Source organism: Corapipo altera, unplaced genomic scaffold, assembly GCF_003945725.1.
Source record: "Corapipo altera isolate COAL_440 unplaced genomic scaffold, ASM394572v1 49, whole genome shotgun sequence".
Lineage (NCBI taxonomy): Eukaryota > Metazoa > Chordata > Aves > Passeriformes > Pipridae > Corapipo > Corapipo altera.
The window spans coordinates 5,292,474-5,364,562 of NW_020884879.1; the positions used below are offsets into that span (position 1 = coordinate 5,292,474).

Below are 72,089 nucleotides of genomic sequence, written 5' to 3' on the forward strand. Positions count from 1 at the left end.
AGCATTTTAGCAACTGGGCAAACAGGTGGATTTGCACTAAAATGCCCAACTGAGCAGACGTATCTCTCAGGCACATGATATAACTCTTGGGAACGATCCTGTACAGGGCTAGGAGTTGGTATTGAGAATCCTTGTGGGTCCCTTCCAACTGAGCATGTTCTGTGATTCTATGATCTGAGAGAAAAGCCCATGATACCTTCTGCTGGGCTGGAGAGTTGGGAGAGAAGGCAGAAGGAAGGGCAGCACAGGAGGGTGCAGGTGGCTGTGAGTGGCAACATCCTAAATGGGCACAGCATTACTAACTGTTTGGGCCAGTGATTTATGGATCCAGGTGCCTCTCTTCCACTTCTGGAAGTGACTGCACTTAAATCTACAGATAGAACTGGCAAAACAGAATGTGTTCCTCTTTATTACCCATTTCAGTGCAAAGTCAGCACTGATATGTTGTGGAATTTTGCATTCACACAGCAGGGTTGCAGATACAAGTTTTCTCCTGACACCTCTGTAGCAGGGAGGGGAGATGTAGCAGAGGGGCACAAGTGAACATTTATCATAGAGGTGTAAGGACTTTTCCCCTTGTCCATCTAAGTGCACACTCACCCAGGCTCACTGAATGTGCTCACTGAAGGTTGCAGTCTGGTACAACAGCTTTTTCTAGCTCCTCCAAAGCCAGAGGGGCTATGAGTCAGTCAGTCAGTCAGTCAATCAGTCACTGTGGGTCCTTTCTTTTGTCCTTCCATGCAGCCCCAGGCTGTCATTTTACACTTCAGATCCCTATCTTGACATGATGAGGAGCCATAATCTGATGCAAAGTAAGGCCCTCTCCTGTCCCATTAGAACTAGAATTTCTCAATGGTGCTCAATGAAGGGCTGCAATGTTTTACATCTCTACAGGAAAATTCACCAAAGCTTATCTGTCGTATCTGACAAATTTGACAAAAGCTAACAAAAAGCTTTCAAAAGCAGCTGCAGTGACCACTAATCCAATCTGCTTCTATTACTAAGAGCAGAGAAGTGGCTAAGACACTCCAAGAGGAAGGTATGCCTCCACCCAAGCCAGACCCCTGAGATGGCTAGATCAGAGGCAACAGCCTAACACCTCCCCTGCAACTGCTGCCTAAAATCTCCAAGTGTAATTCTCCCACTCCTGACTTCATCACGTGTTGGAGAAATTCACTCATCTTAACAACTTGGATGGTTCATAGAATCACAGAATACCCAGAGTTGGAAGGGACCCACAAGGATCATGTAGTCCAACTGCTGACTCCGCACAGCACAAGCACAAAATGGTTGACCCTCACAGGAACAGCATGGAGTGTTCTTCTATTTATGGGCTCAGGAAGACTTTCAATAAACTGCAGATGTGCATATTCGGACATTGTACAGCAGCAACATTACAAAAATGGAGCAATAATCTTTGCTGTGATGACAGATTTTGAAATCATGGACTGCAGGCTTTGCCTGATCCATGGGGGATGGGTTCCTCCTTTCTGCTCTGAGTCCTCACAATCACCTGCATTTTGGTGCTACTAGGAGGCTCAGCTTGTCTGTTTTCAGTGTTCTGCTTGACGCAAGCAGGGCTGCAGGAACAACATGCACAATTTAAACAGTTTCTCCTAAGAACAAATATCCTGCAGTACTGCACCAGGGATGTAATGTGGTGCAAAATTTTGATTATTTTTTATATACCCTGCCTTATTTGAAGCCTGTTTTGAAGCATTTGGTTTGGCATTTTTTTCTACATACAGATTCTGCAAGTTTAAAGAATAATGTGTGGACATGCCCTTACTGCTGCACTTATCTTCCTTTTGAAGGAATTCCACAAACCGATACTGCCAAGAAGATTGAGAGCACATACCGAAATGGCACAGACTGCAAAACACAAGTCTGCAGCCTTGAACACTAACTACTAAATAATTCCAGAGATGTAGCCATGCATGAGAGCTAACACTATTAAGATCCCTTTTTTAAAGACATGTATAAACAAAAATTCCACCAGCATGATGACAGAAGAATAACTTTTTGTAATTTATCAAGTTCACATCTAAATGAGTTCTAAAACACTCTGACAGTGCCATTGCAAATATTAAGCTCAAACTTAAACTTATGAGATCTGAATTTTCTTGACTCTCTACACTGGTTTTAGCTACAGAAAGGATATAGAAAATTCCTCAAGATTGTGCCTCATCACATTTGTTATACAGAAGTTCTGCATTAAAGGAAATCAAACAGCCAGTAGCAGAAGCAATATCATACCCAAATCTTATCTTTAATGAATCTATAAAAAGGTTTTGCTGAAGGCTTCACTGAGGTCAGAATCAGATCCTCATGTTGGAATATTTTTTGGTTTTAACAAAGTTGGTCTAGATTTTCACCATTAAAAACAGCAAGATGTGAACTGGGAAGGTTTTCCTCCCCAAACTAGAAATGTTTCTCTTTTGTCTTTCAAATTTAATTCCAAATTATTAAAAGCCAGTGTAAGGGACAAATAAAATCACCACAAACTAATAATTACTTCACTCAAGTTGACTTTACTCTCATAAGCGGAGTGTTATTATTATGTAATGTATTAGTGCAATACTGATCCAGTAATAAAATAAGGAACTGAGCCAGCAGGCAAAGGAGATTCTTCCCTAGGTATAGCCACAATATTGTAATCAGGTTTTTAACTAGCAAATATTCAGAATGATGTATTAGTATGATTGTGTCATGGTGTTAAACATAACAAGCCACAGCTTCTCATTGGTTAGGTTTGTCTGAGTGAAATGAGAGCTCCTTTAAGAACTTGTGAAAAATACATAGAAAAATATGGACCTATATGGATGCTCTAACAAGATAGACCTGTAACGGTGTTGATGATATTGTAAAAGCACTTTTGAGTTCTTTATCCCAACACAGTAAAGTCAATATAGTAGAAGAATTTTTTGCTGGTTTTGTTTTAGTTTGGTTTAATTGGACATGTTTCTGTTTCTTATAATTCAACATTAATCCTGTACTAATATTTTTAAATTATAATACTCAAATAGCAATTAAAATGGACACTAATTATTTTTTTTTATAACTACAAAATAATACATTTTACTTAAATTTAACATTTTGATAGAATTTAGTTCTGTGTGACATGTTTTGTAGAAACAACCATATTTTGACATATTTTTGCAAGTCAGCAGGTTTTACTAGTTTTTATTGAGGGAGAATTACATATGCTTTCAAATAGAACTCATTGAAAATGTTAGTTATTTCCAGAATGAATGAGTCTAATGGCAATCTAAATGTAATTGTCTCTCTCCTAATAATTTGTCGTTCACAAATAGTTTTAAATTAAGAAGATTATTTATATACTTATAGCATATAGAAAGAATATAAATATTTACAAAATATGTGTGGGTTTTTCATCAAAAGTTCAAATTCTTTGTTCCTTTCATTCTCTTTCAGGGCAGGACTTGTTAGAGCAATCATTTAGGTGTGTAGCCATGCTAGAATGACTGAGGTCTTGGAGTTCAGTGTTTTGTTTTTTTCTATTAATGACTAGGAATACATTTGATATCATTATTAAAATGCTTTTTAATTTAAAGCCCCTATAGTCTTTACTATTTGAATTCCTAAATGACACATTATTCAGGATGCTTGCTCAGTAGACCTATTTCCTTATCAGTTACTATTCTGGTGCTCAGAAAAACCTGAACATTTATCCACACACATTTGAAAACTGCACAGACCTGAAAATGTCTTGCCCATGCAACAAGACTATACTCTCTACTGAAAAGTAAGTAGGAATCCTCTGCGAAGAGATGTCAATACTTAATGAGGGCTCCTGAGAATTGGCAGTTTGGTCATGTGTGCTCCAAGCATATCACAGCAATTAAATGATGCTTTTAGAAAATGCCTGTAGTGGTAGTGTTCAGTATTTTAACTTGTTCTTCTCTAAGGTCATGGTTATGTTAAGAGTGTTTTCCTGCATCAATATCCCAACATGTTGACACAGTTCTGTGCAGTGCTCACTGTATCCATTAAAAAGGCTGACCTTTTGCCAGCAAAGCAAACATCAGGTGCGTGTCATACCCCCATGCTGCATTTTGGCATGGCAAAAGAAGCTCCTTATGATATCTGGCCAAAGAAATCTAAATCCTTCTTATATGGCTTGTAGTACCGAAATCAGATCAGTTACATCTGCATCCACTAACACTACTTCTGATTCTCAAATCCACCTGTCCTTATTGCCAGTGTGAAGCTGATGAGGGTGAACTAACGAACCATTATCTCGTGTACCACAGATCAGAAGGAAGAGTGTTGGTAATGTACATAAGTATATTATTTTAGTGAATTTGCATGTTAAACTGATTAATTCTAGCAACCATTGCTGATAGGAAATAATAGACTAAGAGAAAATACATTAAATGTTTAATTGGTTTTGACAGCAGAGGAGAAACGTACCTATATTAATTACCTCTCCCCATGTCTCACAGATAAGCATGTATGCACATAATATTTAAAATACTAGCACTTGTATCACTGTGAGTGCCTATCAGACCACTGAAAATGTGTAGGAAGTCTTATGATGGATACAACAAACAGTTACTTATAATGAAGGCAGTGAGTGTTATTAGGCTCAGTGACTTGCCTAATTTTGAATCCCACATGTGCTATTTCTACTACCCTAACTCAGATTTATGTGTAGCATTCACTGTGTATTCTTGTCTGGGTTTTGAGGTTATAATTTGAGAACTGCTTATGTCGTCTTATATAAGAGTCTGTCATAGTGTGGGGGGGTAATTTTTTTTAAGTTGTGATAACTTCACATAAATGGCTTCATTTCAAAGGTCCATGGAGGCTGCAAGGTCTTACTGTGACTCTTTTTGTAGGTCTGAGGTCCATAATGTGCAGTCTTGGATCTCGACAAATGTAATTTACTTCTCTGATCATTATTTGCCACGGCATTTTAGACTTTGACTCCACATATCACAGAAGAGATGTTTTAGAGAGGTTACAGACTGAAGGATTCATAGACAAATTAACCAATGCTCCCGTTTCCCATAGCAGGTGGGATGGGGGGAACCTGCTCCATTCCCTTGAAGGTTAGTTTTCACCACTTTAACTGTGACCATATCAGTAAGTTATCATGGAGACACAGTGCCAAGTAAATTAAAGGAAGCATTCACTCAGAGTGTATACCGTTTTCCCCTTTATCTGAGTTAAAGCTTTAATGCACAGCATTTTGCCAAATGTTGTATTTTTCAGATTAGACTCTGTATTTACTTTGGTCAACTGAAATAATTGTCAGTAACTTTAATCTCACCTATCAGTCTGTAAGCTCTTTTTCCGCTCAGGGCAAATTCATAAATAGCTGTATTGTGAAGCTGGAGGGCAGAATTATGCTGTCACACTGACCTTTACCTTTAGTTCTGAAATACCTTTGGAGTACTTGTTTCAGGATTTGCAAAAAGGGATTTGGCACAGCTGCTTCCACCTTTTTATTTCAAACCTAGAATATACACATTGTACTAAGAAAGGCATGCAATATTTTTGTGGGTGGTATCATAGTGTTCATTACTATAACATGTCAGAAATCTGTTTTTAATCTACAGGTATTATACTCAGTTATTGTGTATTCTCTGATAATCATCTTTTTAGCAAGCACACAGCGATGTCATGATATTGCTTGAAGAAATAAAACTTTTATATTACAGAGAATCCACAGGAAGTAATTCAGTTTTTTTTCTGAAGAAGTGTTTTAGGCACATCTGTTGTAAGCATACAGATGAATTAATCTGTTATTGATGACCAGAGAATTTCTGTAAATTTCTTGTAGCACTATATCATCTGAACAGTGTCTTGGATGACAAAAATTAGATTATTTGTCATTAGTTTATTATTTGAATGATAAATAAATGGATACATTAATTGTTTGGATAACAAACAAATTTTGTATTAGATAAAAGAAAAGCTTTTGCACGACTGTTCTCTTGTAGCTAGTAGGACAGCATACATTAATCACCACATCTATATTGGTTGACAGTCCTTGGGATGTCTGCAGACATGAATTACACAGCAAGGATTAGAGTAATTGACAGTTGATCTGAAAGTGCACTGTCACTACCAGAATTCGTCTTGCTCAAAGAATGCCATTTGACTGTAACATATCCCTGTATTTCACATTTCTATTTTTTAAAACGCTGATAATATTTCTTCTGTAAGACCTCCAAAATGAATATTGTATATTTCCTTCCATCTGTTTACAGTGTTATCCAATTCATTGTTTAACACCTGGAAGGGATCAAAGCTATCTCAGCAGAAATTTTACAAGTCATCTTCAAATCAGACATACACTCCATTATGAAGACTACATAGTCAGTACTGGTATTTGCAAAATACTAGACATGATTTCTTTATGTGTATCTTCTTCCACACTTTTTACAATCAAAAAGTCCTGAAAAGGAGTCAATAACTGCTCCATGAAGTCACAAAACATGGCCAAGCTGTGCAGAAACAGCATCATCTGGTACTCAGATGCCAGCTTAGGGATTCTGTCCTCAGTGCTGTTGCACTGGGGTGGGAGAAGGGAAAAGTACTCTGTTACCCCATTTCTTAACAGGTGTTATGGATCTGACTCACGTCTGTAAATGACTTGAAGATCCTCAAATGAGAACCTACATACTTTAAATGAAAGTTGTTTGAACAAATCATTTTTATTCTATAAAAACCTAAGATGACACAGTTGTACTGCTAAAAGGTGCTGCAGCTGTTTGCTGAGTGAGCTGTAAAACAGAAAATGCAGCACGAACATTAACATGCTGCTAGAATTTCTCAAGAATGTTAGTCAGTGCTTTGCTATATTTACCTTTTATACTCATCCAGAGTAAATGCCAAAGAAAGATAAAAACCATTATTTTTTTTTCAAATGGTGCAAAAGCACTGAAGAAATATGTCCTTATAGAGAGCAGTGAAGAACCATCTTAATAATTTTATCCTACAATTTCTGCACATGGCAGAAACAGACTTACGTATGACAGCACTGCAATGATAGCTCACACATATATAGCTTCACACTTTTAGCTAAAACTTCAGTATTTATTTCTATACACGAAAATATAACATGTGTCACCAAATTGGATTCTTTAATAAAGAGCATTAGCATTGTTAGATTTTGTGCAACAGATTGAATTAATCTGTTTCTCCATGTGACATTCTCATTTATTTCAAGTTTCACAATGATTTCTCTTGCTTTATGTTGCAGTGTTTACCACTAAAGAGTGGAAAGTTAGGCAGCAAACTCTAAACACAGATGTAAACCCACTGAAACCAGTATTTTGTTAACTGGTTATTCAAGCAGTCAAAATTAAACATACTAATATATTAATTACTTTCTAGTTATTTAGTAATTTTTTTTAAACTTTCAGGACATATATACTGTTGAAGAAATTCCTGTTGAAAGAGTTTTAGATGGGTCATTCTTACAATTTGTTCATGTGATTCATCCAAATAGGACTACTGCAGAAGAGTGTTCTCTAGATAAATATGGTCATTAAAATTTAGCCTTTTGCAATTAATGGAGTGTTAGTAACCTGCAGGGACCTCCTTTTTTTCCTTCCTGAAGTGTCATTTTGGTTTAAAATTATTTTTTAAATTAAATTTGCATTTAAAAGTGTGGGGCATTTTCTATAAGGATAAAAGAAAATATTGTCAGTTTCCCTAGCTAAAACACAGTGGTCCTGAAATCACTCCTGGTCCAACACACAGATACACTTGCTTTGACAGCATCCTCTCCTGTTTATTTGCAGCTCCATTCCAGGAGCAGGGTAATCATGTATATTGATGATGATAACACAGTGGTGGAGGTAGATGACAAACAACAGCATTTCAGATGCTACGGGATCAAGCAAATTGGAACAAATGGCCCCTCAAAATAGTATCAGGAATACTACCTACTGCCAAGGGCTGCACGGAAGTTTACATTTACAGTGCAAGATGAGACTCAAAGTAAGCAAAGTTGGTTAAGCGAAAGCCATCTACAAAGGATAGCAAGAAGTGAATATTCTGTTTATGATAAGAAAAAATAGAACCCTGTTCAACAGAACAGTATCTTTTACCTAACCTATATTCTTGCTATGTAACTTAAAGAAATGTATGTTTTTTCCAAATGTGCAGCATAACATAGTATCTTTCAAAGATGCACTTGATCTGTAAGAAAATTCATGTTCATGCATTGAAGCATACATGGCAGCTATTAAAGCAGCTTTACTCACATGGTAACAAAGAAACTGCCCAATAGACTTTAGGTCTTGGAATCAGAAAGTGGCTCTTTTTTGGAAGCAAAAGATTCAGTGTGTCACGTGCCTGGGAAAGTTGTTTTCCTTTCTCTTTTAAAACTGCCTTTAGGAAAGAAAACTTGCACAGTCAGAAAGATGGACAATGATGCTCCAAAGGGTGTGATATGTGGGAACATTTGAGTAACTGAAAAAACAAATCTAGTCTTCCAGAGTAAACTAGTCAAAACTATAGGGGAAAAGTTATTGGACTTATGACTTCCTGCACATCTAAAAGATGTATTAAGAACTTTTTACATGTATGATATAAGCTACCACTGCAGGAGTGTTGTCCTAAGTTTTGTCTATGGCTTTGTTCATAGAGATACACCCGACAAGAGCAAAAAAGATATCCTTCCTCTTGCTCATGGCACCTTCAGATCTGCCTGCAGTTACATAGCTTTCTCTCTCCCCTTCTCCTCACATCCATCTTTTGACTGCTCCCACAGAACAAATCCCTGCCCTTTTCATAATGGCAAGGAGATGTGCTGTTCTTGCAGCAGTAACATTGTCAAGAAAGCAAACAAAATAACAGTTGTACAAAATTGTACGATAGCTGTGCAAAGGTGATGAAGAACGTACCTCTTGAGGGAGAGCTGCTCTCTGCAAACAGCAGAAGTTTATGAGCAGTTTCACTCAAAAGTTTTCACTGTTGAGATTTCATTTCAGAAACACATTTTATCATGAGGAATAAAAAGCTGGCAGGACCACTGGTTTCATTTAATCTAAAAAGTCTGATTTAAAATGCTTTCCTTCCAAGAAATGAATTTAATAAACTTCAGCTGCCTGATTTCTCTTTACATGTTGTTTATGTGAATGGCATAAACTACACAAGATTTACAAGGCTGGTGCCATGCTCTGTATTGCTCCATGGCGCACTAGATGTCAACTCCAAGGTCACAGCTTTATTAAAGGATTAAGATTTACAATAATGTTAACAAGAGCATGAATGCCTTCACAGACACCTTCCTATAGTTTACTTCCCTGAGGTCATCTGCACAATTTCTCCCCCTGCCAAAGCTACTAATCAATAAATACTGAGGTCTCCCAAAGAAAGTTCAAATGGATCTATCCTATTGCCTTAGTAATAAATCTTTGCTTTTTTTTTAACACCTGCCTTCACAAGACATAATCCTCTTTACCTGCAGTAATTAATTTAACTTTATAACAGCCTTATTTGGTGTTTAAAACCTGCTCCTTTTTTACAGACTGAGAAACTGCGACATAAGGACATACTTTGCTGAAGTCATACAAGAAGACTGAAAAGACTCAGAAGTTTATCTCTGCCAGCCTCTTGTGTGCTGAAGCTGAAGGCCATGCTGCCTCTCTCCCAAAGAGTAACACAAGGTGCTGTGTAGCATCTGAACTGAGGGTTCAGTAATTGTCGCTTTTAATGTATTGGCACGGCATGGCTGGGGTGCACCTGAAGCTGATACACAGTTGTGGTGTGGTCCTAGCTGACACAAACACACACAAGAAACATCCTGCAGGCTGTTTACTGCTTAAGGTGTAGTTCTGTGTTTCTTCTGGCTGTATGTGTTGACGAGGCTACTGCCACCAACTGCCACTCATTACTCATCAAGCCTACTCATATCTACCAGTCTGGCTTCCTGCTTCATTTCAGGGAAGAAGATATTCAATCACTTTAAATAGCAGGGGTATTTTGCTAGCCTATGAACAGCTCAGCAAACCCTCAGCAGCAGTGACGAGTGCAAGTGAGCAGTAACCTCCTGAGCTAGCACAGCCACAGTTACCAGAGGACATCTTTGCACAACACCTCAAATCCTAGGCCTGTCCTCTCTTGACCAGGAAGTTCTGTCTTTCCCACAGAATCTTCTCCTGACTTGAAGCATGGGCAGCAAATATCCCAGCCCAGGTGACCTAACTCACTTCGGGCGCAAGGGTTTGAATGTGCTTCCCTTCAGTGTTTCACATCTCCAGGTACCTAGAAGCATGCAAATTTTGTCTCCATGTGGTCTAAAAAGAAGGTATTTTAGGCAGTCACTGCCTTTTGTTCTGCTCTCTCTGCTTTTCCTTAGGAAGATACTAGCATTAATAGCTAGTAGTAATTGTGACTGATAGTGAACAAAAACAGAGGCAGAATCCTTTGCAGAATCAGAGGATGGTTAACCTCTCATACTTATCTGAAGAGACCTTAGCTTCAGCTTCACTCCCTGCAGTTCCTTCTCTCCCCTCCAAACCATGATCCCAGATGTGTTGTGGGCATTGCCTCAATCATGGATGTCTGAAGCATTTAGACTCTCAGTTTTGAAATATTGGAGGCTGAACGCACATGCGATCCACAGGTATTAGTGTTTTGCACTCTCTCTTCCACAAAATTCTAACTTCAGGCTAGAGAGAGTGGAAGATCTTCCCAGCTAGAGTTCTCTGATCATCTAGCTATGGTACAGAGAGCTGCAGTCTCAAGGAAACAGGGGAAGCCAAAGTGAACATCCATTTCTTTTCAGCCCTAACATTGGAACAGAAGTTGTGGATGCCTCATCCCTGGAAGTGTTCAAGGCCTAGTGAAAGGTGTCTCTGCCCATGGCAAGGGGAGTTGGAACTACATGGTCCCCTCTAACTCAAACCATTCTATGATTCTATGATCTTTGATACAGTGCAAGAGATCAGGCCTAGCCTGAAGCTTAGATTTATTATAATTACAACCTTCACTAATCAATATAATTGATATACTCTCTACAAATCCATTTCTTCTTAAAGCATTTCCAACATTTTGTTTGTTGTTCATATGCCAAGAGTTACGTCCAAATGTGGTCAGTGCTAGATGTGCTTAACAGGTCCAAAGTCTCTTCTACCTGGAGAAATCTAAGTAGAAACTATACTGCTAGATCGAGATTCTTAAAATTCCTTATTCTGGAAGAAAAGCGCACAGTCAGACCGCTGGATATTTTCTTTTCTTTTTTTTTTTTTTTTTGGTCAGGATCATTCAGGAGGTGGAAATCTTGCCCCAAATATCAGTAATACTACTAAAACTACTGCATAAAATCACCGCTAGTATCAGTCACAGAATCAATTAGGTTAGAAAAGACCTCTGAGATCATCGAGTCCAACCCATGACCGAACACCACCTTGTCAGCTAAACCATCACACTAAGTGCCCCATCCAGTCAGTCTTTCCTTAAACACCTCCAGGGATGGTGACTCCACCACTCCCCGGGACAGACCATTACAATGTCTAATCACCCTTTCTGGGAAGAAATTCTTCCTATTGTCCAACCTGAACCTCCCCTGGCGGAGCTTGAGGCCATTTCCTCTCATCCTGTCGCTTGTTGCCTAGGAGAAGAGATGGAACCCCACTCGGCTACAACCTCCGTTCAGGTAGTTGTAGGGCGATAAGATCTCCCCCGAGCCTCCTTTTCTCCAGGCTAAACAACCCCAGCTCCCTCAGCCGCTCCTCAGAGGACTCGTGCTCCAGCCCCTCCACCAGCTTCACTGCTGTTATCCGGACAAGTCGATCTAGAAACAAACGAAAAACAGGGCAGGCACGTTTCTTCCGTGCAGAAGACGACCGCGAACGCCGCCGTTTCCTCACTCCCCAGCCGCCTTCGGCAGGCCCCGGGCGGGCGGCGGGGCGGGCCCAGCGCGCTGGGCGGAGCGGGGAATCCTGCCGGACAGGGCGGAGCAGGGCCGCCCCGCCGTGTCGTGTCGTAGCGGCGCCTCCGGGCCGGGAGGCGATCGCCATGGAAACCCCGGCCCCGCCCCTGCCCCCCCGGGTGCCGCCGGGAGAGCGGCCGGAGCTCCCGCGTCCCTCCTACCCGAGCAGCGCCAGGTAGAGCGCGGGGCGGGGGCTCCCCCGGGCCGGGCGGGAGGAGGGGCGGCTGGCGGAGGGCAGGCCGGGCTCGCTCCGCTCCGCCGCTGCCGCAGCCCGGCCGGGATCCCACCCGGGATCCCACCCGGGATCCCACCCGGTGCCGGGTGCCCCCAGCGATCCGCCCCTGGGCCCCCGGCGGCGGCCCCCGGGAGCGGAGCCGGGCCCGCCTCAGTCCGCCGGGGCGGGGCTTGTCCCTCGTCCCCGCTCCTGCCGGAGAGGCCCTGACGTGTTGCCATGGCCGAGGGGGCCGCGGCGGCCCCGGCGTGCTTCAGCGAGGATGATTTTTACTGCCCGGTGTGCCAGGAGGTGTTCAAAACGCCCGTGAGGACCGCCAACTGCCAGCACGTGTGGGTATCCCGGCCCCTCGCCCCTTCCCAAGCCTTTTCCTCGCCTCCTCCGGCTCTCCGCCCTGTGCTCCTCTGCCTCCCCCCCGCTCGGACCCTCGGCCTGGAGCCTCTGGCTGTGAGGATGACGAGCCCAGTGCTGCCCCAGCCTCCCTTCGCCTCTTTCCTTTGTAGCCGACGAGGACCGGTCACTGAGGAAAAGCCCCCGCGGCGATCTGGTCGGTGGCGGGGGAGTTTCACTGCACCCTCTAACCTAACTCGCGGTTTTTTTCACTTCATGGTTTTCCTCGTTCCTTTTCGAACAAGGACTGTAGTATGAGTTGTTCTTTCTTTTCAGCTCGTCTATTCAGCATTTTTTTTTCCAGAGGGACGCTTGATTACAACGTGCTACTTCGTAGAAAAGCAAAATAGTTTTGGCAAACTGGTGCGTGAGGAAAGAGAGAGCTGCAAAAGCTGGTGGACTGAGGTCTCTGGAAACCCGTGCTGAATGAAGCTTTGCAGTGTTTCTGGTTCTGCTTAAGGACAATAAACAGGAATTCCTCTGATAAGATTGTCCAATATCACGTGCTTGCTGCACCATTTAATTTGTAATTAATGATCAGTCTGGTGTGCAGCCATACTAGTCAATAAATAATAAGGGCTTTACCTAAAGTGCATTGCCAAGTTCCCCTAATTTCCATATTCTTCGTCATAAGCACCATTGTTTCATTTTTCTTATAAAGATTTGTATTCAGTAGATCATTACTCTGATATATCTTTTTTTTCCTAACAATCACCTAGCTCTCTTCAAGGACAAAATATCTGTTCATTTTACTAACCTTTGTTTGTGGTAACTTTTTAATTTAGGTTTTGCAGGAAGTGCTTCTTGACAGCTATAAGAGAAAGTGGAACACATTGTCCTCTCTGCCGGGGGAGCGTGACTAAAAAAGAAAGAACGTATCCCAAAAGGGCTCTAGATGTTGAAAACAGTATGAAGAAAGCTTCTGGGGGCTGTAGATGCTGTGAGAAGCAGGTAGAGTAAAACTTTAAAAAAAAGTTGAATAAATTTTTCATATGTTTGTCCAGACACACTTTTAGTGTGTGCCATTCTTGTCTTGGGGCTAAAGAGCCTATAGCATTTTGAACTTAGCTTTGTATGGCTTGTGCATATGCTAGGCATGCAGTGCCTAGCTATACCCAACAGATGTAAACTGAAAGAGGATCTTGAATTGTCAGTAAAGGCATTTTTAGTGGAGTGCCAGTTTTTCCAAAAAAGAGATGGGAAAACTGGATGTAGCTATAAAACTGGCAAAAGAAAAGTTAGGGAGATGAACATGAAAGTTGCAGATACATGGAAAACCTCAGAAACTTTCAATATGGAGATGAAAGTGCTTAGAGCCTCTATAAAATTTAATTTAAAACAAATGGAAAAAGCGGCTTGATTACTTTCAGTGCACATACAATCCTACGTAACTTCCTCCTTCCCCATCAGCCTTTTTACATTCCCTTTGTTTCTCTTGTCAAGGGGTCATTATTTTCAGAACATTAGGTGAAATCTTGACCCCCCCCCCCCCTCAACCCAAGGCTAATCTTTCTTCTGGTATAAATGAATGCAGAATTTCAGCCACACATTTTGTTTGTAACAGATTGCATCGAACCCAGGTAGTTTTCATGTTTGTTTCGTTTCACTTGGGACTTACTTCTGCCAAAGTGAAGATTAGTACTGGTGGAAACCTCATCTGCTTGCTTTGTTCCATGAGAAGCGGGGAGAAAGAAACCGATAGGAAGTTAGTAAACTGGAAGCAAGAACCAAGCAAGAATTTTAATGGAATTCAGGCACAGGCATGTGAGATATGATCTTGTTCAGCCTCTAAGCCTGTGAGCACCTTTTGACAGTGCTGTTGGACCTGAAATTCTGATTTAGGGCATGTCCAACCGAGCTGTCTTCTGACAAATCTAAGCAACTTGTTGTCTTACCTTGAATTAAAGGTGGATAAGCAGCGTTAAGTTGGTGTTCGTTCACCTATTTTTTTGCCTCCCCTCTAAAAGAGAAAAGTAACACACCTAATGCAAAAAAAAAAAAAAAAAAAAAAAAAGTTCCTCTGCATGAGGTAACAGCAGGCCAGAGAAAGATGAAGGACCAGTGGTTCTTATCCCATCCTCATGGCCCCTCTCGTTGTAGCTCATCAGTTATTGATCCTGGACCTGGGAGGTGTAGTTTCAGTGAATTTGTTTCAGTTAAATGACATTTACTCACATCTTTCACCCCTGAGAGAGCCCTCAAATGCCTGGAGGAGTGGAGAGTGGCAGTGTTCTCCAGTCTCACAGAGTGACAGAGGCTCTAAGCAAAGAGGAATCAAAGATGTCCTGTTGGTGAAGAAAGTGTTCATGCTCAGAGGGGAGACACGAGTTCTGGTTTCTGCTGCATATGATGTCTACAAAATTCCTGCATGTCTTGCTTTCTGTTGGCAGAATTACCTCTTCCTTCTATCCTTGGATTGTTCAGTATGATTTCAGTAATTTGGCATTTCGTTTTCAGGTTAGATTTTCGTGGATGAGACAGCATTATAAAACCTGTAAGAAGTATCAGGATGAATATGGTGTTTCTTCAATTATTCCAAACTTACAGATTTCCCAAGATTCAACAGGGAACAGGTAATCAGGGTGTTCTGTATATAACAGTTCATCTTCTTTTTTCCCCACCCCCTCTGCCCATGGAAAGTATTTTTTTCCAGGGAATTCCTTCTTTTTGCAGTAATTATTGTCCATATTTTTGTGTTTCAAGTATGAGTTTTTCCAGGTCTTTTTCTTTATTCTTAGCAGGCAGAAGAAAACCTTTCTGCATGATGGCTTTGGAATGTCTTGTAGAGACTCTCCTAAAAAGTATTTGGTATTTGTAGCTTGCTTTCCTTGCCTTGACAGCATTTGAGCAGCTTACTTTGTAACATCTTTCATAATATTTACCTCCGGGGAAGTTCCTGTCTATATTTATTCCCCCTCCCCTTCCTAAGTTTGTTTTAGTGGCTATCCTGTTTCAAAACATTACTGTGCAAGCTTTTGATTTCTGATTGAATTTATTTTGAATAGATCTCTTATGAAATGTGTAAGGAACTCCAGTATGTTACACACCATAAAATCAAATGACACCACTTGTTTTCAGGCAGTAAAGCTAAAGAACTTTTTTTTTTCATACATTCTCACTGATGGTTGAGGTTGGGGATTTTGGGTTATTTTTTTAAGAACTTTTTTTACATGCTAGTTTTACAGAGCTTTTTTATATATATCCTGTCCTTTATTTAGTTTATTTTGCCATCAATTTTCTATTTTTAGCAGTCTGAACTTCTCTGTTTGGTTTTTAACCCATCAGTATATTGAAAGTCGAAGCTCTTACCAGAATTAGCTGCAGCAATGTTTCGCCAAAGTGTGTGGATATTATTATATCACTGTTTATTGAGTATGCAACAGTAGAATACCCATGCTTAGAATATCACAGATGTATAAAAGAATTTGTATAAATGTATATATAGATGTATAAATTACCTTATCTGTAACTGTAAATATTCGTATTCTTAGTAGGATCAGCATGTTTGGACAGTTTCTTCTGGCTTAGCTAGAGGTGCATATACAGTCAAATTTACTTTCTAAAATGTTCCTCTCTGTTACTTTTACTTTAGAAAATAAGTTTGTTTTGTGCTCAGCATAAGAAAACTTTCCTTGTTGTAGTTGAAAGTTGTAAATTATTTCTGTAAACACATGGCAGTTAAATCCTAAGTCAAAAAACTTAGGAAGTGCTACCTGTCTTACATTCATGTGGTTCATAATGGTTTTTGAGTTACTTGGCTGTCATCTCCATTACCATTCTTGTTGACTAAATGTTTGTTGTATTAGATACCATTTTCCTGTAAAGTTGTGTGATAGTCCACTGAGGATCACCGTGGTAACTAAATTATCCATGCAAATGTGATGCCAGTCTACAAGAAGGATCAGAAGAACGATGCAGGGAGCTACAGGCCTGTCAGACTGACCTCGGTGCTGGGGAAGGTCATGAAACAGATCATCCTGAGTGCCATCATGTGGCATGTGCAGGACAACCAGGGGATCAGACCCAGCCAACACAGGTTTACGAAAGTCAGGTCCAGCTTGAGCAACCTGATCTCCTTCTGTGACAAAGTGACCCTTAGTGGATGAGAGAAAGGCTGTGGATGTTTTCTATCTAGGCTTCAGTAAAGCATTTGACACTGTCTCCCACAGTACTCTCCTGGAGAAGCTGGCAGCCTATGGCTTGGACAGGTGCACTGTCCTCTGGGTAAAAAAAAGACTGCCTGGATGGCTGGGCCCAGAGTGTAGTGGTGAGTGGACTTACATCCAGTTGGCAGCTGGTCACTAGTGGTGTTCCTCAGGGATCAGTTTGGGGCCAGTCCTGTTTAATATCTTTATTGATGATTTGGATGAGGGCATCGAGTGCACCCTCAGTCAGTTTGCAGATGACACTGAGCTGGGTGAGAGTGTTGATCTGCTGGAGGGTAGAAAGACCTTGCAGAGAGACCTTGACAGATTGGATTGATGGGTTGAGGACAAACTGCATAAGGTTCAACAGGATGAAGTGCCAGGTCCTGCAGTTGAGTCACAACAGCCCTGGCCTCTACTACAGGCATGGAGAAGAGTGGATGTAAAGATGCCTGGAGGAAAGGGACTCAGATGCTGGTCAACAGCCAGCTGAACATGAGCCAGGAGTGTGCCAAGGTGGCCAAGAAGGCTAGTGGCATCCTGACGTGCATCAGCAATAGTGTGGCCAGCAGGACTAGGGAAGTGATTTTCCCACTGTGCTCAGCACTTGTGAGGCTGCACCTGGAATCCTGTGTTCAGTTTTGGTCCCCTCACTACAAGAGGGACATTGAGATGCTGGAGCGTGTCCAGAGAAGAGCAGTGAAGCTGGCAAAGGGTCTGAAGCACAAGTCCTATGAGGAGGGGCTGAGGGAGCTGGGGTTGTTTATCCTGTAGAAAAGCAGGCTCAAGTGGGACCTCATTGCTCTCCAGAATTACCCAAGAGGAGGTTGCAGTGAGATGGGGGTTGGCCTCTTCTGGCACGTCGCAAGTGAAAGGACAAGAGGAAATGCCCTTAAGTTATATCAGGGAAAGTTCAGATCAGATCCTAGAAAAGTTTTTTTTCCACTGAAGAGTGGCTAGGCATGGGAATAATTTGCCCAGGGAGGTGGTGGAGTTGCCGTTTCCGGAAGTGTTCAAGAGGTGTCTGAATATGCGTCATGTGGGGATATGGTTTAGGGTTGATTATGGTGGTGCTGAGTTGACAGTTGGACTAGGTAATCTTGAAGGTCTCTTCCCACCTTGATGATTCTGTGATTCTGTAAATATCTTCTGGACGTAATTTGATCTAAAGGAAAAGTTGTGAAAGTTAAAATATGTGCACTGTATGTTGATTTGATGTTTATGGGACTTGATGGATTTTTTTCCTCTCCCTCCCCCGTTACAGTTAAACTTTTAAAAATTTTGATAGTGGAGTAAAATACTCTCAATTTTCATCGCTGTTTTTTTTTTCTTTATTTAAAGTAGCAGAAGTGATGCAATATCTGATAATGGCGAGATGGCTAATAGTCAAATACTTCAAGGAGAAACAAGGTAGGCTGCTTTTTTCTCTATAGCTGTTACTAAAGTAGATCCAGATAGTCACAGTTCAAGCTTCTACTGACTTAAAAACAAAAAAACCCTCCACAAACACCTTCAGGAAGTTGTTTTAAAAAAATGCTATAGTTTCTTCTACATTTGCATGTATACATTAGAAATTGGGGTTTTTTTAGTACTTTCTGGAAGGATTTGCACTAAAAGATGTTATCAGAAAGTAAGAACAGGATGTAGCTGCAATTGGAACAAAAGAATTTTGGAACAAAAGAAACCCAGTTCTAAGAAGAATGCAGTTAGACCTACAAATACCTTAAAATTGCAAATTGGAAGTAGCACTGGAGCTGCATGAGATCTGCTGCTGTGTCAGTGAGGATGTGGGGTTTTTTTGTTGTTTTTATCAAAACAAGGGAAGACAATTAGGAGATAACAGATGAATTGAACTCTCTGTAACACTGCTTCTAAAACTCTTTTCTTTTTAATACTGTGTATTTCTATTTACAGTGGACACCCAACCTTCAAATGCCCTCTGTGTCAGGAAGCCAATTTTACCAGACAGCGCTTGCTGGATCACTGTAATAATAGACATCTTTATCAGATGGTTCCTGTGGTAAGTAGAGTTGCTTATGTATGTTTCTTAAGCTATTTTCATTATAATTATGTGGACAATTTTAAATGTGCAGTAGCTACTCTATATCTGTAACAGTCACTGTGGTCTGAGAAAGACAATATACTTCATGCAGTGCATTTGTCTTGAGGAGTAACTTTCACATGAAAACATTTCATGTCCAGCCTGGTGGTCCTAATGCATTTCTGATTCAGCTGTCTCATTTAACTTGATGTGAAACAAGCTCAGTTTTTGAACCTGATGCTTAACTCTTCTTAATTTAGTATTTCATATCTGTTTCTATAGAATCCCATATTTAATGTAACTGTTGTTTCATGGGAAACCTGCAGTTACTTGGAAAGTAATCTAGGATGTAATCAAAGGGTCTGAAGGAGAAAAATCTGTTTGGTTTTCTGCTTGATCAGCTCAATTGCATGAAAATTCTCCCAAAGAATAAGTAGGATGCAGTAATCACTTTCTTTTCTAAACTGACTGAATGTTGGGTGGACATGATAGTCTGCCATCCCTAAGAAAAACACTTCAGAAATCCAGCAAGTTGAAATATACGTTTTGAATGTTACACAGTTGAGGAAAAGTACTCTTGAGAACTATGATTTGATGTTAACATCTCTACTCTATTTTTGGTAGTGGATGAGTAATAAACTAGTTATTCTTGTAGAGCATGTCTTCAATGCATTCTGTATTACCAATAACCCTTTTTATTTTATTCTCTCTTTCTCCTCCCCCTCCCAATACAGATCTGTCCTATTTGTGTATCTCTTCCTTGGGCAGATACTAACCAGGTTACTAGAAATCTTGTTGGCCATCTAAATCTAAGACACCGGTTTGATTATGGAGAATTTGTGGTAAGCTTTTTCTTCTTTGATGTGTAGGGGAATAAATGGTAACTTTTTTTTTCTATAAATAAAAATGCTGAATAAAAAATCTGTACCAAACTTGTGCTCTGGACATGCTATGTTCCTGCTTTGTATGGAACTCAGAAGTAGACTTGTCTGTTCTTAAACTTTCTGCTCTCAACATGAAGCGCTACTGGGAATAGTTAAATTGCCCCAAACTGACTTAAACCTTTATCTTAGTATTCTCAGTGTGGACAATTTATTACTTTTACTGTGTTTATTAGAACAGTTTATTACTGCTGCTTCTAGGGAAAGTAAAATAGATGCTACTCTGTTTTACTGACATTATTGACCCTTTATGGCAGAAATTGCTAAATCATAATCTCAGGACTCAAAGTGCAGCTTGACTAGCTGGTATTGCTGCTACAACCTCTCTTCTGGTGTGTTGTGAGAGAGACTGAAAAGAGGTGTGTCATTAAGTTGGTGTTCAGGTTGCCTCCTTTCAGGCTGGCTGTCTTTGAGAAAATGACCTTGGAGTAGATGCAGAACTACATACACAGATATAGTCAGTGGTTGGTTCCTAAGTCAAGTCAGCCTGTTGGCTTGTGGGTTCAGAAAGCTGGAGAATTTGAGTTGTAGTTTCTGTAGAGTTTGACAGGCCTTGGGGTATGCTCATTAAGCTTTGTGTGGGACAGGCATAGTATTTGAGGCATAAGCAGCCTCAATGGTTCAAGATGGCAAAGGTGATATATATTGTTCTCTGAGTTGAGTGATCTGTGATAAAGGCATAAAGAGCTAGGAGTTTGATACAGGCAATTAGGCTCTTCACTGTGAGTCCATCTTGCATGTGTGATGACGTAAAACTGGTGATAGGAATTCTGATTTGGGGAAACTGCCAGAATTGCACTAAAAAGATGTATTACTCTGGCATGTTAGCAACCTGGAAGATAGCTTTGGAAAAGTAGCAGGATTAAACACATGTCTTTTGTGATGTGTGTTTGCTTTCTCATTTTAAGCAGTATATTCTCAACAATCTATGATTAGTGTTTGGGGATCACATTTTCTTTTCATTAATGGAGAATGTTATGGCTGGTTAGAAGCCCTGTTATAAGAATTGCATGACACAGTCAGCTTTCTGAGCTGACTGTTCCATAATGGAGTTGAGCCAGGGAGAGAAGATGGACCCTTCTGCTTAATGAGCCTTGTCCCACTCATCTGATTCTTCTCCTGTCTCAAGTGTCTCTTGGTATTTGGTTCAATAAAAGATACTGTGCAGCAGAAACAATCATCTAGTACACATAAAGATGAGGAGTCTTCATCTAGGTGCCAATTCCTATGTAAAAATGTGGAAGAGGAATAATTAAACTAATGATTGTGGTACATCTTGAGTATTTGTCCATTTTGATGATGTTTTCATTTTGTTTAGAATCTTCAGCTTGATGAAGAAGCCCAATACCAAAATGCAGTTCAGGAATCCTGTCATGTGAACTTTTAAAGCAGAGCCCCTTCCATCTTACTGATCATCTGCGAGAAAAATTACTTCTGTTGGTGATCTGAAGTGTATATTAATAAAAATGATATTCAGTAACTACTTTTCAGGCTAAACTTTTTTTCACACTCACAAGGACTTTTGATAAATGATTTTGCTGAAACTCGAGCTTGACATCTTTACCGAGATCTGTCCCTGTGGAATTAGGGACCTTTTTGGAACTTCTCGCTCTTGTCTTGATTTTCTCTAACCTTTACTACTCTGTTAATTACATGGTTTCTATGATTAATGTAGGATATTTTAATTCACCAGAAGCAACTTTGAAAGTATCTTTAGAAAGATATCAAGAATGCTCTGTTGCACTGTTGAGTTTGTTTTAAGTTCAGCTGTCTTCTAAGGTATCTATGAGATAATAATTTATTTTTTTTCTTTTCCTACCAAGGACAAATTTTATTTGATGTTGTGATTAATTTTTTACTGTTGCTATGTGACTGAAAATAACAACAGCTTAAAAAATTAATATATTTCTTTTCTACAGATTAACAATGCAGAGCAGGGCTTCTTTCACCTTTCATTGAGAAAGAATGATGCCATTGCCTATGAATAATTACATCTATTTTTTCCGCTTTTGGAGCATAACTGAAATAGAATGCTTGCTTACTAATGTGATGAGTGTGGAGTATTCCTAATACTCCCAACTGCTAAGGAAGATGACATATTTTCTGAGCGATTCTGATGATATAATTTCTGAGCAAAGATGACATGCAAAAGTTATACTCTTTTGGCCTCTGACTGTGATCAGATAGTTTTTCATTTTGTTGGAGCTTTTTAAGAACTCCTGTTGTTGCATTTGGAATTGAATTTTTGGTCTGTCCTGTCTTTCATGGAAGGTTGTGTAGCTAAATAACTAATTGGCTTCACACCTACCAACACTCAGAAACAAACTTGTTTATTTTGACACAACTGTTTAAAACTTGTACATCTCCTGCATCTGAAGGCTTGAAAAAACAGTTCAGAAGAAAAGACTTGCTCTAAAATAGTTACCAACACAGTTTAAGAGCTCCTATTTTAGATTTCCACATTCCCAGCAAGACCATTGTTAAAATCAGAGAAAATAGAGCAAAAATGCAATTTTGACTTTAAATGAAAAATCCATTTGTAAAAGAGTTTTAAGATCTTTTATTTAATGCTAAAGGGGAGGAGGGGAAATAAGGTTGCACAACATACATTATGGAGGTTTAAACAGAGACTGTTCTTGAACATATACCATTTAGGTATAGGACTCTTTATCCTGTGTTGCCATCACCCATTGTCAAGCTATTGTTCTTATTGAGTGTTGCATATGTAGTGGAAAACATCCCCAGTAATTTTCTTAGTCTAGTTGGTGATTTATGTGTAGTAATCAGTTGTGCAGCCAAAGTACAATCTGTTTCTTATGCCCTGCCTCCCGTTTGGGCTCCAAACAGAGGGTTTGATTATTCTTTGAATGCTGGGATATTTCATATTCCAAAACTGGTAATGTTGAAATGCCTCATTCTGCAATGTACTGGGTTTCAGAACTGAATCTTAGTTCTGCTTTATTGAGTGTTGGAACTAAACCAGAATACGTTGTAACTTGACTTTTCTAGCTTACATTTTTAAGAGTGTAAAACATTCCTGAAAGGCATTGCTGGCTGAAGTACAGAGAAAGTTGTCCATTTCAGAAATGGCTGAATGTTATATCCTTTTTATAACAACCTAAAAGTTCTTGCATTTTGTTACCATCTTACTGCAGTATTTTGACAGCACACCACACTTTGATGTTGTATTCCAACTTCCTATTTGCCCCCATACTCTTGTCTGTGTATTCTCACTTGTCTGTCAGCTCTAGTGCTTGTGTGACCACTTGAAGTGGTTCACTGATCCAACAGGAAAGATTATTTAGATTTTTACTTTTGCTCTCTAAAGCCAGCTATGAGACAGTGCCTGTGAGACAGAAATGAAGTTCAAGGTAGCCTGATGCTAAAGTTTTACCTTTTTGAAGTGAAAATACATACTGTGGTGATTTATTACTGCATACATTTCCTAAGGAGTTTTAACAGTTACATATAAGTTTAGTTAATGTTTTTAGTTTCAATAAAATATTTATATGATCTGGCAATAAATGCCTACAGCCAATACAGATTCTGAATGCCTCATGGACACTGGAACTAGTTATTTTTATTACTTGAATATATCTTGAGAATTGCAAATTAAATGACATCTGTTTTAAAACTCTGGGAAGCAATTTTTTATAGCAATAATTAGTTGTCACTTGATGAGTAGTTGCTGAGCATTTTAGTCATGTTTAAATGTTGAGAGACTTAAATACACATTTTAAAGCAACAAATGTGTATTAAAGCAATATAAAGAAAAACCCTTGCAAAATGTTTATCCTCTTTATTTAAAATCTGTATTGGCAGGCGCAGCCTTGCTTAGGATTTTGTACTTTTAATATGAAGAGATTGCATCCAATACATTCACTAGGTAAGCGTTTAATGAAAATTAAACTATTTAAATATGTTGCTACTGGTCATGATCTTTCTCACTGAAACTCAGACATGCACAAAAAGCTGTGTATATATGATGGGTGATGCTCAGAACGTGCGATCTTTACTAGAAGATTGCTGTTAAACAATGTTTTCATGTTCACGTTGCATTATGTATGGTTTCAATATGTTATTATGTTTGAGTTGTACCTTCTGTTTTTTCTCCTATTAAAGTATTTTATTTTCTGTTTGTCTTTTTGTTGCATAATAAAGATGATCAGTTCCCTTGGTGCTACTTCTTCCTTTTCAGCTGCTTTCTCAAACTTAAGTATGTGGTCAGTTGTATGCCTTCACAATGTGAATTATTAGAATGGCGTGTGTCTCCTGGAACTGATGAGTTGTGACTCATCATCCGTCTGTGGGCTGACAAGTTACCTTATATCATATCTTAGGTATTTCCAGAAAGCAGAAAAAAAGATAAGTTGGCCAAAATTTACTTTTTACTTCTTTTCTCCCTTCCATGTTTGTATGTTGCTGTCCCATGTCATGTTAATAGAGAAATAATGAGAAATAACAAAAGGAGAGGGAAAGAGGTATATAGCACTTGGGGCCATTAGCAAACCTTGTTATTTAAAGGTAGATCTACTGAGAAGAGTTAATGCTTTTCTGAGGAAAGAATTGTCAGTAAGTTTGGACTGGTTGCAAGATGGCAGCTAGATGATTTATCCTTCTGCCCTGTGTTTTTGAACTGAAAAACCCTTTGGTTACTTCTTGTGCTTTTACATTCTAAGGACATACAGATGATACTACAGTTAGGAAATTGATTTAATGTGTTATTTTGAATGACAGAAGTCTAACAAAGTTACATAAACTTCCTTTTCGTTAGTTTATTCTTTCCCCATAGAATCTAATTTTGTGATCTCTAAGTAAACCACTCTATCTCCTAAATCTGTTTATAAGCCCTTTATTAGAGATTTCATTTTATTTTACCACAGCAATTCATATTTCATTACTTAGAGAGAATGCACTCCATGTGTTCAGTTCTCATTGGCAGTATCTGAGTTATAGGATACTTGAGCTCTGTAAAACTGCCCTTTGTCCTGCTCCAGTTTGAAGCCAGGGCTTTATTCCCAGGGAAGGAGGGGGACTTTTGTGCACCCAGGTCATCTTCTGACAGGTAGTCAGGGCTAGAAGGTTTTATTTGGGAAGCATTCCTGGGTCCTTCTTTTTAGATTTGACTTTTCAGTCTAGTGAGATTTGCATACGAGTGTCCGTGAGGACTGTGCTGTGAGAGAGTCTGGGTAGTGTATTTTTTATATCCTTTATTTTTTGCAGAAACAGACACTGATTCGTGGACACTGTTAAGAGAGAGATGTGCACTTTGCCATGTCTGGTAAACACTGTGCCATTTGTGAAATGACTGCAGTACCTGGCAGCCAAGGTTGGTTTATTGCAGGCAAGGAGAGCTACAAAAATATTTGATAAAAGCATCTTCAAGTTTCTTCTAAAATTGGAGAAACTAGCAATGAGAGGGCACAAAAACTACTTGGTCTGTACAGTACACATTTGCTTTAGAGATCAGGTTTCTTTTGTGTGTGTTGTGGCTGTGTTTGAAAACACATAGGTGTCAAGATTCAGGGTGCCTGCAATGAGAAGGCTTTTCAATAATGTTAATACTACCCCTTCCCAGTGATTTACCAGAGCAAAGCATGGACTTTCTTCTTTCATGAATAAAGTAGGTCTGTACTGTTTCTCATATTTCTCAAATTCTAGGTCTGCTTTGGGAAGGACCAATTTTCACCTCTTCATTTTCTAGCTCTAACCAGCCTTATTCTATCTGTAACAATTTTTTCCCCCTAGTCATATATCTCTATCTTTATGGACATGATAAGGAAAGAGCTAGGAAAGTGAATTTTATGTTTATTCCCCCACCATTCCGCAAACTGTTAGAAAATTGCACGGGGGAAGTCATCACTGCCACATGCATTCTATGGAAAGCATCTAATTCTGTTTTAAATCTGTGCCTTAAGTACTCCGTATACATTTAGGATTCATTCTTCTGCTCTGTGAAACTAGGTTATTTCCCAGGGCTTAGAATACTGTTTTTATGGGGATGCCTAGTCACTGGGAAAAGTGCTCCTTGCTCTTACTTTATATTCTTTCTCTACTGTTGTGTTTCTGTCTCTTTTTTTCATAGAATAGCTCGTGTTAGAAAGGATCATCTGATTCCAACCCCTTGCCATGGGCAGGGACACCTTCCCCTAGACCAGGTTGCTCAGAGCTGCATCCAGCTTGGCCTTGAACACTTCCAGGGATGGGGCATCCACAGCTGCACAGGGCAACTTGTTCCAATGTCTCACCACCTGTTTTCCTCTCTGCGCATTTCCCTACAGCAGTTCTCCTAAATTTACACTGTGTGTTTCCCTCCCACTCCCTTTTCTGTCTTTTAATACAGTCAGCAATTAAATCGGTACGATTATATTACTTGGCTACTAATTATTGTTTCATATTCTGTATGTTTTATAAGCTCCTCTGGCTGTGCCCTTAATATGGGGCTGGTGTGGGCCTCGGGGGTAAATACAGTAACTAAGAAGCTTAGCACCAATAATTTCCAGAGTTCTCCAGACATGTTTACTTCTATGGCTGGAGGAGTTTATATTTCTCAGAATGTGTTTGCACTTGGAAAGAATCTGGAAGTCTTACCAGTCAGATCTTACTGCATTTAAAAGCATTTACTTCGTTGTTTTCTTTAGGAGGAGGATCTGTTTTTGGATTGAAGAGATTAGGATGAGGTTTAAAATTAAAAACATCTCACAAAGACCAGTTCTTTAATGGTAACAGCACTTTCTTTTCAGAAAACCTTTCATTAGGTTCTCTGTTTTTGCAGGTATAGACTGAAGAGCGTGGGATGGTTTTTCTCCAGCGTAACTGCCGTGGCCCCAGTGCTATAGAGGGTGAGATTCAGGTGCCACCTCGGTTGTGAGACTGATCAAACCTGAGTATTTTCTTTCATGAATTTTCCTTCTTTCATAATTCAAACCACAAGAGGGCACTGAATATTCTTGGGAACTCTAAATAAGTATTTAAGGGTGATAATTCACTAAGTAGTTGTACTCCAAGACACTATTAGATACGGGGTTTCTATCCAGATGTTTAATAAATCTTTTATGATATTTTTTGGGTTAAGAGTCTGGCTGGGCTCATTCCAATCTAGAGAAAGAGAATATTTCTGACTTTAGAACGTCAGACTTCTGTGCTTTATGATCTGTGGCAAGTAAACAGTGTTCCCCCAGAACTCCACGCTGGGAAGAATGGAGTGCTCCCCAGTTCACGAGTGAACGTAAAATGTTATACGTTCGTACATTTAGTTGCTAGACCTTTCCTTCCCCAGGGGCGTTCTCCAGAGGTCTTTAAAGCTAAGGCGCTGTAGTGCAGACGGGAGTCACAGGGGGGCAGCTGAGGACTGATGGATTCTGTGAGAGCTACAACGGGGGTAGTGCTGAATTTTGAGTTCTTGCTTTCTGAAACTGCACACGTCATCGCCCTCGCCAGTTCCCTCTGCTGCGGTGGTGAGGTCCACCCGGTGCCCAGTACAGGTGTGCGGCGTTATCTATTCACGCTAGTTTGGGGTTGCTGCAGTTCTTGGGTATGAAGAGAGGAATTCTCCTAGCTAAGGCTTATCTCTGTCATCTGACAAAGAGCTAAGTATCCCTAGAGTAGGTTTCTGCAGTGGCATGATATCTAGTGGCCAGCTACAGCCACTTTAGTAGATGCCTGTCAGTGGCAGCTTGTTTCACGCTGTAATCTGATTCATATTTACTGTGAAATATGTTTGTGTAAAAACATGTCAGACGTGATTCAGATCCCTGTGAGAGGGAGAGAGTTGTGACTAGTTATTTAATTTATGAGATATTGTTTTCTCACGCACACACACAAAATAATGATTAAAGTATGTCTGAAGTGGCAGTGGGCAGAATGGTATGCAATGTTATACCCAAGCTTCTGCTGTTTGCTTTTCAACCTTGCTTTTTAATTTAGCTATAGTTAAGCAATGTGGAAAAACTGAAAGTCTGCTTAATTTTTTTTTAATAAACTCTCAATCAAAGCAAACCTGTCTTATTTGCTCCTCTGCAAGCAGATGGAACACTTGTATTTGATATCTGGCGTAATTTTCGCTTTCTTATATGTCCCACATGACACTTACTAGGTTTGTAAACACTGGAGTTTTCTAACTTGAAATATTCAGGTGTTCAACTTGAAGCATTTTGCATTTGGTTGAGGGTCTCTTATCTTGCAGATTTATCTAACAACTCTTATCTTCATTGGTGCTTTTGCCTCATCAGCCAAAGAGATACTATTACAGTGTTATCTTGGTTTGGGAGATAACTGAAAAAGTGAAACTAATTTGTGTAAGATAATGCAGAAATCTTGAGACAGGGCAAGGACAATCCACTACCTGAGAGTACTAGACCATCTGAATATCCTTCTACTCTTTCACATTTGGTCTATATGCACTTCTGAGTGGAATAAGTAATGTTCTCCAAAACAGCACTTTTCATATTATGTAATGAATTCATATCACTTGAAGCTGACACTGAAATTTATAATCAGACAGGATCCACCTAAATGTCAACGAGCAACCATGAATCACCTTTGTTTGCTGAGCAGTATACAGGTAGTACAATTACCAAAGCAGTTGTGCTGACTTACAGAATATTAATAAAACTATTCAAATATGAAACTACCTACCAAAAATTCTAGAAAATCACTGTATGTACAGAACTAATTTTGCTTGGGTTTATGATACCATGTAGTTAGCTAGTACTGTGTTTTGAAATTACTTTCTTTTGGCTTTTAAAAGAGCATTTTTGCCCTCCTGTACTTTGCTCGTTTTTCTCAGTCTCTCTGCACTCATTAGTGTCTCTTCCCAGATTATTACCCACAGACGTAGCTTTACAAAGAAGAGTAAAACAGGTGATGCTTGCCAGTTCTACTGGATGATGCCTGATTAATCTTCCTTCTTCTGCAGCAAGGTAGGGGGAAAGTGCTGCAGTATCTTTATTACCTGTGCTGTGGTAGTACCCACAGGCACCAGTGCTACTAGGAAGGCATGAAGAGACGGTACCTGTCCAGGGGAATGTGCAGTCAGCTCTGTGGTGCTCTCCATCTGTCTGGTGAACTCAGCAGGAGATCCAAGCGGTCACTGCAGTGGATCTGCAGCAAGCTCCACAATACGTTCTGATGTCTTTCCTTTTCATTGTTTCTACTTGCAGCATGTGAGCCTATGGAGAAAGAAATGTAATTGACTGTTAAAAGCTCAGATTTTGCAGGTGTCTCTTACGGTTGCTCAGGGCTCATTAGATAGTTTAGCACCCATAAAAAATGTGAAATATGTTTAAGGCAAAGAATTGCAAGAAAGGAAAAAGCAATAGACCAGTTAAAGACCTGTTCCTTCTCATTTGCATTTAATGTTTTTATTTTTCTTCAAACTCAGAGCTTGCAATTAGGATACTGTTGGAGTCTACCTGCAAATCAAAATGTTAATGGAAATAACATTCTTGAATTCCCCAAGTCCCTGACTGTATCAAGAAAGGACATGCATTACTTTTGGCTATATGCTAAGGAAAGTTATATGTTAAGGAAATTTCCCAGTCTCCCAGTCTGACCATTTGTGAGATGCTCTGGCAGTCAATCTGCACTTCAATATGCATTTCAGTCTGCTGCTTGCAAGCAGAGCTACCTGGGCCAGATCTGTTCCTCAATATATATGCCCTCAGCAATAAAGAGATGATCTAAGACCACCATTCTTTTTGTTCATCTGAAAATTAACACCATCTATCAAATAACCTGCACTACCCTTTATTAATTCATCTCTGGTAATACTCAGTTATTTCTGACTATGGGCCTCAGTCTTAGAAGTATGACATGGCTATTTTCATCTTCTAAGAAAAATGCAAGGAGTCATGTAGGAAAACCCCTAAGGAAAATAAGGGGTAGGAATATTGCCTGAACAGACAGCCAATCAGTGATAAAGCAAAATGTTTGTCATTATAGAGAACATGATCACAAAAGTATATAAGGTCTGTCGAAAAGATCTTCCATGATTGGATAGAAATAAAACTTCCTGAAGACTGCACACCTGTTTATTACTTTCTCATCAACATGTAATAAAAAAAACCATTTAGCTGCTTCACTGAAATTTCTGCCAAGAGCTTCTATCTTAAAAGTCCTCATGTTCTGTTGTTAACATATCATTCATTTTTCCATTGCATCTTGTTTTATTATACCAACAAGATGAGTGGTTGAGGTGTCAAAACTCTGAGTTTATTTAATGAAAAAGAGGTATGAGTTGGAGGAAAAAGGGGTATATGGATGTGTTTTGCAATGCAGGGTTGGCATATAACTTTTGTACTTACTCTGTTTGTTGTCACTATATGCCAATTCCAACACCAACACCTGTTTTCTTCAGCTAACTCACTTTTTAGCCAGTCCTGAGAGTGGCAATGGTCATGACACAGAAGTTCGTACAGCCCTTCATCCCTGTATCTACTATTGAGAAGAGGTTGGTGTGAGGTCTCAATAGTGGTTGATGCATCTTAGAAGTGGGGATGAGGGAACAGAGAACAATTGTATTGATTACTTTTGTCTAAAGAGGACGAAAGAAGTAGAAAAGCAGAGTTTTAGACTTTCTTCCAACACCAAGTAGCAAGGCCAAAATTGTTCCATTTCTTTTGAGTTCGTCATCTCAGGAAAACCCTTGTAAGGTACTGTAACCAAGGAATACTGGATGCAGCTGCACTAGTATTTTAATTTTGATCAAGACTGTATTTTTTAAGCAAGTGTTATCATCATGTTTTTTCATGGTTACCCTACCATGCTTCAGTTTACATCACAGAGCAGTTCTGGAGTGTCCAAATTGAATTTCTTTGTTTTGAAAATAAGCCAGAATATGTTCTGTAGATCCCTGCCTAATGCAGTCCAGTTGTCCCCACTGATGTCGGGTCCTTGGGATCAAATCAGAGCCAGACCAAAGTAGAGCCCTTTGAGATATGTGCAACATAGATGCCAGGTTCTTGGTTTCAATCTATGAGTCTGTTCTAGTTTGTTTGAAATACTTGGTAGTCTGGACATGGCCAATCTAGACAGCCTCCAGAAGAAGAACTACCATCATCTCTCAGCAGCTGGCGATGACAGCATGCAGAATTCAAGGACCACCGAACCTGTAGAAGTCTTGACAAAAGAGCCATTCAACCTACCAGGCATCACTAATTTGAGAGCAGCTGACACCATCGATATTGGTGAGTAGAGGATTACAATATTTAGCTACTTAGGTAGAAAAAGACCCTAGCATTATAAGAACAACAATTTCTGCAACTGCAACTTCTCAATGCATCAGCAATGAAGTAAGTATGGGTCTGAGTAGCTAAAATTGACTTAGGTGTCCTCATTACTTAGGATCTTTCTTTCTTATTAGCTCTGATAATTAAAATAGTGTGCCAAATGTTATTAATTTTGATATTATAATTTGTGAGTCTGTATTTAAATACAAAATCTAAATTTAAGTTTTATGATAGTCTATCCACGTAGTTGGTCTGGGAAAATAAAAGGTTAACAAAGCCTGATCATACAATTACCGCAAGTAGGTGCAAGTTAAACATAAGAAGAAACTATGGCAATTTCAGCACTCACTGACAGGTAGGAAGTAGAAGAGATGTCTGGAGTTCGAAGAAACACCCAAGAGTCACAGACCGTGGTGAGTGGTGATAGTACAGTGATAATGACATTTTAAATATTAACTTGTATGGAATCTTTAAATGATCCAGAAGGATACCATTATTTGAGGTAGTGACAAATACAGTGTCTCACATCTATCAACAGCAGAAATGGAATTGCATTTTCCAAAAGCAGGATACTGAAATTATGTTTCTGACAGATTTTTTTTATATGTAGACACGTTTCTCATTTTCACTTTCAAAAAAATGCATAATTATTTATGTATTAATGTCTTACTTGCCAAGAGTCTTACTAGCTTTCTGTTGTTCGAAAGGTTTTAGTGCCAGGTTTATTCATTGAATCACAGGATGACTGAGGTGGGAAGGCACCTCTAGAGATTGCCTAGTACAATTCCCCTGCAGCACCCCTGCAGGGTCACGTGCATTGCTCAGATCTGTGTTTGATTGGGTTTTGACTGTCTCAAGGATGGAGACTTCACAACTTCTCTGGGCAACTTGTTCCAGTGCTTAAAACCCCCTGGAATAAAAAGCAAATTATTTCTTAAAAGTTCTTAGATTTAAATGGAATTTCCTGTATTTCCTAAAATGTGCCCAGTTCCTCTGTATTTCCATTTTCTTGTTTCCATTTCATCCTGTATTTCAGGTTGTGTCCAATCCTTTTTCTCACAGCAGTAATATAGTTAAGATGGACTTCACTTACTTGACAAGAGAAAGGTAGTAAAGTTAATCGTTGTTGGGAGGACAAAGGTTTTGATTTATGATACTTACTGCCTTAAATACCAAGTTGATCTAAAATTCTGTCCATGCAACTGCTGACTAGAGAACAACATGAGCTTGTTTTCTGTGTCTGTGCTTCTAACTTGGCTTCTTCTTCAGATGGTCTGGAGTCTGGTAAGAAAACAAAGAATATATATTCTTTATATGATTAAGTAATGTAGCTTAAGATGAGTTTGAGAAGAAAACTATAAAGTATGTTGATTTTGCAATATAAGAATTCTGTTGTCATCTGCATTGGAGAAAGAGAAGATTTCTTTTTCCTGGGGGAACGTGTTACTCTTTTTCATAGACCTGGCTATACATAGAAAGAGCTTATCTTGTGTTCCCCATCTAAGCAAGATGTCCACTAGTATTCAAAGTGCCATTACCAGAATAACAAGTCTGGGGTTAGAAATAAAATAAGTATTGAAATGTATTTCACTACTCTATGTTTAAAAGGATTTTTTTTTCTAACACAATATATTTGATATTGAAAGTGATACCTTTTTAGCCACTGGATATACTTGGAAATGTCTGTTCCCTGTTCCTCCAATCCAGCTGAAATATTTAAGGTCAAAAAGTAACAGCTGAGATTTTTGTACTCTCTGTCTTTTGTAGTGAATTATAGCATTTTGTTCATGTTGGGATGCTTTGTTGTAGAGGTCAGGAATTTTTGGTGATGCACAGTATAATTTGGACAACAAAAGCCAATAGGTTGTTGAAAGTTTGTTCCAGCTGTTCGTAGTGTCAGCGTAATCTACAGTGTAGGGTATTACTTTCTGTGACATGATGTAAGTGCAATAACATTATCTGAGTTATGCAACTTAACTATTTGATTCTGTGAATCCATCTCCTGTATCTCACTTCTTCCTCTCCACTAACATATACTCATATTTCTCCCTAAATCAAGAGCTCAGCCTCACACTCCTAACTTTCCCATAGTCCTTCTGTATCCCCTACTACCCCAAACTCATACTTCTTAATCCATTACCTGTTCCTCTTCCCCAACCTTTTGGAAATTCAAATCTCAGCCTTGTTTAGATTCCACTGCAGGCTGTGTTAAAGCCCATAGCAGTTGATGCAGGATGCTACTAACATCTACAAGTTATCTGACATCAAACTGATTCCTAATAACCAGGTCTTGTGTGAGAGGGGTTTCTGATCACTAGGGCTAATTATTAAATTTCTATATGTCCTATGGCCAGGAAGAGCTTATTTCATGTTTCTGGATGCCAATACTAAAATTATATAGCTTGAAGAAAACAGTGCTAAGTTAGGGTGTCTCATCCAAAGTGGTTGAGTATATTCCATCTGAGGTTTATGGTAAGACAGGGAAATTTTCATCCAATGATTTATCACATGCTTGAATAGATTTCCAAGCAAGGCGAAGTGGATCAACTTATGGAGATGCCAGGGCATCATGGTGGTGCCATAGGTACTCTAGGGACATAAGGATTGCCCATTTGTTTCTCCACTGATTGCTGAGTGAGTCTACTTACCTAACTTTTACATGACTTCAATAGGTGAGATGTTTCTCACCTGTCCAAGATGCAGTTGAATTATTTGCCAGTAAATATGCTTACATGCCAGGGTTTGACCAACCGTTACTCTGTCTTAATTCACATAAACCATGTTGTCCATGTCCAAAGTTAGGGACTGATATTAAAATTGTTCAGAAATTTGTGTGTGTGAATAAACTATATTCCTGTTTGGTACACTTCAGCTAGCACAGCCTTCCTCTGTATGTGACTGTGAACTGTGAATTTGTTGTGTGTTTACAATACTTCCACAGACTGCATCATATAGTTTGTCAGGCTGGTATTGAGACTGAAGTCATTACCACTGAAACAAATAATACTTGTATGCAGAGATACTCCTTTTGAAACGGACTGTTTTGGTGTTGAGATTCACAGGACTAAAGACCTAGTTTTGTTGGGAATGAAGTGAAAAAAAGTGATGGAAGGGATTCTTTCAGTGTAAAACATTCAGTGGCAGTTCTCAGACACTGAGGACCAGCCTGGATTTCGCTGAGTTGCTGAATTTGGCATTGTTCAGTCATGGACTCACTTTTTGATTTGTACACCAAAGTACCACTGTACTTAGCTACACTGATTTCAGTTTGCTGCTGCTAGAGGAACTTTTGCAGGAGTTAGCCAGTTGTACCTTTGGCACAATTGTACTTTCTGATTAGTATATATGGGTGTGTTGTAGTTTATAGTTATTGATACTGTAGAAGCATGTTACTCCCTGTTAATGGTTACAATTCAAAATGTGTTTTACATACTCTGCCCATGTACTTTCAGCTTGTTTTACAAGCTGAACTTTCATTTCAAAACTTGAGTATGTGGATATTGTCACACAGTGATAACAAATTATCTTATACAGTGATAATGAAATATAATGATAAGATAAATGTGCAATAAAGGTTCAAAATGTAGGGAGTTTCTGACTGACATCTCAAATATATGGATGATTTCTCTGAAAAAGATATCTGGGGTTATTAAACTATATCTGTATACAGTTATATGCCTTTTTTTTTTTCTGAAGTCCCCATCGTAATTTCCCGTGTATCAATGTAAACCTGAATGATTGCAGTTAACTCTGAAATGTGAGATCAAAATCAATCCTTCAGCATTTTCATCTGCAGAACTCTGGAACCAGTTTTTCAATGGACTCGATCACTTTTCCGCAATGATACTGGGTTTTTAAGACTCAACTATCATAAAATCTACCCAATTTAAAACCACTCAAAAATGCAGACTGCAGAAACAGGGCTGTTTCAGGAGAAATTCAGCCAGGAAAAAATTCTACTCCAAGTTTTCTGTAACCAACACTTCAAGGTCAAAATCCTGCCTTTAGACTGAACAAGGGTATATGTGGGTGGTAGTTTTCATTAAAAAAATTAAGAATTTGAATTAAAAACTTTGCCGGTTTATATTCCAGTTAGATATTAAGGTTTCGATTGTGCCAGCTGATACCAGGGAGGAATTATCTCTCTTAAACCTATAAACTATAGCCTCTTCTTTGTTTTGGCAAAAAAAGGTTTTCCCCTCTAAGGCAATGAGAATAGATTTTTAAAATCAGACGAAAACTGCGAAGGAACAGTTTGAGTTAATTTTAGTTCGGGTGAATCAAAATCATAAAATGAGATTTCAGACTTTTGTGTTTACAGTATTTTTTTCTGCTATATTCTGAAGTTTTTACAAGACAGTAATTTGAGATTAAAAATTAATCTTTCATTATAAAGCTAAAATAGGGCATTCTGACAATTTCACAGCTCTCTTTCTGAATCTTGAAATTTTATGGAAGGTAGGGTTTTTTCCTGTATTTGGCTAAACTTTTTATATGAATACCATCAGTTTTAAGGCTCACAATTGTTTTCCTCAAAATTGTTCCCATCATTACGTGTCAAAAGTCAGGTGTAGAAGAACAAGTGCATTTGAATCTCACTTGAAAATTCTGACCATACGGTTATCTTATACGTCATACAGATGGTAGAAATTACCACAAATAATATTCCTGAGAACTGCGTGGACTTGACTTTTGCCATTTTTCAGCACTCTGAGCTTGTATTGCTCATTGCTTCTAATGAAGGTTGCAGATGCTTATCACACTGGAAAAATAAGTCCTATCTGCAAAACTGCATGTATGAAAGATAAGTTATTTATATGAAGAAATCAAAGCATCTCATCCTGTTTTGCAAAATTGCTGTTATAGCTTACCATTTGCTATATCTGTAACCTATATTGTCAGGGTTTAGAATATAAAGATGCTTTTTTTACCTTCAATTTGTGAACTTCTTTTCAAATATAGAAATACGAGACACCCAGTAGTGATTACTTAGTGTGCTGGTTTAAAGGTAAACCGGCAGGGGAAATGAACCCAACTCAAGAGAGAGATTATAAGTCAGAATAACAATTTAATAACATAATACAATAAGTACGATTATACAGATTATTGGGTTTTGTGGGTTTTAACCCACAAAATCCAAATGTATAACCCAGCACACTGGGGCATGAACAGAGTGGTATTCGTTGGGCCCCCTGAGTCCAAAGTAAAAGGAGAGGGGAAAACCTGTTGGTGAGAGTGCTGTTGCAATCTGGTCAAGAGTGGTGACTGCAGTCCAGTCGAGAGTGGTGGCCTACAGTCTTCCTTTGGATCCCATGAGTGGTTAGAAAGTCCCAAGACTATATATCCTCCAGTTCAGGCAGGAATGCCCAGTACCTCCTTCAGGGCAGGGAGTTCCACAGTGAGTATGAGGACAGGAGCATCCTCTTATCTCACAGGCCTCTTAACACCCAGTTTATAGCCTGAGGAGTCAGGCCTGCTATGGGCAGAGGGTGTAAATAGTCTATTGATAACAGTTTCTGGGAAATGGCATGGAAGGCTGTAGAATACCCATACAGTGATGAACTGGTCCCAGCTGTTCTAACTAGGACACTTAGAAAGGCTGTTCGTGATTTTACTCACTGTGTGATAAATAGTTGTGTAATATTATGCCAAGTATGTTCAAAGCAGTCCAAAATGAAGTGTCGAGTCCCGTAAAAGAATGAAGATTACATTCTATAGACATGCTATAGCAAGGAAAGTGTTCTGTGTGTATCTCATTATATGACATTATATCTCGTTATAGTCTGTGGATTTTACATGTTGCTGAAAGAGTTTGTGAGTTGTTATTGCATAGGTAAGTGGAGTCCAAATAGGGCACTGAACTGGGGCTGAAGTGACCTGGGCTGTGTACCCAGTCCTTCAAAGTCTTCCTGTGTGATGGCAGACCACTAATTCTGTTCTCCCATCTTCAGCTTTAGAATGGAAAGTTAAGCATAAGTTCCATAGGTTCTTCACAGCTACTGACTAGTAACAATACTTGATTCCATAGTAATAGGCTCTTTTTTTTTTTCTCATTTGTGAAGGACCATTCAATACTACCTGAGTTGTGAGAGAAAACCTCACAGAAGCAGTACTGGGAAACTTACTTGTTGGGCAGCCTGAGGTGGGGAGAGTACAAAGCTGACACATGAGCAAATGAAGTTTTCCAGTCAAATGAGGAGGCAGTGGGTCCAGTCAATCCAATACAAAGTCATGTGCTAGGTGCTGTCAGTTGAGCTTGAATCACATCTCTAATATTGTTGAGAGAGTAACGTGAACTGCGTTTCATCATGTGCCTTTCTAATAATATCTTTTTTTCTTCCCCCTTTCAGCCTGCTCCAGAGACAATTGGTGAGTTCTGTTTAGAGATCTATTTGTATGCACGGGAGGCAGTCAACGACACCAGCTGCTCGTAAACGTAGCTAGGACAGACACGGATTTATAATTACTGTTATTGCAATAATTTTCACACTTCATAAAGATAACAGCAAGGGCTAATGTCCTACCTCACTTGTCTTTTTATTTTTCAGAAGTAGACGTAGATGGAGGAATTGAACAAGACATCTTAGACATCAATGAAGGTTTATCAAAATTCAATTTCTCTTTTAGTTCTTTTTGGTAATTTTCATTATGTTAGTCATAGATCAATACAATAACCAAATGTTTATATCCTCTTCTCTTTAGCTTTAGGACTAGACCTTTTTGAGGGAGACATCAAACTTCATGTGGTGAGTTCAAATACAAAATATAAAACCAGGAATGTGTCATTGACTTACATAATGTAAAGTATTGCTGGCATGGAAATGATAGATTTATCCTGCTCCTAATAACAATAAATGTTGTTTATGTAACAATAAACTGAAAGTGGTTGGAGGTGGAATTCTACAAAATGTCGTAGACAATGAAGTCAGGAGCATTTGCAGAAACATTATCCAGCAGAAATCTGTTCAGCCATTAGATCAATATTATTAGGTTCTTGTTTCCTTTACTGTGTTTTTTATATTTGAGCTTTTAAGAGATTCAGCAGCACTGATCATCATTGAGGCAGATTTATATTAGAAAAATATTCTTTTATCTGTACAGTATTTATTTTGAGCCAATTAAATTTACTGAGCAGTGCTGCAAAACATCCATCATATAGATTGACTAAAACCAATGGAAAAATTAGATCTGTAATACCACACTTTAAAGCTTCCAGCCAGCATCCTTGTCTCATCAATTAAAAAAAAAAAATTGGATTTACATCTCAAAAATAGCTAGTAGGAAACCCCGAAAGTGTCTTGTACTCTGAAGGTCAACAGTGTTTTACTCTCCCTTTTGGGAGATATGCTTTGGCCTGAGCATGTCAGTGGAAGCAAAGACAGCACTTGCTAAAGACACAGAAACAAACTCTTGCATTATGAAAAATTTAAAAATTATTAATACCTGTTCAGTTTTCAATACTTTAGAACTTCCCATATGAGCTGAGGCTCCTATGCACATGCATCAAAAGCTCAGGTAATTTCTATGGAGAAAAAGGTGTGGAAGTTGGAGACACTGTTAGAAGGGAGAGAAGGGATTTCAAACCGAAACCTTAGACCTCTGAGTTTTTTTGAGTTTGTTGTTTTCCTTTATGCTTTACTTGGACTTGTAGGTTTGCTTTAGCACTGCTGTAGTCCCTGATGCTAAATCACTTTTTCCTGAGGACTGCATACATCTCTTCTTTCTTGGATGCAGGAACGAAACTCCATCATTGGTGACAACTATCGGTGGCCCCATGTTATTCCCTATGTCCTTGAGGACAGCCTAGGTACAGTATTTGCCCTTGACAATGTCTGTATGTTGTGTTGATTGAAATGTTTAATACAGGTTGATAAAGCTTCTGTGGCATCCCTTCCTCTTTTAAGACTAGAGCAGGCATTTCCCACAGCAGGAATGGGGCTGAGTGTGCACAAATGTGGTATATAATCTTGGTATTGGTGCTGGCTCTCACCTCCTTTCTTGAATTATTCTTATTCTGCCATTGCTATGGCTCAGCAGATTAATTTGGTTTTGAAAGCTTGTGTCTGAGGCATGAAACTCTACTAAGCAGAAGTAAAAAGAGGGTGCGGAAGATCTTTTTGAAGCCATTTACAGCATCTACAGCACTGAAGGCAAAATGGCATTCTGACAGACAGTGTGCAATGGCACGTTGCTGAGTCCCCTTATGTGGGCCAGGGACACATCATAGTTTGTCTCCATTCTTTTCAATCCACCTGCCTGTGGCTCTGGATGGCAGAGGTGGGCAGTGAGATGGGAAGCTGAAGTTCTTACTGATACCACATAGGGAGATTACATAGGGCGGGGTCATCCCCAGTTTAAATTCAGATCTAAGCTGGATTGAAACTATACAAGTTTCTTAGAGGAGATAACCCAGATATAATGTGAGCAGTTCAAATCCTGGAGAAATTCTGTGAGAGATCTGTAGCCTGCCTTCCGCACTAGGTAAAATCCAATGTCTTCATTTCCTATTTATTTAATACTTTCTTACATAAATCTCAAAAAAAGTAAATGAAAGAATTTACAAAATTAAGACCTACAAACTATCATATTTTGTATACTCATCATGTTCATAGTTTATACATAAGTACCTAAGAAAAATTACATGGGAGCAAAACAAGAGGAAGATATAGTGTCACAACAGCCTAATTTATGTTTTTTTGGGTCCCTACTCGGGTCTTTATCCAGCAAAAAACCTACTTATTTTGATCAAAGATAGCTGGAGCAAGACCCACCCTTAGGACTTGCCCTGTACAGGTAATAACACAAATCTGTTGGTTCAGTATTGACAAGAATACTGTTTGCTTTGCAGAAATGAATGCTAAGGGACTCATCCTCAAGGCATTTGAACAGTATCGACTGAAAACCTGTATTGACTTTAAACCTTGGGAAGGGGAGAAGAATTACATATCTGTGTTCAAAGGAAGCGGGTAAGAGGAGTAGTTCAAAATAACTGTAATTCTGTTTGCCTTCAGACTATTTTCATGGCCAGTATTCACTCTAAAACTCACATATTTGATTCTAATTTTGTATTTTTGTTGTCTTCATTTTCCCAGTCTTTTTTAAACTGGAAATTGTAGTAGTTTCCAATGTAGGTATTACCTTAGCAGTAATGAACAATTACTTACTGATACTTATTTTTAAATACAAGAGGAAATTAAGTCCTTTAAGAGGTAATTTTCTGGACATGGTAAAATATATCAGAAATAAGGCAGTATATGGTCTTGACTGATCTTTGGATATATGGAGTATCACTTTCAAATGGTTATTCTCAGTATACCTTAGTATTTAGGGAAAAAAAATCCCAGAAGAAATAGGATAGTTCTAACTGTGGGGCAACGATTTTTTTTTAATATAACAATGGAATTGCATTTGAACAATGTCACATCAGCATTCAGATAGATATAAGAGCAATATTTTTAAATGCTGTACAACACTGACATATTTTACTGATGTTTCACTTTATTTACCTCCTTTGATGAACAGTTATGCTATTTCACCTTAAATTTTTCAAGACAAGGCTCCAGTAAAGAAGTCAAAATTGCCCCAGCTTCTTCCCTTCTAAGACAATCTCTGCCAAAGCAATGCAACAAGAATAAATATATTCTTCATTTCTCCTTTAGAAAAGGTGAACAGGGAGAGCTTGATAGCCTGGTGAGGAAATTTGCTTTCAGAAAATAATTTCCTGATATGAGAATGCATTCATAAATGGGAAAAGATTTTCTGATAATAAAAATGTTTCTCTTTCCCTTTGGCTTGTTCTGAGATATTTGTAGCAGATAATTGTTTCAAAATTTCTTCAGTCTCTGGCTCTGTATATTTTTTGCTATTTATGCTATACATATGACATTGAAACTCAGTTCTCAAATATGTATAAGTGGAGACTCGAGGAGTCTGTGCTAATGACTCTGGCTTTCTGAGCTAAATGGAAAACTCATGTAGCTGATTTTTTTATTCCTTGTTCCCATAAAGTATGCATTGAATTTGCTAATAATTGTACCTGAAAAAGAACCACAATATTTAGCCTATGGCATGTAGGAGGCCTCTGCGCAATATTTCATTTATATGTCTGTTAAAAATAGATGAGTCATGGTGATGAAGAAGATGAATCATTCTAGTTGTATAGCATTTCTTGCCCTCAATGGCTGGTGTGTTGCTTACCCTGAAATGTTTCTATCACCTCAGCTGACACATCTGCAGCAGCACTTTTTAAAAGGTTGGAACTAAATGGTGCAGTCTCCTGAAAACAGCCATTCAGTTTCAGTGAGTCAGTTTGGGCTGTACAAAGAAATCAAGACTGACCCTGCATGAACTGCCTTTGGATCTAGTGATCCATTCCTAACTTTGGATCTAGTGAAACAAGGTGTAAGCTGGGTAAACCAACCCATTTCCCCTCTGCTGTTCCTAATGTTTTTTGGTTTTTTTTAATCAACTAGGACTCTTCTAACTGCTGACTAAAGACCTCAGTCCAGAGGTACAGTGCAGACAGGCACGCAAAGTTCCTGGCAACATTAAGTTTTACCACACCAAGAAAAAGTTGATAAATCATCCTTGCCTTTCTGATCTTGGCTTGCATCTATAAAACAGAGGAATGTGGGGGAACTTTGTATCAAAAGGATTTGTAGCAGGTCATAAAGTCCTCATCTGAATTACCCTTTTGAATTCAAACTAAGTCAACCACAAAAGAAGCCAGCTACCACTTTTTTGGTTTGACTACCCTGTGTAAAAATACGTTTGTAGTCTCTGATGTATGTACGCAGTGTAACAACACTCAGTACAAAAAGCCCTCTCCGTGTACACATTCTTCATCCTACCATGCGCCACGCCTTGGCTACTACCTCTACTATGTTAATAGGTATATGGTTATAAAACTGAGTAGAGGTATGTGTAGGGTTTTCTAGCACACAGCCCTCCACCTCACGCTTTTCTCAGGTCTATGCATCTGCAGCAGGGGTTAGGCTAAGGATTTATTTAAAGATGTTTTCTTGACTCCGGCCAATGTGCTGAGCAAAATACACGGGGGATGCTTGTGAATTACAGAATTGCAGGAGCATCAAATGTGGCAAGTGCCTGCAAAGCTCACAGAACCATCTGGGAACCTGCAATGGATGTGCCATTTCTCCTTACTCTTCTCATGAAGAGAAGGACTCATTCAGCAGGAAAACTGGCATGGTGTGATAGAGTCAAGTGTCAAGTGGTTAGCTGATCAGGGAGGATCGATGTCATCTCTGCTATTTCCACATGGAAAATTAGGTTTTCATGGAATACTCCTGGGAGGCCACTTCAGCTCTTTGCCACTGTGGTACACAGCAAAGGGAACCCATGCAGAAGTGGGTTGAGACAGATCCCTGGCTAGCCTGCTTGCTGCTGGTAAGTTGAAGTGTCTGTGAGCTGATACTGGTGATCTGTGATACTTCAGGAAGGAAATCAGTAGCAGGACATTAGCGTGTCTGTAATGAGTGGCACCATTGCTACTGATGGCATGTGGCTACTTCCAGCCCATCTTCCAGAAAGAGGGATGGTGAGGTTAGTCAGAGAAGGTAGTTCTCTGTGCCCCTAACCTCTGATAGCAGTGCAGATAGCATTGAGTCAGAGGTGATAGAGCTCTCACACACCCAGGGAAGCTGGGACTTTCCTCCACTTTTTCTCCCCTCCTGAAGACGCTGCTAACAAGGGGTTCCAGGTGCCCATTGATCTGGAGTGCCTTGTGCCACTTGCCTAAGTTTTATTCTCAGTGCAGGGTGATGCAGACATGTATTTACTCCCTCTGTGGCTGTAGAATAATGGCGTTGTAGGCATTTGGCAGTCTGAAGGCAAAGGGAAGCTTCATCCACCATTGTTTGGATGTTAGTTTTGCCAGGTGTCCTGGATATGCCTGTAGCCTGCTGTGCACTGTGCAGCAGCTGTGAAGCCAGAGGTGGCTTTGATACAAGGTAGACCCAGACCTGTGATGGATTTCTTATAGTTCTGCATAACACAAGAAAAAGCTGCATAATCACTATGAGGCCTTGTTCAGGGGAAGTCCTTGAAATTATGGATGCTACATGTGCTCCTTCCCAGGTCTCACGTTGTGATTTTAATGAGTAATCAATAGCCAAGGCCTGTGTTGCTCTGTGGAAAAATAAATACTGGGGAACATGTGGCACTAATAAATTACAGAGTTCAAAAGTGCATAGTATGCTTATATTTTAAAATTTCTGAGGCAATAGGACTGCAAATCCTATGGTATATTTTGTGCCCAATTAATTTTATATACTTCATTGGGCAAGTATTGATTTATTTGCTGCATAAAATATCAATTTAAATGTAGCTCTCTGTGCTTGCTACTTTGTGGACATGGGGTGCCATTTTATTGGCTTGTGCAGATAACACACCAAATTTTTTTATCATTTAATAAGAACTTCCAGTACAGTTGTGGTTTTGCTGTTCCTTGTGAGTGTGTGTCAGCAGCAAGTGCTCTAGCACAGCAGCTCACAGAGAGCCAGAAAAAAAAGAGCTTCCGAAAAGCGCTGTCAAATCCACCAACGTGTCAGAAGGCAAACGCAGCCATGCAGAAACCCACCTTGCCTGACAGCCACAGCCCTGTGCAAACTAAAAGGCCAAAACAGCGCAGAGAGAAGTGGCTGCAATGGCAGAGGCAAGACTATCTGTGAACCTAGTTCCTCTTAGGATAGGGACAGGTTCAAACGGTGCTCATAGTTGTGTACTGTGGTCCAGCTGAAAATTGTTAATTTGCGGTAACTTAATTACTCTAAATCATAACCTTTGATTGCCCATAACCTTTGATGTTCCAGAGTACCAACCAAATCCTCACCAGTTTTCTTCTGTCACAAATAGCTCAACGTTTTTCTGCTAAATAAAACGCAGTAGAAATGGTAGAGCCAAATCCAGGTAACTGCTTGTTCATCAAAACAGAGCTATATGTAAGAAGAAAGGATATGGTAAGGAACAGATCAATGAAAAAGTGCTCACTGTAGCAAAATGTGACTTCAATGCTCAGGTTAAAAATATACCTGTTGCACAGACTGGTTCTGGACTTTGCTTGGCGTGGAGATGGTATGTATCTCACAGAGCTCTCTCTCATATTATTTCAATGGTAGCTGCTGGTCCTACGTGGGAAACATCCAAAGAGGATTGCAGCAACTCTCCATCGGAACCAACTGTGACAGGATTGGGACAATCGAGCATGAGTTCCTGCACGCCCTGGGATTCTGGCATGAGCAGTCACGGTCTGACCGGGATGACTATGTGACCATCGTCTGGGACAGGATTCAGTCTGGTCAGTCACTCCCTTGCTTTTTCTTTCACACCCTGATGCTAGGGGGTTTAGCTATGGAACATCCCTTCCAGCCACCCTTGTGTGGTCATGCTATCCTCTTACCTGGATTTACTTTTCAAAGCCAGTAGATCAAAAAATTAAATATCAAGGGACATGTATTTGGGACAGAAATCTTCATTTGTTGTTGCTGTGGTTATTTCTTCTGCCATGGCAGTTCCCAAAGCCCTAACTAGAGATCTGAGTCCTGTTATGCTACATGTTGTGGAGAAGTGCAACAGGAGAGAATAATTTAATTTGTTTAAATGACTACTTTAAAAGCATTGTTACTCTGGGAGCCCTTAACAAAATAAAAATAACTAAAAAAACCCCCACCCACTCTGAAAGACCCAGTGGGAGCAAAACCAGTAGAAAATCTCCAGTGTTTGTTCTCCTTCTGCCCAGTTGCTACTTCTGGTGTGGGCAGCAGACCTGAGACAGCAGACTGTGCAGAGAGGGTGAGCAAGCAGCAGAGACCCCTTTCAATGTCTGCGTTGCAACCAACAGTTACTTTAACAGTGCAGCTTGTGGATGTAAGTGTTGGCATATTTGACTCAAGCCTGAGAGGTAGCACAGGATTCCTCAGGACTCTGTTCTGTCTCTGCCTCTCTAGTTTGTCATTGTCCTCTGTGACTTTCAGACAGTTCAAAATCAAAGTTATATACATAGACTTGATGCTTTCCTAATACAGGTACACACAGAAGACTGAAAAAGTAGATAGTGATTAAATCTAATGCATTCTTATTTAGTTGTGATCAATAGTCAGGTGCATATGCAAGTATATATTGCTGAAAATTACTTAGACTCTGTTATTTGATTTCCATTATATTTTGCTGACTCTTTAGTGACAAGTTGCACTGTTGTTAGCCATTTGAAACTGCTGTAGCTTTTTTACACTAACTAGAATATAGTTACTGTATTTTGACTAATTTAAATCTTTGCCCTCCATTGGGTAGTTAGCAATGATTTTTTTGCTCATACTCCAGAAAACATCTGGAAGCTTATGCAATGACAGCTCTAACTTGTTTATTGTGACCTAAAATGACTAGCAATTAAACAATGGAGAAACAGGGAGGATTAGAAACAGGGAGGCATTTCAGTTGCAAATTGCAGTAATTTGAGTACTGAAACACTATTTCCACTTTTGTGTATCACAAGCGCATCAAAGATTGCAAGCAGTTTCACAGGAAAAAGTTTTAACAAAAAACCAAAAAAAACCCAACCAAAACCAAAAAACAAACCCAAACCCAAAAAACAAACCCAAAACCAAACCAAACCAAAACCCCCCCAAAAACCAAACCAAACCAAAAACAAACAAAAAAACCCAAAAACCAAACCAAACCAAAACAAAAAAAACCCCAAACCAAACAAAACCCAAAACAAAAAAACCAGAAAAACCCCCAAAAAACCAAAACAAAACCAAAACCAAACCAAAAACCAAAAACCAAAACCAAAACAAAACAAAAATAAAAAAACAACAAAAAAACCAAACCAAACCAAAACAAAACCACAAAAAAGCAAAACAAAAAAAACCCAAAAAAACCCCAAAAACAAAATCAAAAAAACAAAAACCAAAACAACAACAAAAACCAAACAAACAAAAAACCAAAAACCAAAAACAAAAACCAAACAAAACCAAAAAAGAAAAAAAAAAACCCAAACACCGAAAACCAAAACAAAAAAACCCAACAAAACAAAAAAACCCTGAAAAACAAACAAACAAAAAACAAAAAACAAAACAAAAAAGCAAACAAACAAAAAAACAAAAAACAAAGAACAAAAAAAAACACCAAAAAAAACCAAAACGAAAAACAAAACCAAAAAACGAAATCGAAAACCAAAATCAAAAAACCCCAAAACCAAACAAAACCAAACCAAACAAAAACAACAATAAAAAACAAACAGAAAACCAAAGACCAAAACCAAAAACAAACACAAAAACCAAAACAACAAAAAAAAAGAAAACCAAAAAAACCCAAAAAGCCAGAAAAAAAGAACAAAAAAAACCACCAAAGAAAACCAAAACCAAAAACAAACCCAAAAAACAAAAACCAAAACCAAAGCAACAAAAAGGAAACAACAAAAAACCAAAACCAAAACCAAACAAAACCAAAACCACAAAACCCAAAAAAACACAAACAAAAAACCAAAAATCCCAAAAAAACCAAAACTGAAAACAAAACCAAAAAAAAAAAGAAAAAAACCAACAAAAAACCAACACAACCCCCCCAAAAAAACCGAAACCAAACAAAAACAATAACAAAAACAAAAACGAAAAAAACCAACAAAAACCCCCAAACCCAACAAAAAACAAAAACAAAAAACCCCCCAAACCCCCCAAAACTCCCCCAAAAAACAGAACAACAACAAAAAAACCAAAAACAAAAAACAAGAATCCAAACAAAAACAAAAGACAAAAACCCAAAACCAAAACCAAAAAACAAAAACAAACAAAAAAAACCCCAAAAAACAAAAGCAAAAAAACGAAACGCAAAACCAAAATCATCAACAACAACAAACCAAAAACCCCCCAAATAAACAAAAACAAAAACCCAAACAAAAACAGAATAAAACAAACAAAAAAACAAAAGCAAAAAACCAAAACCAAAACCAACAACAAAACCCAAACAAACAAAAAACAAAAAAAACCCCCAAAACCAAACAAAACCAAAAATGAAAAGAAAAACCCTAAAAACCCAAAAACCCAAAACCAAAACCAAAACCAAAAAAACAACAAAACAAAAAACCAAACAAAAAACAAATCAAAAACAACAAAAAAACAAAAAACAACAAAAAAAATCCCACAAAAAAACCAAAACAAAAACCCCCAAAAAACCGCAAAAATAAAAAACCCAAAAACCCAAAGCAAAAACAAAACAGAAAACAAACAAACAAAAACAAAAACAAACAAACAAAAAAACTCCCCTAACAAACTAACAGAAAAACAACAACAAAAAACCACAACCCCCCAATAAAGTTTTAACAAAAAAATTTGGTTAATCATCATGTTATGCTTCAGTGGCTGAAAGAGGAAAGTAAATAACTCTAAACTGGAAATAAAACTATTTTACAAAATAAGTACAAGTAAATGACTACAAAAAAATATTTGGGGATCCGATGGATTCTTTTTACTGTAAGACCTCACATGAAAACTTGATTGTCTTGGACAACAAACAACCTTTCCTTTTATTTTTGCCATTTAGGTAGAGAACATAATTTCAATAAATATGATGATAAAACATCAGACTCCCTGAATGTTCCCTATGACTATAATTCTGTGATGCACTATAGCAAAACTGCGTTCAGGAATGGAACTGAATCCACCATCGTCACTAACATACCAGAGTTCCTGGATGTTATAGGACAGCGAATGGATTTCAGTGATTATGATCTCCAGAAACTGAACCGGCTGTACAATTGCTGTAAGTTTCTCCATCTATTTTATGTTTTATGCTTCTGGTGTTTGAAAGATATGAGAATGGTATATACATGCTTGCACTCGTCCAGACACAAGTGAAAGGGATGCTAACATATTTGGAGAAGTGAATTTTGTTAAAAACACCAGAAATAATGCTACAGCTAGAAATAAGAGCCCTCCTGCAGAAACATTGCTGAGTAGCAGAGTTTTCTGTGCAATTTTATCTGACCTTTTGTTGAAAACCAGCTTCACTCAGCAGCTGATTTTTGTTCATCCCTTGGGTGGCTGTTTAAAATATGTACTTCTACAAATCTATGCTTTTGTTTTTTCCTTGTATTATTCCACAGCTGTTGCTCAGACACTGCACAGAAATGAGTACCTTAGGCAATCATACCTACTCCACTTTTATGGAATCTGTGAGACAGAGTGTTTGTTCATACAAAGAGGGTACAGATGCTGTTATTAGGAAAATTCAAGCTTTTTAAATTTTTTTTTGTTTAGTTTCAAACCTGGTCTCTTACAAAAGGGATCAAAAGAGTTATTTTTATCAGGTGGGATTTATTTTAGAAAGTTGAGTGAAAGTAAGAGACAGGAAAATAAATGTAATTCAACTACCAAACTGGAATACAATTCTGTAATTGTTACTGCATCAGGCATGCCCTAGCACTCAGATGAAAACTTTCACCTCACTGCCTCAGTATCCCAAATAGTTAGTACTGGCTTACAATCACGTTTTAAGCCTCCTTATACCGATACCCTAAACAATTATCGAACTGTTTTATTAAAATAGTGTGTTTTTTGAGCATACAATTCTGATGAAAATATTTCTATTTCTGTAGGTCTAAACTGAACACACACGAAGCCTTAGCTTCTAGCACTTGGCACACAGTCAATTAGGCATTATAAAAGTGCTTACAGCTAAGGATGTCTTCAGCAGTGGATGGGGTCTTTCTTCCTCTCCATTAATCTTATGCATTTTCCAATGGGGTCCTTCTTCCCCTCCATTAATCTTTTATGGTTTCCATCATTCCCATGAATTACAGAAATACTTGATGACATTTTAACTTTCTTCTTAACCCACAGACACATTCCCCAAGTGAAATAACTCCCAGCAGTGTGGAAATCAGGGACAAAACTACCGCCACCTTTAGTGCAATCAGGATCTGCCCTACCCCCAGTCTGTCCCTTGGCTTCATACAGTGTTCATGATATTTGCAGAGACACAAGTGTTTGTCAGATCACCCACCATTTGCCTAAGTGGCCCCTGTGCCAGAGAGGACAGGTCCTTCCTGGGTCCCAGCCCTCGCCCACCCAGCTGCTGGACTGATCCTTCCAGGTTAGAGGGAAGACTGAGAATGTCAGACGTGATTTGGGTACTAGATATCCTCCCAGAAGAATCAAAAGACTATTTTGGTTGCTGAACACCATTTAAAGGAAAGTTGAAGCTGAATTTCTGCTATAAACCTGTTTGATTAGGAAATTGCATTAAAAATGGAAAAAATGGTTCTTAAATTAAAAAAAACCAAACAACTCTCATCATAACAAATCCTGACTGATAGTTCAGTGCTCTTTTTATCTCTACTTCAAAACTGTCTTTCAGGCCAAATGATAACAGTAGATTTTAGTCTGCTTTCTGCTTCTAGCATACTACTTAACAGAACTGACCACGAGGTTTCCCCTCACACACGGGAAGTTAGGACCCGGCACTCATCCCCCATGTATTTTCTTCAAAGTCCAGTCTTTCACTACATACCAAGAAAGTATGTGGCTTTGGTGCACACAGAATTTGAAATCTGCCTCAAGCAGTGCCCACTTTCCCTATTTCAGGAATAAATCTAAGAAATACATTGTAAACTATTGGGTTTTACTTTTCTCGCTGTCATTCAGGTCACCACTTCAGCCAGCACTTTTTAATTAATGTTGTTAGGCTGCTTCTTTCCTGTTTGGGCAAATCGATTTCATGTTTTGTTTTGTATTTTGATTTCAAAGAGTTCTTTCATCCAATAATCCTCCATTTTTTTCTTACCTTCTTTCTCTAGCAGTCAGGGTAACATTTGCTGTGAATACTTTTCTTGGTTTTTACGACATTGTACCAATATTGTATCTTAAAAAATATTAGTCATACAACACCTCTGATAACCTTGCATCCTCTAGAGGGTTGTTAGCTTTCTATGAGGACAGTACAAAATATCTCAGCAGTAAAACTGATTTGGCAGGAGTTCATATCTAAGTGCTTTCCTAAGTTACTGCTTAAGTGAAGCTTTTGGCATGTTATTGAGGTTGAGTTTTGTGATACTCATTGCGTTATGATGCAATGAAACCTTTTAAACCTTTAAGCCACAATATTTTATGTATAGTTCAAAAAGCATTTTATTAATGTATTTTTTTTCAAATCATGGCTGGTGTTACACAGAGCTCAGACATGGTACAATGGGAAACAAAATTAAGAACAGGGATAAACCTGGATTGTGCCTTCCCTCACCCATCCAGAGTTTGCTTTAGGCAGAGGAAACATTTCATATTATGTTCTCCCCTTCACATTCAACCACATGGTCTTCCTTCACTTAATTTTTCACTTTTTGTGTGAAAGATTTCATAAAATTTGTATGACATGAGAAATCCAATGGTCCCAAATGCACCTTTGCCAGATGTTTGGGGTTTTCTTTCAATTCAGCTTTTTGAAAATCAAGGTTTTCTTATTCCAGTGAAATAACTTCTGGTCTTCTATATTTCAAAATAAGCACTCCAGCTGATACAATAGTGACCTTTTATTAAAATCTGTGGCTGAGTGTGGACTGGCCCAAAGAAAGTAGAGGAATGAATGGGAAGTCTCAGGACCTTTTCACTATAATATGAGTGTGTAGGGATTGGCTTGGTATTAGTGTTCCCTTTAAAATGAAAGATATGATATGATAATGACTTATTAAATATCTTATTAATATCAGTATTAATCACCAAAAATTTTGTGTTCCTGAACATAATGCATATGAATGTTGATAGTATTTGAAGCCACTGATTATTTGGTGTTTGCATTTAGTCTTTCTCTGCTCATGGCTTTGGATCTTCAGAATTAAAATGTTTGTTCAATAGAGATTCATGACTTTTTTTTTTTTTTTAATGTTATAGCCTCCTCACTAAGTTTCATGGACACATGCAGTTTTGAACTTGAAAATATTTGTGGCATGATTCAAAGTTCAGACGATAACAGTGATTGGCAGCGTTTGCCCCAGGTTCCTGCTGGGCCAAATACTGATCACACTAATATGGGAGAATGCAAAGGTATGAAAAAAAAGTTCTTATCTTTCTGGGAAGCATTTTCTGCAGTGTCATGCAAGTTCACTTTGAGCTTGGCCTTGTTATCTGTTTATTTTTTAACAAATGACAGTTTATTTTTTAACTAAGCAACATAAATCTACATACTTAGGGACATCATGTGATATGTTTGATTTTCTGCTTATTTGAGAAGATTGAATACCCTTATCTGTTTTAATCTGTTTTCTAGCCTTAGTGTCACATCCTGACATGAGAACTATATAGAACTCTAACCTATGGTACAAGCACACCAGAAAGACTGCTGCTTTTCTGAATAATTGCTCAATAAGTCCTTGGGAAGGATTAGGATTTTGAAGTGATGGATATTTTCAGGGCTGAAATGAAGAACTAATTGGCAATGTATCTAGTTGCATCTGAACTTGTCAGAAAGCTTCATGAGTTCGGAAGCTTAAACCAGTCCTCCAGAGAGTCAACTATGAATTACTAGCACTGGGTAAAGAGTAAAAGCCCATGGTTTTGAGTACAAATTGCTAGAGACAGCCACATGAGGAAAAAAGTTGCAAGGAGAATGGTTCTGCCTTTGGAGACTGTGAACAGGTGACAGTCCTCAGTCAAAGGATTAGCACAGGATATACCTAACTCTGACCTGACCGTGTCTTCTAGTGTTCTTATAAAATGATGTTAGGAAAACCAGTGAGCCAGGAAAATTTTGTTCTCTCTCAGCTCTACCATTCATTTCTCATTGACTTTTGGCAGATTCTGGCTACTTCATGCATTTCAACACCAGTGCTGGAGCAGAAGGAAGCACAGCTCTCCTGGAGAGCCGAATTTTTTATCCCAAAAGGGGCTTTCAGTGCTTACAATTCTATTTATATAACAGTGGTCATGAAAGCGACCAGTTGCACGTCTTGGTCAGGGAGTACACTTCAGCCCATCCGAATGGCACTTTGACATTCATTGAAGAGATAAAAGGTATGGAATAAAATTGCCTTTTTTTTTGTTTTGTTAAATCCATGTTCAATATTTTTAAAAGTACTGGGGCAAAATATTGTAGCAAAGTCACTCCTTCCCTAGTGTTGTTCTTTGGCTTTTTTTCTTTCTGTGTAATTGATTTCTTGCTGGTGAAATTATACCTGATGGATCCTCAGCCAGCTGTTTCCCTATCATATAATAAATTACCACAAATTTCAAACTCTTGAATTATCAGTATAGCTTTCTCACAAAAGAAGATAGAATTCCATGAGCAGTCATTTTAACTGTTCTAGAATTGCAGTAGCAACAGATGAAATTAGAGTATTAGAATAAATTCAATTAATAAGAAAATAATGATAAAGAAATGGAAAGCATAAGTGCCCTGGAATACTTAATATGCAAGTTTAAGAAAGATAAATAAAATTTAAATTATTTTTAAACAAGGTTTGACATTACTTAACTGAAATATATGGGCAGCAGACCATGATTTGAGTTGTAGTTTGAAGAAAATTAAATTTTTGGGGCTTTAGGAGCCTATGTCCTACAGAATGAGCAGTTAAGGTCAGTTAATGGAAAAGAGCTCTTTAAGCTAGAATTGCCAAAGTTGCCTTATGATTAAATTACTCTTTCTCAAATATTTAGCTATTACTTGGTCTCCATTGCAGCTACACCTGGTTCAGTGTTTTGGTAACATAAGAGTCTGAGCAAAGTCTTTTACTAAGTAGGTATCAAGTCCTCTCTTCAATCTTTTTTTGTCCCTTTAGGCTCAGCTGCTGATGATTCCTGTTTTTCTTTCCTTTTTCCACTCTTTTCTTCACCCTTAGGGTTTCACCACCATCCTTCTGTGCTTGCTATCAGCATCCTTAATAGGATGAGTTCTGTACCTGGGATTGGCACTGCTTATTCCATAAAGTCAGAGCTGCTGAGGCAGATGTAGGTTTCAAATCAGTATGAACCCTCCAAACTTTTTCAAACCCTACTTTAAAGCCACACTTCATCCTTCCTCACAAATACTCTTTCATGTATATTAGATCCCATCTCCCATTCCTGCTTTCTCAAGTCCGTGGTTTCCTTTAAAGTCTCCTATCTCATATGTGTGTCCAAACAGGCACCTTATTTTGATAGTTTCTGGCAAAACTTTCAGGAATTGTTTAAATAATTTTCCCCTCAAGCTGTTTCACTTCTCTCATGTGAGAAGTTACCCTCACCAACTCAGTCAACAGCCTGGAAAAGACAGTGATGCTACAGCCCCCTCCAGCCATGATCTGACACCCTGGCTGAGCTGCTCATGGGTTAGCACTGCACCACCACCCTCGAGGGGCTGAGGGGCAAGCCCTGAACCCTTCCTGCTGGTCTGTGGCAGCTGTGGATGCCTTCAGCCAGGAGCAGGGAAGGCTGTGGGGGTGGGCCATTATGCAGCACAGTAGCTGATCTGCTTGTTGAACGCGAGTCAGAAATCCCAGTCTCGCTTATAATATGTGCAGTTCAGAAAACCTTTAGTTTATGCAGAAGGCAATTTAATGGAAAACAGTGGGGTGCTTTTCTTATTATTTCTGGGTTTATTTTTTTCTTCCTAATCACACTGGTAATGAAAAATGTCAAGAAATTAAGACTCATATTTGAGATCCGTTGTGTTGTGTTTAGGATTGTTAGGAGAGTGACGCATGAGTTCTGTACCTGAGACTGGCACTGCTTATTCCCTGAAGTCTTGTCTTCTGTGCAGATGAACGTAAGCCAGACAGCAAAAGAAACTGTTTTGCTGCACGTGCTTTTAACAAAGGGTGTTCTACTTTCATTGGCCTCACAAGGCCCCTGTGTGGAGGTCTTTGCTTTTGTGTACACTGCTCTTGAAGTCAAGTGGAATTTGCTAGTGCAGGCACTTTTGGACGCAGCATCAGACTTGCAGTGAGGTTTTATCACATGAAGTAGGTTTTGAAACTGACTGCCTTTAATTTGAACTTAGTACCATTAATCATTCAATGGGTGAATAGTGCTTCTGTATAGGCAAGCTTCCAACAAGCCATTTAAATATACAAAAACAAATGAATGAACCAGTATTGTAGTTCTAGGCTCCCAGAATCCTCTGAAGCATTTTTTTTTGTTGAGACATGTTGTTGTTCAGTTGTTTGAATATAACTTGTTCTGAATTTTTTTTTTAATAGTACAGGTGACAGACATTTTTGTGCATTTCATTATTACAACATCTGGACTAATTTAATGCAATTTTCTTGAAACATTTAAAAGAAAGAGTGGTTTTAAAAGACATCAACAATGTTTTCACTCAAATTAAAGTGCTATTATTCATATTAAATGTGTTAAAAATTGTATTGAGAAAATATGATCTTGCACCGAAAAAGTAACATCTACAGAAGAAATATTCCATCACATCAGTGCCAATGAAACTGAGAAATTCTTACACAGTGTTGGTTTAGAGTCCATAGACCTGTGCAGTGTTTAACTGTACTGTTGACTCAGAAACCTCTACCCTTGTTTTTCAGGTTCACCTGAGACTTACTGGCAGCTCCATCATGTTTCTTTGAATGTCACAAGTAAATTCCGTGTTGTGTTTCAAGGCGTGAGAGGAAGTGGCTTATCAAATGGAGGCCTCTCTATTGATGACATCAACTTATCAGAAACTCAGTGTCCCCACCATGTCTGGCATATCAGAAATTTCACACATCTCCTCAACACTGGTTCAGCAGGGGAAGCAGGAAAAATATACAGTCCACCTTTTTACTCTAGTAAAGGATATGCTTTCCAGGTCAGCTTGTATGTAAATGGTACCACTGATAACCCATTTAATTTAGGAATATACTTGTATTTGATTTCTGGAGCAAATGATGATCATTTGCAATGGCCCTGTGCATGGCAACAAGGTACCATGATTCTGCTAGACCAGCATCCTGATATTCGTCAACGGATGTCAAACCAAAGGAGTATAACAACAGACCCCCTGAAATTATCAGGTTAGTTAAAATCAGACATGTCGCTCAATACATGTAAAACACAACCAAAAGACAAGAAGTCACGTCTTCTCTTTGTGTAAATTAGTGCAACTTTTTCTGGAATGTTTCATTTGTTTGCAGCAACAATATAATTGATCCACAGACAAGAAAAAATTAAACTTACAAACAAGTTAAGCTGGGGCCCTGGATTTCAAAGGTGATTTGCATAAGAAACAGGTGGATGATCTATTCCTAAAGTTTCTTTCATATACTCTGTGAGGATGCATTTATATCTGTTTAATTAGAATGGAAGTTTTCCAGAAGGCTTGAAAAGAAAAATACTGAATTAACAATAGACAAAGTTCATACCAGATAAAAGTGCAGCTATTAAACAAATCCCCGCCCTCCTTGTTAAAGGTACAGTGGTGTCAGCGCAAATCTCCAGATGGACAAAGTACTGATTCATATTACATAATCTGTACTTGTTCAAGGTGTGAGAAGATAAGGGGTGATTGTCCACAATAACTTGGAAAGGAGGCAGTTTAGGTAAAATATAACTCTGCGAAATGGTAGGAATCTCTAGAGAGAGAGAGATTAAAGAAAACAGCCATATTCATCATTGGAGAAAGATGAGATATAAGCCAAAATTACTTTCTGCACTGATGTAAGGGTTTTGCCAAGAGAAACCACCTCCACCACTGAATTGGTTTCCTGGGCTTTCAGACTGTAACATTATAGAAGGAAGGAAGGCACAAGAAATGTCTAGTCTACAGTATTATTTTAAAAATGGTATGTTTTACATTCATTTTTCTATGGCACTGACTCTATGTGAAAACAAAGAGGGTAATCTAGAAAGACTAAATATCCTCCCTGTAAATGGAAGATGCACCACACCAGGTCCTCCATAAATGTTTGACATTTTCCCTGTGCTTTCTGCTGTTATGGCCACAGTGCTTAGTCCTTTTCCTTCCCTGACCCTGTGGACATGCAGTCTATTTGCACTCTGCTCCTTCTCCCTTGTTTTATTCACATATTGCAACTAGTTTCATATTCCCAAGAAAAGCCTTGTAACATGTACCCTTTCTCTGACCAGAGAGGTGTTGGAGCAGACAGTTTCTTCCCCCTCTGACAGATACTTTCACAGACAATTAGGCTCAGCTTTGAGATTTAGAGCAGGGTTTGATGGAGCAGGCATCAGTGATCTGTGATTGTTCAGGTTGTTCAAGTGCCCTACACCTACTGCAAGGGATCGTCTTTTTTGAGAAGCATTGCATTAACTCATTTTACAGATGATTCATGTGCTATTTATCTTCTTACCCACTACACTTTAAAGAACTAAAAATAATATACAGCAGATTGTCAACTAGCTCTCCAGTATCCTCTTCTCCCACAGGTTCTTTTCTCAATGCATCAGCCTAAACCGAAGCATTGAAGATCCCCATTGTCTTGTGTATCTTATCAGTGTGGAATCTCAGGCAATTGTGATTTCTGCTGAGAGACTAATCCAGACTGGTCTCACATTCACATTCTTTTTATCTTTTTTTTTTTTTTTTCCCCAGATTCCTCATCAAATTATTTTTGGGACAGGCCAGATAAAGTGGGATCCCTAGCAACTTTTCCCAATGGAACTGAATTCTGGAGAGGTCCAGGACTTGGAACAGGGACATTTTTAACTCATGAGAGACTTAGAAGCCTCAACTTTATTAAAGAAGATGGTGTCTATATACTTTTAACAATGGAAGGTATGTTAGCTGATACTCTTTGCAATGCAGTAAACAGTGTCATACACTAAGTCACTAGTGCTGTAGGTATAAATACACATTATGTACTTTGCACATGAGCAGTTTTTGAATTATGCCTGTATCTCAAGCCAAATTATATGTTTGAACAAATTTGTGGATAAGTACATGAACGGTGTAATTCCTTTATCTTTTGTGAAGGTGTATAAACCAATGCTAATCCTGTGAAAATTATTTTGAATAGAGTAATTTGAACAAAATTATCTGTTTCTGAAAAAAATCTAGAGGACATTTCCAAAGTACATCATGCTCCTGAAGGGTAAAAAAAGACTGTTTATCCATTATACCTGGGGACAGGCTCATTGCTCTTTATTATTAGAAACTATCATTGGAATAAGAAGAAAAATAACATGAAGTAAAGACCTTATTTCATGGGGATTTATCATGCAGATATATCACATCTACTGTCAACTGAGCCGAGTGTTTCACCCACTGTCGAACCTGACTCCAGCCCTGCTCCCACCACCAAGCCAGGCATCACCACTGAGCCCTCGACCACGGAAGAGCCAGAGCCAGAGGGCCTGTTTTTCTGTCCAGATAACCCTTGTGAAAATGATGGTGTCTGTGTCATGGTAAATAGAGCACCAGTGTGCAGGTAACTGCCTTTATTCATTCCCAAATGCAATTCTAGGAGGAGTAATGAAAGTTTCTACTAAAATAAATCTTTGTTTCCTAATGGAAGGCAGACTGTAGCTGATTAAGGCAAGTATTTCCGACTGCTCCTATGAGACTAAACTTACAACTGATTTGGACAACAAAGCCCCTAACCTCAGCATTTGACCATTTTGAAGTACTCCAATTGACCTTCCTGTAAATTATATTTTAAGTGTGTTTATTATTTTCAGTAATGTATTATTTCAAGTCCATAGAAGTCCCTATAGCAAAATGTAGAAGTAGATGCAGTTGAAAGAAAATAACTTTCATAGCAGCAGAAAAAAATTTTAATGCTTATCAGGTAGGAAGCAGCATAGACATTATTTTAGAATTTGATTCAGAAATACTGTACAGTACAAATTATGACCATAAGTTACCCAAGTGTAGTTGCTTGCCTTTGAAACCAGCAATGAAGTCTGAGGGCTAAAAGATTTTTTGCCCTGCAAGAAGATTAATATCAACTTTTATTAAATTCTCTGTGGATGCATTTATGTAACCCACCTGCCTGATTAGCATTGTTCCAGCTCTCAAACAAACTCTAAGCCTGAAGATAGTGACCTTATGTGATGATGTGCCGGGGCAAGTAGACTGGGGAAATGCTGTGAGACAAACATCTAAAGGCCAAGAGCCACAAGAGCTAGGCTGGCTCATTAAGAATTGTATCTCCCCATTTAGAAACCTTTTAAAAACAATTCTTGTGCAACTCATCACAAGCAGGTCACAAATATGAGTAAATGTCAAGAAGCTGTTCCAAAAAGACAAAAAAAATATACTGTTATACCTGATTTCAGAATTATGGAAAGAGAACATTTATTTTATGACATCTCTAGGCTATTCAGAGCTTTAGTGCCTTTGCAACCTACTTTCCATCCTACAGAAATGTGTGACCAGCAGTCAGTCTCCGCTCCAATTTTTTGCTGGGAAATGAGTGGGAAATGAGTCTGTTCAAGGTGAAGCACCTGAAGCCCCCCTAGCAGCCTGTATCTTTGCAGTGTGCTGCAAATGGACTAATTTCCAGGGTTGAGGGTAGTTCTGAATAAATGGCTTAGACAGGAACTAGAAAATCAGTACTTAAGGAATAACCACGGTTAGAAAGATAGGTGCAGGTGTGCACTCAGTAGTACTGCACATATATTTTTTTCTTCAGTCAGGTCGTTTGGACCCTCATGTGCTCACTATAAAATGTTTCAGAACTGACTGTGATGCTGGATAAGGTGATGGAATTAAAGCCTGGAGGTTGTTTTCTGTCTTTAAAGCAGATGACTGCTAGGATGTTAATTTATTTTTTTTACCTGCTTCTTGGGGTAGAGCAGAGGCAGCTCATAAAAGTTCTTTAAATTTGAAATAAGCCCTTCGTGGCAATGAGAAGGTCTGATCAGAATGTACCACATCACAGTGGAGAAGCACTGAGCAGGGAAAGGGGAATGTGGTGGGAACACCTTTGGCTAGCTCAGGCATTGAACCAGGAAGTCCCTGCAGCTAAGTTTTGGCTCACTTGGTGTCTGGTCAGAGAAGCCTTGAGAGTCCTACCATTCAGTAGCAGCAGCTGTATAGATCAGCTGCCGTCAAGTGTTAAGCAGGCAAGAGTATCAGGAAGGCACTTGGGCTTTTTGGCAAAGGCTCTCTTCAAAGGCATGACCTCTGAAAGAGCAGGAAGCTGAAAGAAGCACATCCAAATGTGTAAGGACAGTGGGCCACTCAAGACAGCTTCAAATAGAAGTCCATTTAAAGATAACATCATCATGCATTGGGATATAGAAACTGCATCAGAGATGCAGAGATGTTTTCTGAAGTAGACTTTTTCATACCTTTAATCTTTAGGTGATAACATATGTCTGTTCTTTTGCTTTCTAGATGTCCAGCAGGTGATGGCTGGTGGTACATGGGAGAAAAGTGTGAAAAGAAAGGCTCAGCTCAAGAAAATATTGTAATAGCTGTTTCTTCAACCGTAGCTGTATTTGTTGTAATGCTTATTGTCACTATCACAACTGCAGTGTGCCTTAAAAAGAAAAACAGAAAAGGAAAGGAAAATAGGGAGAGCTTGACTCTTGAAGAAGTAAGTATTTTGCCTCTTTCAACAAATACACACACACACATACCTATATTCACTAAAAAGTAAATAATCAAATTTCGTAAGAAGTAAATGGGAAGATGAAACATTTTTGTAATCTAAAGACTCCAGTTTAGGAATTGAAAAGGTCCATTAAGTGCTATTAATTTATAGCAAAAAGCCCCTTAATTCAAATCTTGTCTTCCTCCCCCCAGCACCCCCATGCTGCCCCAATGGTAGCCTACTTTGAGTCGGAGAGTGTCAAGGGGCTCATTTTCGATTTGTGATTAAACCATATTTTCTGCTTTGTAGAATTGTATTTCATCTATTACTGCCTTTTGTGCTGAAGATCCCCCCTTAAAACACTTGGATATAGTGCTAAAAATTCCAGCCCAAAATGTCAAAATAAAAAGTAAATCTAAAAATAATTTATCCTATTCAAAGGCCATTTTTTATGCAAGGAACAAACTAGCCATGGAAATCATGACTTAGGGAGAGGTAAAAGAAGACAACAGGTTAAAACTATCTGAATGACTGGATCAGAAATGCCTTGTAGTGCATAGCAGCAATGTTTGGGCAGATTTTCATAGGAAATTTCATACAGTCCAAGACACATGGACTCTCAGTTTAAATAGGGGCTTATCTTGGAAATAGCAAAAGTGACTTAGCTTAGAGGGACTAGCAGGGCACAGGAGAAATTTTGTAAGCAAATTGAAGAGGAATGGCCTTCCAGACAGTAGAATTCCATTTTTATTTTGCACTGATACTCTTTGTGTGATTTCCCATTGAGTTGCAGTACCACTGTGCAATGTCAGATACTTGACATTGTTACTTCATGACCTTCCAATAAATAGTTTTGGTTTCTTTGCAAGTAATGCTCTTACATTATACACATATTTCCCTTCCCTACACACTTTTAAGATGTGGGTTTGTTTTTTTTTTTCCCCACTTAGACTAAAACATCCTTCTGAAGATAATGCAAATAAGCATCAAAGACACAAGATGAACATCACTGCAAAACCACAACTACATCATCATTCTTTCTGCTCTTTTTATCTCAACCATCACAATAAAGGTTTGTAGAGTCTGGAAAATAATTCATCATCTAGATAAAATAATGTTCTAAAGTCAGTGAAGTGTCTGACAGTGTTGTGTATCATCATGCAATGGTGAAAAAAGGAGCTATGTTTTGTGACACGCCTGCCCAGTCCTTCAAGTCTACGTGAACATGAATCAATACAGCAAAGTCTAGGTTTGCTATATTATCATTATACAGATATTTATGATAAAGGGGAGCTGGACTCTGTATTCACAGGGTACCCTGCATTTCTGAGTCCTGCTGCAGCTGTCAGTCAGTAGTGCGAGAATATTTGGAGTGTGCAAGCATTTGGTTCATGAAGTTATTTGGTTGTGATCTACTCACTATAAAAGAAATAACAAGTAATGAGAAAAGTGATAAAAAAAGCTCACAGACAGACAAACATTAATGAGGAAGTCACAACAGAGACAATAATGAGGATCCAGAATGCTTCATCCCCTGATTGATGGTCCTTTAAAGGAACTTCTCAGGCAGAACCTTCAAGAATGTCAACCTGAACAACAATCGTTAACTGATAGGAAGGGGAAAACATGATTAACATGAGTATTATCGGAAAATTGGGGCTACTTGGGAGCTACCTGAAAAGGCTTGTGGACTTATGTAAAAATGACTATGGGATGTTTAGAGGAAGGACCAAAGGATCCAAAGAAAAGTGGGGCAACATGGGGCCAGCGGTTCGAGAGACCAGCCTGCATAAGAAATCTGTGTGCCAATGACCAGAGGAGACCACAGGTCTTAGGGATCATGAATCTAGGTACTACCACATGGAGTGACTGGCATGCAAGGGTCTGTGTGCCACTAAGTGGAGGGTTGTGGGCCATAGGGTTTGTAGGTCTAAAGATCAGGACTGGAGGGGCAGGTGTGTGTGTTTTGTATGTGTATTGAAAGGTCCAAGTGTCAGCAACTGGAGAGGAGGCCATGGGCACCAGGGCTGTAGGTGTGGGTGGCAACAACTGGAGGGACCAGATTGTGTAAGGTGGGTGTGTAAGAGGTCTAAGTGCTGACAACTGGAGACACCTGTGTGTGTTAATATTTCTTTCATGAATTTAATCCTCTGTATATGCATGATTCACTAGCAAACTTCAAGCTGGACTAGCTGGTGACTTGGAAGAAACATTTCCACATCTGGAGGACTTGGTCAGAGCCAGTAGTTAGAGTGGAGGACCCCAGGGTCCAGGCATGGATATTAGACAGGCTGAGAGCCCATGCTGATATTCACAGGAGTACCTATGTGATGATTCTGTGAGTGTACGCATCTGTTTCACTAGCAAGCATCACATTGCTCTATCTGGCAAGTAGGAGGTGACTTGTATACCACTGAAAGGACTCCCAGGCATGGGTACTAAACATGTTTAGAGGCAATGCTAACATTCAAGGGGACTGTGAATGTGTGTGTATTTATGGACGTGGAGAATGGGGGCACACATATTTTTACCAGAGAACCTCCATTCAAATTGAAGGGAGGAGGAGGACAGGGCTGTCTGCCCTTGTGTGAGTTTGGGTATCATTATAGATGGGCTGTGCTACCCACGCTGCTCTGTGTGTGTGCAGCAGTCTGTACAGCCAGCTGCTTTAGGGACCTCTGTGTGTGTGTGTCAGTGTGTCTCTTGGATACACATGCAACCTTGCTACTGGCCAGACCTGCAAGCAGGAAGAGGAGCAGCAGCTGTATCCTTGGGACTGGTATGCAGAGATCACCTCAGAATGTTTCTGGCTGGGCATGTTGGTGGGGGAGATGGGATCCTGGGTCTGAGAGATATGGTGGCTTCCTTAACAACCCTGACAAGTAGGATTTAGAGAAAAAAGTAATCATGGAGATAAAAGGTCCAGAGGAAGCAAAGTGTACTTCCCTGAGGACACTTTGCAGAGAAAAATGGCAGTTGCCATGGGCATAAATCATCACATTTGTGGTATTTTGGAGGGAAGCTGTGAGAGACCGGAGTGCCAGTAATAGAAATGTCAGGTCACACCAGATGGTTGGTAGACTGGTATATGAATGTGTTCACATTCAAAGGTCAGCAGTTACTTTGATTCCCTGGAATGGGTATTGGTGATCTTAACATTTGTCATGCAATTTACCTTAACTCTGGGCAAGAGCAGTTCAAATGTATGGAAATTTGATGAGGGAGCAAGTCTTCCTCTGGATGCTATTGCACGGCACAAAGCAACAAATGTGTATACTTCTGTATCAACATCACATATGTAGTCCTTCTCTGATTGATATTCTCTGAAATGTAGTTATATTTAAAGCATTCATAGCTGGTTTTATTAGCTTTTGTTGGAATCCTAAGATTCATGAAAACAGCCAGACAAAATTAACAAAGATTTGTCAGAGCTAACAAGCATCCTGAAGAGGAAAATACACTACTATAGCTGTCTTAAAATAACTTTCCTATTTCTACACATCATCATCAGCAGATTTCATGCAAATAATCCTCCAAATGTGCCTTCAACTAAGATATGCACATAGATTTACATGGAGTTAAGAAGACAAAAATGAGACTGTTCATAAATTCAACCCTGGCTAAAATCCTTAACATTATAAACAGTGAGCATTTCACAATTTCAAATGTGAACTACTAGATTTGTGACCACAGAGATCATTTATGTTTTTGAAATCCAGATTACATGAGATGACATAAATACTTACCTGTGCTTTCATCAGAAGAGAGCTTAATACACAGAGCAATATTACAATTTCAATACATTGTGCAAGATAAAAATTCCATAGGGTATATCCTGAAATGTTAAACTTCCATGGCAAAAAAACCTCTTAAGCTTCTGTTTCTTCATTTCAAACAGAAATCAGTGAAGAGTATAACTTAAAACTAATCTCCCAGTCAGTGTGAATGACTCACTTTTCTGAGATGTGTAGATTTCATAGAGCTAAAAGAGACTGACATTTTATTAATGTTATTAACTGACCTAAAAATAGTCAAGAGGAAAATCATTTTTTTTTAATTTACAATGCAGAAAAATTACCCAGGAAGTCCAGTGTCAGATTCAATATTGCACTTTATTGTTTATCACAGAAGTTATACTACTGGCCCAAGCTCCTGAACAAATACATTTTTCTTAAAAATCTGTAGCACAAATGACTTAGAGTGATGGTATTTTTCTGAGAAGAAAGGAGGTGAGAGGTTTCAAGCACATATGTGGTTTAGGAAATGAAGCATTTCAACTTAAGTTTTCTTCTTTAGGAGTAGATGTTTTACTTGGATTTGTAATTTAACTGGTTAAAGTTGCAATGCCTCAGTAATGGTCACCTCTTGTAAAAGCAGCAGCAAAGATTGAACAGCATGGGCCCTGCAGCTTTCCTCTGGAGATGACTCCCCTGCTTTACCAAGATTTTCCTACGTAGTTGTTAGGGCTGCATTTATTATTTATAATGAAACAGCTTAATTTTGGAGATGTACATTTGACACATTTATGGATAATATCGATATTCATCACAGATCAGATACTGTGTTGGACGGTCCAACACATGGGCCTGCAGCCTGGGCGTTTACTTTACTTTCCTGGAGGAGATTTATTCACAGAAAATTTTACTAAAAATTTGGAATACAAAGATCTCTCTGTGAAACCACTGAGATACTAGTATGATAGTAAACCCCACTACTGTTAAATCTGCACCATTCCAATTATCTTTCCTGTCCTTCTCACACTGTAGTGATTCAGGTTAAAATTTGCAACAAGGATTTACTCTGCCTGCATCCCTGCTCAGGCACATTTCGCATTCTACACATCAGGACTCATGTAAGAAGCCTGTTATTGGGTTTCCACAAAATATTCAGAACAAGGGCTTGGGCTGTGGATATTGACCCCATGGGTTGCCTGCCCTGCTCCTGTTCCTCATTTAAATGCAGATCTCTCACCCCTAGCAAAGACCCAGGTCTAAGTGAATGTTCTTCTCTGCTCTGTCTTTTCTGGGCTCCAGAATAGCCGTACAGCTGGACCCAGCATAGTGTGTGCACATTGTATTTAGAGCTGTGTTCATGGTTCATTCCCCACTGCTGAGTCTATCAGCAGTCCCAATATGGACTTAAAACTAAACTAAACTAAACTGAACTAACCTCAGCATTCAAGTCTGTGACTCAGGTTTGGAATACTAGTCACACACAAAAAAAGTAAAATATTGGGCTATTGTTCTATCTACCTCTTGGACTTTCTTCAAGAATCTCAGCATTGCAGAAAATTTTTTAGGCAAGTCATCTACTATCTATGCTAACAGTATGCACAGCCTCAGATTCCTGATATAGGAAAACTAGACCAATTTCACTGCTATTGTATCACACAGATCAACTTGCTCAGTCTAGCTTTTGCACAAGTAGCGAATAACTGAGTCTAATAATCTAGCTGGCACTACATTGTCTCAGTGCAAAAAAGGAACTGATCTTAGACATCAGCTCTCCTGTTTCAGCTGAGCGTGTCAAGTGTCTGCCAGGCAGACACAGTTCCAGGGTGCTGGGCTAGGGTCATGACTTGTCATTTTCTTTAGGTGTGGGTCAGAATGCAGAAGAAGTATTTTTCCTTTTTTACCTTTGATTCACACCAATTGGATCTTAATTCTCCTGTTTATTTGGACTACATTTTCAAGTGCCAGTAGTACAGATAGTCATGTCTGAAATGGACAAGAATTAATTAAACTGCCTTTTCTGAACAGTCAGTTGTTGTTCTTCAAATCTAGAGTTATTGCTTAGAGTCTTTTTTAGTATATGATGCAGTAATGGCAAAATATCTGTATTTTGCTCTGTGTTACGAAATTATGAAGAAATTAAATATATGATGATCGTTTATTTCCTTCAACTACATATATTCGAGTTTATTAAAGAATACAGCTCTACAGTTGGGTTTTAATAATTTGTTTTTTGCAAGAAGATTATGAATTTCTTGCAGCAGACAGATTCCGTGTGGCTGCTCTCTCCCCTTTTTGAGCTTAGAATGAACGGGGAAAAAACAACTACCACAACAAATCATACTGATTATTATTTACACCAGGTACATTCTAACTGGTATCATAAAGGTTGCAGACAGGTTTACATTCAAGTTCCCATTTCCTTTGCTCACAAATTCCTAAACTTCTTCCACTCAAGATGAAAAAGTCCATGCTTGATCTCTGCCTTTGAATTCAGTGCTATGAAAACAAAATATCATCAAAGAAGCTTAACTTGAATGTCTGGAACTTAAAAGAGCAAAATCAAACCTTATTGTTTCCCAAGGTTGCAATGCTAATTCCTACAATACATAAACATGGTCACTCTTCCAATGCAATACTCATGGGAAAGAAAGAATTGTGTGCTCTTTATCAGATTTGAATCTTATCTCTAGACAATTTGATGGAACATTTTGATTAACTTCTTAAGTATAGCCTTTCTGCTTAGCAGTTGCTAATATGTAACTAGAACTAGCCACTTTCTTCTGCTAGAGTTTTGTGTATGTGCATTTGCCCTTGATATTTTTATTTTAACACCATCTGGATCCATGAAGCCTATGCTTCAAAAAGCCAGATCAAATCTTGCCAACAGCACATCTCTCGCTCCGTCTCTGATTGCTTTCTTTTTTCATACTTCTCATCACGTTGTGAACACTTGGGCTTGGAGGCAGCTTTCACTCATGTAAATGATATTTGCTTGTTCAGAACAGAGCATTATAAATCACATAGAAATAACATTGCAACTCCAGTTTGGTTTGTTAAGCAAGCTATTAGCTTATTAAGTTTGGTAGTTACTAGGTTGTTTAATAAAATTTGTTTATTAACTGTGGTAGGAGTCTCTGTTGCTCCTTAGAAGAGTCAGTTTTCATTCTGGGTGCTATTGTCATGCCTTCGTCACCAGAAAAGATTTGTCAGGTTAAGCCGGAGGTAAGGAGAGAAAAAGAAAATTAAAGGTTTGCCCTTGGCCAAAAGAATAATGACCATACTTAAGTCTCAACAGGTGTGTTTAAAAGAAATGGAAAAAGAAAAGCTGCTGGGATAAGACTATGAATTTCCTTAAGGGAAAAAAAGTTGTAAGGAGAAAAAAAGAAAATTAAATCAAGATAGCAAATACTTACTATGGGCCTCTGCATGATAGACTATAGGCCATGTCTCCCAAGCAGATTTCCTCTACTTAGCAGCCCTCCTGTTTGCTCTGCTTTTCACAGGTTGCCAGCTCACAGCAAGACCAATTGTCACTATGTGTTCTTTTTAAACCTATTTCCATTACCTTATAGCAATGCCCACATCTCTCACTTACAAGCACCGTGAGACCTCCAGTTGCCCAAGCTGCAGGGCTGCAGAGCCTCTTTGGGCAGCTCTCTCCCTTGGGAGAAGGTCTGGGAAACTGGCAGCCAGGGTAATGTGGAGGCTGTGCTGGCACAAGCGTCACACAAAACAGACTTCACCACTGGGAGTTGGAAGACTGAAGAAAAACTTGGAAACATAACTCCTTCCATGGTGGGGAATGCTGGGGACAAAGCCAGGGTTGGTACCTCCTGTGTCCCTACGGAGAGCTCGTCCCTGCATAGGCTGCAGCCAGGAGCAATAAATAAAAGTGGTTCTTGCCCTGGAGGATTTGCTGGAGAAACTGGTGGAGACCAACTCTGTTTCACATAGACACTGAAGACCAGATATAAATATTTATCCTCCTCCCTTATCCTCTCAATCCCACACCCAGTCCTGCTTGCCAGGAAAAGTGGGGCCCATCCCAGCACTCTGCCCCACACTGGCTTTCCTGGCCAGGTCCCCACGAGGTCACATGGTGGGAGTGACTGCATTAGCAATGTGGTTGACATCAAACCTCTCCACTGGCTACACCCTGTCCATGAAAGACCCACAGAGCACTGGCTGGCAACCACCTTCCCCCCAAGAGGGAATCTTGAGCTATGGAAAAAATTTGAGTTTCTGAGAAATACAAATAGCCACAGTTGCATCCATTTTGAATATAGTCCCAGCAGCCTCTAAGGCATTTCTGAAGCGAAATGTGAGGAAAGCAGGAATAGAAGTTTCTTTACCTTTTCTCCCTATGCTTCAAAGGAGCAAGCCACTCCACTCTTTGTGCTGAGAAAATAACAAAAATGCTTTTCTTTATGCCATGATCATGTCTGAGTGCCTAGATTGGGTTGTGCTACTTGTTTTCCTAAAAGCAAGTTATCTTGGCTTCCACTTGCCTTGATCTATATCCATATTACCCAAACCACTTTCAGGCACGTCAGATCACTCTCACATTGGCTGTGGTCAGCCTTACTTGTGTACTTGCTTTCTCACTTTTTTCCTGCAGTATCTCAGTGATCTGGAGGACTATGACTGGGTGGGTTAAAATTACTTTTTTCCCCATTCCACAAATATTCTTCAGCTATAATACACTTTCTTACTTCTTATTACATGACAACGAAAGCATTTTTGAGGCTTTGTTACTCACCCCCCTGATGGGCTGGGCTGCAGGAGCTCGAGTACATGGGTGCTTGCTGATGCACACATGGGTGCACAGTGTGCAGCCGGGGGCGCGGGGCCCTTCACGCGGCAGGAGGGTTTTAGAGCTGGAAAGATGGAAAGTTTGATATCTTTGGAAATGCAAGGCTGAGCATCAGTTTCTTAATCAGCATTTACAGCTGCTGTCAACTGCCTTCCTGGCAACCCCCTGCTGAAGGTAGAAGCGATATAGGGAATATTTTGCATTACAAAGATCACCTCTTAAAGGGGAAAGCAGACCACTTTGCCATTTTTCAATCGTAGGGCCAAAGCCTTTTACACACTGCTTTCGAAACACTGGAAAAAACTAAATAGCCTAATAAGCAGTAGCGAATTCCTGACCTTTCTTTACTGCCATTTTATTCAGCATATATGTGAATGATTAAATTATGCTGAATAAGTGGTTCAGTATCTCTGAGTGCATAATTTCCTTTAGTTTATTAAACAGGAGTGCAGTAAACTCTCTGTCCCCTTCCACTTTGGCTTTTGTCACAAGAGGTGCTGAAAGTATTTGAAATTTAAGTAGCAACTGGTGAAGTCAAAATATTTTTTGGACTTCTCTCTCAAGGGTCACTAGGTAAGATGTAGCCATGGACTCCTAAGGGTCTAGATTGTCACTAAACTTCACATTTCAGTGATATTTAACAACACAGCAACTCCATGAAAATACATGTGAGCAGCACAAAATTTTAAGGAAGGGCAAATGTGGGTCTCAGTAGGCAGAGCCCTGACTCCCCTCCATGGATGTGCAAAAGAATAGGCAGGAGGAGCATCATGGTCACCTCCTTCAGATCCAGGGACTGCAGGTTGCAGGTCCAGACCTCTGAGCTGGGTGTTAGGGATAGCCACCAAATCCTGGTACTTTTAAGCTCTGGCAGGAATGAACTTGAATGTGATGAATGTTCAACCTCCTAAGAAGTATTTTTACAACTAAGTGCCCCAATACTCCTGGGAAGTGGGAAATCATTTTCCCCATTTATTGGAAAGAGTTAAATAAGGATTATTAGGAGGCTTAAGTAAGAGCACAGAGTAAATTGCTGTCAAATCAGATTGAGAAAAGGCAACCTACCAGCACCTGTTTGCTGCTCTGGTGTTTTGCTGCCCCAGTGGTGTCATTTAGTCCAGCTGTCACAACAAGGGACACACGACTTGGTGAGAGCAAACCCAGGGCCTCTACCAGTGCTTCTCTGCCACGGCTACAGTTGTTGACGAGACCCTTCTACCTCACTGGGCCCCAAATTCCAACAGCTGTTGGCCTCAACACTCTTGGCAGGCAGATCTCATTAGCTGGATGAAGGTGGTAGAAGCAGGAGTACTGGGAGTCTCCGCTGATGGGTCAGAGGATGCTAAACCTGATCTTGTTAAATCCAAGGAAGCCTGGGGTCATGGTATCAAAAAACACAGTTTGCCAGCAGCTGAAAGGCACTTACACCGAGCTTTTATATGCTACTACTTGACCTTTGTAGTAAATACTTTTTATTGAGTGTTTTCTAAGCTCCTTCACTGTAAAAAGAGGAAGATACCTTCGACAGTGTTGCAGGTATGTTGAGAAGTGTCAATAGTTTTTCCTGATTTCAAGTAATGAAGATCAAAACTTTCAAAATTTAAAACATTCATTTAAACCTTGTAAATACCTTGAAACATCTTTAATACATTTTTTCCCCTAAGCTTGCAGCCTTTTATTTTGTACATTATTCAAAAACACAGCTTCCATATAGATGTCATAAAGTGTAATGTTCAGCTTTAGTTTAACAGGAGAAAGTTGTGGGCAAATCAAATAAACACCTTTCGTTATTCCACGCAGAGAAGCCTGACATGCTTCACCAGCATCTCCAAAAGCACAGGTTCAGGTAATTGAAAGAAGACAAAGCATTAGAAAAATGTGTTTGTGCTTGAGCCTTAAAGTTCCCAAGGGTGACAGGTTCTGATTACAGAATTTTAATTTGTTTTTTTCCAACATTTACCATCCAGAATGCTCCTGAGTCCTTGCAAACTTAGAAATCTTACACCACTAATAGCTTCTAAATTGCTTAACTAGTTCTAAGGTTACACCGACAGTATTGGTATGTAAGAAGGATTGCAATTGTTCATTTCAATCTCAAACTGGAAAGGAAAGAAACAGAAGCTGGCATTTCTAAGGTCAAGAGTGTTAAAAATATAAGTAGATAAATATATATATATATATATATAAAAGAACCAAATCTGTTTTCTTAATGAAAAGTTTATATTACTACACTATTATTACAGACCTAACACTCCTCTAGTCAATACTGCAACACAGGTGGGTACTAAAGACATCCTCAGAAATTCTATTTCAATAAATGAGAAAGAAACACTGGCAATACACTTTCCTTTGGAGTTCTTGGTTTAGAATCCTCCCAGAATAAACATTTTTTTCATTTTTTTTTTAATTTCAGATCTCATTCCAAATTTCAAAGAAGCTTGCCTATGTCTATGCTAGCTTTGCATTTTCTTAAGGGACCAATTTCTGGCTTTATTAAAGCTTTAATAGACAGTCCTTTGGATTGTAAAGCACAGCAGATCCATTAGCATGTCATTGAGTGCCTTTATACAACTGCTTTGAATTTCTGTGGCTCCACGTGTGCTATATTTGGGTTCAGAGCAAGGCAGTTTAGGTGCTGAGCAAATGCTTTTGACAGGGAGTTTTTGGATAGCAGATCCCACCTGTACTGATGTGGTTAAAATGCCACAGTGTTGCAGTGTAGAGCAGGTGTTTCAAATTGCTCTCCTGAGGAGAGAAGAGACATACTCCAACAGGATGATTTGAAAAGGATTATTGTTTTAGGATAATCTATATTTAAAGCAAGTTATCAAATATTTGATTGAAACTCTGTACAGAAACAAAGAGCTTGATTTATGTAAGGAAGCTGACACCTCTACCAGGAGCTGTTATGTATCAGGTTAGCGTAGGCAGCTAATGTAACTCAATTATGGTACTGAAAACAAAGCATTTAGAAATGAAGTCACAACTGAACAGCTACCATGACTACAAGGGATAGAAATAGAATAGTTCTATCAACTTGAGTGATAAACTGAAGCCCATTCGTGGAATCAGTGGGTGTCTCGCCCGACTGAGCAGTGCAGGATTAGACTCTATTGCACATCATGCTGGCACTAGTTAGAAACACGGAACAGATGTCAAGTAAATAGGGAAGTGTGGGACAAAACAGAAATAATTGTAAAAATGTGCCCAAGGATAAAATAAATTGATCCTAAGACGCTAACAAACATTCTTGTATAAGGCAAAATGAGTCTTTGTACTGGGTTGACTTTTATTTTCTTGCTAATATTGCATAACAGAACTACACTGGCATGATGAGGAGGGGCGATAATAAAATAACTTATCAATGCACTATTAACTCTACATGCTCTTACCTAATAACAAGATATTGATGTCTCCTTTAATGCGCGCCCCATTGTTGAGAACTTTCTCATTACCCCGCAGTAGCATACACAAAATGGCTTTTTTAATATACTCATGGCCATGAATGTTTGTTGCTAAAGACTTGCTTAAATGGTCAAAGATATCCTATTTAAGAAACAACACTTACGTTGCACATTACCAACATTAAATGGAATCTCATTATCCATTAGCCAGTATTAGTGCAATTTATAACTTACTTTATTTTGAGTTTTGCAGTATTTCTTGATCTTTGCCACAGTATCAGTTGAGAATGTGGGTGCTATTTCTTTGCTCATCAGTTTGATATTATTAGGCAGCATTATTGTCCGGAGTATTTTCCTCCAGATGCAGAGAAATGCCATGAGATTAACTATTAAAGAGATGAACTATTAAATAAATACTGGACTACTTTTTACACAGCACACAAATAATAAAATTCAAAGAAATGTTTACATTTATACATTTTATTGCAGCTCAGCCAGTAAAATCCACACTACAAGAGGATTTGCTGAAGCTCCAGCATCAGCCTCTGCAAAGAGGGCTCATGGAGGAGCATGGAGCCAGCTTGGGGGGCGCTGAGCTGTCATTGAGTTGTGTCTGGGGCCAGGTAACAGGAGGAAATTTGGCAAAGAGGAGATGATGATAGGTAGAAAGGGCTGTTCTCAGCTCCACAGGCAGCATGGCAGTCGTCCCCACCAGGCACAGGGAGTGGCAGGAGGCAGTGGTGGGCACAGGCCAGGCCAATCTCTGGCTCTGAAACAAT

The 72,089-nt window shown here is 39.1% G+C and overlaps 2 protein-coding genes across 3 annotated transcripts; both read left to right on the forward strand.

Annotated features, from left to right (window-relative positions):
* The first annotated feature begins 12,018 nt into the window (after window positions 1–12,018).
* RNF138 (ring finger protein 138) lies at window positions 12,019–23,845 on the forward strand. Of its 2 annotated transcripts, none has more exons than XM_027638731.1 (7): window positions 12,019–12,481; window positions 13,325–13,490; window positions 14,997–15,112; window positions 18,029–18,094; window positions 18,599–18,704; window positions 19,460–19,567; window positions 20,985–23,845. In XM_027638731.1, exons 1-7 carry the CDS (start codon window positions 12,369–12,371, stop codon window positions 21,051–21,053), a joined length of 744 nt encoding a protein of 247 aa, XP_027494532.1. In that variant the 5' UTR covers window positions 12,019–12,368; the 3' UTR covers window positions 21,054–23,845. The 2 variants fall into 2 exon arrangements, with proteins under 2 accessions (XP_027494532.1, XP_027494531.1); XM_027638730.1 differs by having other exon boundaries at window positions 12,026–12,481; window positions 18,026–18,094.
* Window positions 23,846–32,109: 8,264 nt separating this feature from the next.
* On the forward strand, window positions 32,110–60,487 carry MEP1B (meprin A subunit beta). The gene is made up of 15 exons (XM_027638928.1): window positions 32,110–32,178; window positions 37,245–37,263; window positions 37,443–37,493; window positions 37,597–37,640; window positions 38,629–38,701; window positions 39,743–39,860; window positions 44,031–44,209; window positions 47,449–47,667; window positions 50,790–50,942; window positions 51,693–51,908; window positions 54,407–54,874; window positions 56,413–56,595; window positions 57,043–57,247; window positions 59,161–59,362; window positions 60,310–60,487. The coding sequence occupies exons 1-15, from the start codon at window positions 32,116–32,118 to the stop codon at window positions 60,325–60,327; spliced, it is 2,211 nt and encodes a 736-aa protein (XP_027494729.1). The 5' UTR covers window positions 32,110–32,115; the 3' UTR covers window positions 60,328–60,487.
* Window positions 60,488–72,089: the final 11,602 nt, after the last annotated feature.

Bases quoted from the DNA above. Each gene is read 5' to 3' on its own strand.
- RNF138 (XM_027638730.1), top strand. From the start codon at position 12,369: ATGGCCGAGGGGGCCGCGGCGGCCCCGGCGTGCTTCAGCGAGGATGAT. The intron at 12,482-13,324 runs GTGGGTATCCCG...TTTTTAATTTAG, and splicing joins ACCGCCAACTGCCAGCACGT to GTTTTGCAGGAAGTGCTTCT. The intron at 18,095-18,598 runs GTAGGCTGCTTT...TTCTATTTACAG, and splicing joins ATACTTCAAGGAGAAACAAG to TGGACACCCAACCTTCAAAT.
- MEP1B (XM_027638928.1), top strand. From the start codon at position 32,116: ATGAGCTTGTTTTCTGTGTCTGTGCTTCTAACTTGGCTTCTTCTTCAG. The intron at 50,943-51,692 runs GTATGAAAAAAA...GACTTTTGGCAG, and splicing joins TAATATGGGAGAATGCAAAG to ATTCTGGCTACTTCATGCAT. The intron at 56,596-57,042 runs GTATGTTAGCTG...TTTATCATGCAG, and splicing joins TATACTTTTAACAATGGAAG to ATATATCACATCTACTGTCA.